Source organism: Pelodiscus sinensis, chromosome 16 (genome assembly GCF_049634645.1).
Source record: "Pelodiscus sinensis isolate JC-2024 chromosome 16, ASM4963464v1, whole genome shotgun sequence".
NCBI lineage: Eukaryota > Metazoa > Chordata > Testudines > Trionychidae > Pelodiscus > Pelodiscus sinensis.
This window is the reverse complement of record NC_134726.1, coordinates 39,512,942-39,585,030: the sequence shown is the minus strand read 5'-3', so window position 1 is coordinate 39,585,030 and position 72,089 is coordinate 39,512,942. Positions and strand designations below refer to the sequence as shown.

General features: G+C 44.9%; 1 protein-coding gene across 5 annotated transcripts; it reads right to left on the bottom strand.

Moving 5' to 3' along the window:
• Window positions 1-28,793: 28,793 nt before the first annotated feature.
• On the bottom strand, window positions 28,794-66,750 carry RBBP6 (RB binding protein 6, ubiquitin ligase). Of its 5 annotated transcripts, none has more exons than XM_075899916.1 (18): window positions 66,215-66,750; window positions 59,534-59,633; window positions 57,062-57,100; window positions 55,211-55,247; window positions 50,225-50,269; window positions 47,642-47,730; window positions 47,438-47,534; window positions 45,795-45,934; window positions 43,952-44,124; window positions 42,852-42,955; window positions 41,942-42,246; window positions 39,803-39,902; window positions 39,643-39,721; window positions 39,501-39,558; window positions 37,930-38,295; window positions 37,489-37,590; window positions 33,794-35,530; window positions 28,794-31,701 (listed from the first exon to the last, which is right to left on the bottom strand). In XM_075899916.1, the coding sequence occupies exons 1-18, from the start codon at window positions 66,378-66,380 to the stop codon at window positions 30,123-30,125; spliced, it is 5,316 nt and encodes a 1,771-aa protein (XP_075756031.1). In that variant the 5' UTR covers window positions 66,381-66,750; the 3' UTR covers window positions 28,794-30,122. The 5 variants fall into 5 exon arrangements, with proteins under 5 accessions (XP_075756031.1, XP_075756032.1, XP_075756035.1 ...); XM_075899917.1 differs by having other exon boundaries at window positions 55,232-55,247; XM_075899920.1 differs by lacking the exon at window positions 37,930-38,295.
• Window positions 66,751-72,089: the final 5,339 nt, after the last annotated feature.

Sequence of the window (72,089 nt, the reverse complement as noted above, 5' to 3'; positions counted from 1 at the left end):
GCAGATGCTACGAGTTTTTTTAAGAGCAAAAACCGTGGCTACCCTAGAAAAACCCGAGAGTGAAAAAGCCAGAAATGCTGTGATTAATGCAATCAGGTGCTCTGCTAGAGCTAGGAAGTGTCCTTCTATCACTACATACCAGACCACCTCTGTCTCCTCATTCCCTATCCCCTCACCCCTGTGGCCAGCCTCAGAGGTGGCTGCGTTTCAAACAGGTGGCTGAGTTTGTACAGGGCTTTGAAGAGGCAGGCACTGTTAAGAATGACAGTGAGATTCCTAACCCTGTTCTCTCCCCTCCCTGTTTCTCCCCCCAGCTTGGCAGATTGCACTGCACAAGGTCTCACTGCAAAGCCAGGCCTTCGGGACAGAGAGTTTCTCTGTTTGTTCTGCAGTTTGAAACAGCGTCAAAGTCTACTGAGTGGCAGCCGCCCAGCTCAGATGAGGATGGTGCAAACGCCTTGGCAGTCCAGTTGCTAGGAGTCGTCCAGCAGCGTCGGGAGTGGCTAAAACGTCCAGTTCTCGAGTGGCAGCCGTAACGGGGTGGAACTCACCACTGCGGCTGCCTTGGAAATTAGCTCAGGTCCACCAATGTGCCTTCATTTAGCGGCATCTCATTCGCCATCACCTCTAGGACTCTCCAGACTGCAGCGTCCTCTTTGGGACACAGCCCTCCAGCCATGCCCCACTCCAAACTCTCCTCCCTCGACCAACAGTCCTCAGTCCAGCCACTTGCCTCTGAGACAAATAGCCATTTACTCCCCTCTGCAAAGATGGGACCCAGGCCCAGCCACTAGTCTGGGTCCCGACCCAAGCACCTTATAGCTTGCAGCCATGTACTGCGCCTCCTCCAGCTCTGCTGTCTTCTTCCTTGGATCAACTTCCCTGCAGCCACAGCCCCTCTGCCCTTGTATCAGGGCCTCAGCCTGCCAGCAGCCAGCCTAGCGCTCTCTCGTACTTTGCTGACCCTGTCCAGCACTGTTCTGTGCATGGTGCTTCAGCCCTCTAGGCAGCCGGTGTTCCTCTCTCAGGCTCCAGGGAGTGACTGCTGGGCTCAGCAGCCTCTCCTTATATGGCCCATCCTGGCCCTGATTGGTTGCCTCCAATATAGCTTTTCCTAACTGGCTGACTTTACAAAACTTTTCCTTATTGGCTGCCTCCCCAAGGTTGTTTTAAGCCCTTATATCCCGGAGAGGGGACAGTTGCCCCACCTCACAGCCCTGGCCAAAGACAGTGCAAAGGTAAAGGGCCAGAAGAGGCCAGTCCATTTTAGCCCTTGAGGCCTGACCATCCTTCCTCACCACCACCTCTCTTCAGGCTCTTTGACTCCCTAGCACAGCACAGTTTTCCTGTGTAGTCTGTTGCCAGCTGCATCCAACCAAAAAGAGGCCAGTTAATCCCGGCAGGGTGGAATTTTTGCTTGGAGCGGGAGTGAAGCAGGTAGTTTCATCGGGTGTGTGCACTGACTGGCTCAGCACTGACGTGAAATGACGGTTTGTCTTTCCCTCCCCAGAAGCTGGTAATGGGCCGGGAGGCCACAGCCGGCAGGGGCATGGATGCCCAATTTTCAGGGCAGTTTGGTGGTCACAGGGAGCGAGATGGAAACTTACCGTCTGATTTGAAATAAGGACATGGCTGTTGTCTATAATTCAATGCGACCATCAATTGGCTTAGCTGTCTACAGTTCAGCACCACTGCCGGTGAGTGTGGCTTCCTGTGATTCTGGGTGGCACTTTGATGTTTCCTTTGCTGTCACTGTTAATGCTGTTTTTTCTTTCCTACATTTGTAGATAGGAAATCATCCTAATCTTTGTGTTGCTATGTCCTTCCCTGGCAGGGGCTTTTTTATTGTGACAGATAGTAAGAAAAGGAAACAGGGTACTCCATATTGGAAAAGTAATCCGCAGACACCCTCAGTGCCACTAAACCTAACCACAAAGAGCAAAGGCTAATTTCTATCTGTTAGTCCTTTGGGCTCCTAATGGTGCATAGGGCCTCCCCTCTCATTCTCCATCTCTTGCGATCCTTAGCGATAGTCTTGCTTTGATCCCACGTTGAGCCAGCTGCTTTTACTTCATCCAGGCAACTTCGTCGACATGTTTGTTTGGGACGTCCCCTTTTCCTCTTTCCCTTTGGACTCCATTTAACGCTTGTCTTGTGATACATTCCTCACAGTCCTTTCGCAGGATGTGGCCTGCCCATTGCCATTTTCTTTTCTTAATCTGGACCTCCATTGTCTTCTGATTTGTTCTGGTCCACAAGGTTTCATTTGGCTCTATCGTACCACTTTAGCTGGAGAGTGTGTCTAAGGCATTTATTGACAAATGTCTGAATTCTTTTAGTGTTGCTCTGGACAATGCGCCATGCCTCCGAGCCATACAGCAGCACTGATTTCACATTGGAATTGAAAATCCGTAGTTTAGTTCTTATTGAAATGGCTCTTGTACCCCAGACTGGTCGTAGTATGGCAAAAGCTTGTTGCACCTTTCTTATTCTTGCACTGATGTCCTCTTCAGTTCCCCCATTCTTTCTGGTAACACTCCCCAAGTATAGAAACTGATCTACCTCTTGCACTGCTTTTCCTTCAATTGTAATTTCACCTTCTTGTCTGTTGTTAATACGCATCAACTTGGTCTTCTCTTGACTAATCTTGAGGCCCACTCGCTCAGCTGTTTCCTGTAGGGCATCTGTCTTCTCTTGCATGTGTTCTAATTTGTCTGCAAGCAGGGCTAAGTCGTCTGCAAACTCTAGATCTTCAAGTTTCCTAGTCTGAGTCCATTGGAGTCCCCTTCCTGAGTCAGCATACGCTGTTTTTGTGACCCAGTCTAGGACAATCAGGAAGAGTAATGGAGAAAGAAGGCAGCCTTGGCGTACACCTGTTGTGACCTGGAATTTTTCCGACAATTTTCCATCATGGATAACCTGGCAAGAGTATACTTCATACAGTTTCTTGATGATGGTAATCAGTTTGCCTGGAACTCCGTAATGTTGCATGATGATCCAGATGGACTGCCTGTCCACACTATCGAAGGCTTCATAAAGTCTATGAAAGGCTAATTTGGTGTCAGTTAAAACCTCCTATTGGATCTTCTCTTCTGACTGCCCTGCCCTCCCGCGTGATCGAATGACAAATCACCATCCACCCCATCTCTCTTCTCGAATCCTGCAACCAGAATTCACCCTCCAATCACATCACTCGAAGGGAAGAACAGAAATAAAGACGACAGCGCACGCAAAGCCAAGAAAATGAGACTGGTGAAGGGTTTGGAAGGAAGCCCATGTTTGGAGGCTCCTAAGGGGAAAGCAGCTTTGCTGTGACAGCCTTTTGGCAAAAAAACGTAAACAGAACCGTTCCTTCAGTCAAAGCAAATAATTATTAACGTAAATCCAAGTAAAAATAGGAACTTTCCAAATATAGTCTCAGAAGCAGCTGAGTATTTGGATAAATGACATGGAGTATAAACAATGCACCATTCAAACAGTAAAGGGTGAAAATTAGGTGTGCCAAGTATACAGCCAGAGGCTAGTAAAAATGTGCCTAGATTCTAACCGAGTGTCGCTGGGTTTCCCTGGCAGCAGTGTGGCCTAGTGGTTAGGTCCCAGAATTAGCAGGCAGAAAAAGGGTGCAGAACCCTGCCACTGCTGCCCAGGCCTAGACACTCCAGCCCACTATATGAGTATAGTCCTTAAGTTTGGGGCATGGCCCCAAGAGTCCAGATTTTCCCCTAGCAGGTTTCCTCTTTGCCCCAGAGGGATGGGATTGGAGGCTTACTTGCTCCTGTGGCTGGCCAAGCAGACAGGCCTTGGCTCAGGTCCTGCAGGCAGCAGAACCAGCTCCTGTCTCCTTACTGGTCAGCCCCCAACTTAGCCTGGCTCCTTCCTTTTATCCTCCCTCCAGGCCTGGCATTGGCTGCAGATAATGCAGGGCGGGACTAGCGGGGCCAAAAGGCTTTGTTTAACCCCTGTGATACCAGACCCTCCTCTCCTCACTCCCTCACACGTTACCCCCCCTCCCATCCCCTATTGGGGTTGCCTCCCCCACTGAGTTCTACCTTCCCTAGAGAAAAAGTCTCTGCATTTACATGAGCCCTCCCGGCCCAGCACTGGACCCGGAAGGAGATGGGTTGGAGAGAGAGGTACCACAGCATGATTCTGGGGTTTGCGTCCTTCATTGCGTGTAGCCAGCAAAGGGGGGAGGGGTCTGTGACGAGGGTGAAGTGTCTGCCCAGTAGGTAATAGCGGAGTGAACCCCCCGCCCATTTCACTGCTAGAGCCTCCTATTCGATGATGGAGCAGGCCTTCTCCCTCGGAAACAGCTTCCTACTGATGTAGGAGGCAACGAACACCCGATCCACGAGGACCTGGGAGAGAACGGCTCCTAGGCCCACGTCAGAGGCATCCGATTGTAGCAAGAACTCCTTTGATAAGTTGGGACTGTACAGGATGGGTTCTCGACAGAGCTGGGCCTTTAGGGCTTGGAAAACTTCCTCACAGGCTTTGGTCCACTGGATCCGGTTTGGATGCTCCTTCTTGAGGAGATCAGTAATCGGGGCCATGAAGGAGGAGAAGCCCAGGATGCAGAGGCAATAGTAACCAGCTACCCTAAACACTGGCATACTGCTTTTTTGAGGATGGAGAGGCACATTGCTGGAAGGCTTGGACCTTTCCCCCAAGGGGGTAGACAGTGCCTTTTCCCAATGTGCAGCGCAGGTAGGTGGCCTCATCCCCCCTGAGGTAGCATTTTGTAGGGTTCGCTGTCAGGCTGGCTTCCTTAAGGGACACGGCTGCCACATGTTGTAAATGGGTCTGCCAATCGTGGCTATAAATTACTACGTTGTCCAAATAAGCAGCAGTGTACTGGCCATGGGGGTGCAGAACATAGTCCATTAGCCGCTGGAACGTGGCCAGGGCGCTGTGCAACCCGAAGGGCATGCTTCGGAATTGGAAGAGTCCCAAGGGGGTGGAGAAAGCCATCTTCTTGGACTCAGGTGTGAGGGGGATGCCAGTAGCTCTTTGTTAAGTCCAGAGTGGTGATACATTCAACCTTCCCAAGCCGATCCAGCAGCTCATCCGCCTGGTGCACGGCTTAAGCATCAGATTTGGACGCAGCATTCACATTCTGGAAGTCGATGCAAAATTGAATGCTCATATCAGGTTTGGGGACTAGGGCTATTGGGCTCTGCCAGTCACTGAAGGACTTCTCGATTACCCGCAATGCCAGTATTAACTGGAGTTCTTGCTTCACAAATTCTCTCAGTTTTTGAGGAAGGGGCCAAGGGCTCTCCTGGACCTTAACCCCTGGTTCCTTCTGGATGTGATGGATGGCTGGGTGAGTTTGGCCTGGTTTAGCCGAGAAGACAGAGGAGAACGTGGTGACCAGTTGCTTGCCTGGCACTTCTGTTCGGGGGTGAGGTTGGATCCAATCTGGACCTCTCCAGATTTTGATGCATCATCTACCTGGGGTCCCAGTTCCAGGGTGTTATTAGTAACCCTTCCTGGACTCTCCAGGGTTTTAAGAGATTTACATGAGAAATCCATCACACTTTGTGTTTGTCAGGCTGGTGCACCTCTTAGTTTACTGGACCCACTCGCTGAACCACCTCACAAGGCCCCTGCCAGCAGGCGAGGATTTGAGTCCAAACTGGGCAGCAGCAATAGGACACGATCCCCAGGCTGGAACGCAGAGTCTGGCCTATTTGTTACAAGTTGCCTCCTGGGCCGGTAAGTTTCTCTCAGGCAAAGGTGCCTAATGCTTCAAGTCTCTCTCGGAGGTTTAAATTACATGGAAATATACCTCTCTCATAGAGCTGGGAGGGACGGTCATCGAGGCCAGTCCCCTGCCCTCAGGGCAGGACCCAGCACCATCCCTGATAGATTTACCCCAGATCGCTGGATCCTCTTCAAGGATTGAGCTCGCAACCCTGGGTGTAGCAGGCCAATGCTCAGATCACTGAGCTCTCCCTCCCCCCTACGTTAAGTAAGTACTGCGCTATGCTATTTGCATGGGAGTGTTGTTCCTCCCACATCTCCCAAACTAGGTCCAAACCCACATGGCTGCCTCCCATACAGAAGTTCAAAAGGTGAAAACCCTGTGGAGGCCTGGGGGACCTCCCGGACTGCCCACGAGGGACAGGAGGAGCTGGTCCCAGCGATGCACAGTCAGGACACACTTACGGAGCATGGCCGGCAGGGTCCTGTTGAAACGCTTTCCTAAGCCATCTGTTTGGGGGTGGGAGACGGACACCTGATTTTTAATAATCAGCAGAGTTGCTGCACTATCTGGGACCCTGAGCCATTAGGATTTCCTGAGGGACCCCAATGCGGACAAAGATGTTCATCAGCACAGCCGCTTCAGGGTATCGGGTCACATAGTCGACTATGACGAGGATGAACCAGTATCTAGCAGCACTCTTCTCCAAAGGGCCGACTGTGTCAACTCCAGTCTGCTCAAAGGGTACACTCATGAGCAGGAGGGGAATTAGCGGGGCTCTCTCTCCACTCTAGGGCCCAAGGAGTGTGTCCTCCCTGGGGACCTGGCCTCTGGATAGCTCTCCATCAGTTGGACGGCGGTGACCAAGGTACCCGAGTGCTTCTGTACAACCCATTCCCTTCCCCCAGAGGGAAGGATCTGGGTAAACTGTTCCGGCAGGATCTAGGAGCAGGGCAGGAGCCCGCGTGTAACTGTGAACGTTAAACAATAAGCCCAGGGTTCTTGGGTAACCGTTTACATGGTTATACTTTCACATCGCTAGCTGAAAGGGAAGAGGGCAGCAGGCCCGACTCACCTACCCACCTCTTCCAGGGCCTTAGACACACCACAAATCACCTTGATCAGCCTGGCTAATAGTAGCTGTCCATGGTACAGGAGCTGGGAGGCACGACTAGGGCTTGCAAAAGGCTCAGAGATGCTCGGGTGGGATGTGCTACCAAGGCACAATACGCGTGCCCGTTCTCATCCCTCCCCTTTGGATGTAGCTGGACAGAACTCACAGACGAGCTCCTTGTGAGAGCAAAGGGCAAGCCACGGACCAGCGACAAGCCGACGCGAAAGGGCCTGTGTCCACCAGGACACTGTTCCACCCACTCTCCAGAACGGACAGGACTCTCAGAGAACCCCAGAGTCAGCCTGCACTTGTCTCAAATGCCTAGAACCAAAGCATTAGTGCCTTGCCACAGACAGAATGTGGCTTCACAGCCCAGCTGCCCCCAGCGGCAATGGTGGGAAGGGCGCGTAGGAGAATGCAGGGAGGCGCCAGACAGGACGGCCTGGCGGGGTCACGTACGGCCTGCCAGCGAGCAGGGACGTTGCTCTCACAGCCTGTCAGGGTATCCCTGCCCCAGTGCAGCTGGGCCTGCCTTAGCGCTCAGAGCCCAGGGATCCCTCGATGCACGGCTCTCGGACCACGGGCAGCAATACTGACAAGGATGTTAGAGCAACAAGCATCTCGGCTAGAAGGAAAGTCGCCCCCTTTCACCCCGATTCCAACGCTCACAAGAATTGGGCCAATTTTGACCCCAGAAAGTGTCTCCCCTTGCACATGCTCCCTGCCGGGGGCCACCGAGCTGGTCTCAGCACAGATCCCTCTATGGCACACACAGGCCCCCAGCTAATTCTACAATATCCCCCCATGGTTCCCAGTTCATTCAATGACCCCCCAGTAAAGCTATCACCCACACAACTCCAGCAACCAGTTCTGCTCTGCACCAACGCCCCGTCAGTGCCTTTAAATAATGCTCACACCCCCCCCAATAAATTCTACAATGCCCACCGGCAGCCCCCTACAGCATCCTACCCCTGCACCCCATAGCTGCTGGCCAGTGTGGGCCGGCTGAATCTCTCCTGGCCTCTGCCCCATGACAGCAGATTTCTGCGCTGAGGTCGAGGACAGCCAGTCTTTGGGGCCAGGCTGTCCTGCCCACAAACAGCAGCCTGGCTGATTGCCTCCTCCAGGAGGTGGGATGATGGGGAAGGCAGCAGTCACAGGAGGATTCACTTCTGCACTAGGGTTTTCCCCACAGACGCAGAAGATCTGATGCAAGTCAGCCCGCACCCAGCTCTTTGCTCCCTTCTATGACCTTCTCCCAGCCTGCTCCATGGGTCTCTTCCTCCTGCCCCCCCCCCCCCTGGCCTCGTGCCCCTAGAATCCTCCTATCATGCCTGGAATGGTCTCCCTCTCCTCCTCCAAGTCTCACCTCTCCTCTCTCTCAGCACGTCTCCAGAGTTTGGGCTGCTGCCACCCAGATCTGGAACTCTCTCCTACTTCCTGCCAGCCCAAAATCCCACCATGAGCTCTCCCCTCTTCCTGCACATCCAGCTGACCCCAAACGCCCCATCCTGTGCCCGAGGAACCCTCTACAGGGACAGCAGGAGCAGATACAATTCTACATGGGCTGTGGGGAGCACCTAGGTTCCTAGGACCCCGCCAAGGGGCTCTTGGCACTCAATTCCTTTCCTGTGGGAATCTACACTAAGCCCTGTGCAGGCAGCACCCCGAAATAGTGAGCACACCTTGATCTGGGAGAAGCAGCAGGATCCTGGGGCTTGTTGGTCTGGGTTACAAATGCTCCTGGCTCACAACATGCAGTTGGCTGTGGTGGAACCCAAGGAAAAAGGCCACCCGAGACCTGACCACTTGATCCCAAATCGCTGTGGGCTGGTTGAGATCTAGATCGGACGTAGCTGGAGAGTGGTGTCTGCACAGCTGCTGGTCACCATTTGTTTCCACGGCATAACTTTGAGCCTGCCACGCGCAAACTCGCCCATTACCCTGCACCTCCCAGCTAGTCAGCAATCCAGAAAGTGCCTGGATGAGGAGGCACACTGGGACCAAAGGTGCTGGGAGGGATTTTCTAGAGTGAGCTGTTAAAGGGATGCACTGTCACCTGCGGGCAGCCCGAAAGTTCTGTCGTTCATAGCTACAGAATCCGGCCGGGGTAATGCCCGTCGGATTGCAAGCCGTAGGGAAGGGGATGCACAGGTCTCCTTTGTACTAGCTGCTCTCAAAGCCTGTAAGAAAGTATTACAACGTGAAGCTCCCCTAGCAGCCTGTTCTGTCTCTGACTCATTCCCAGGACCGTGGTGCACAACGGCATGTCTGTCGCCACGGGCGAGGTGTGTCCTCAGCACTGAAATCGTCTCAAATACGCCAACACGTGACGCGATCTCTGACCAAAGCAAGAGATGCCCTGGGCAGGCACTGAGATCCACCAGCTCCCTGAAAACTGGCAGGAACTTCTGGAGCTATAAACTCCAACTGAAAACCAACAAGCAAATCACTCTTCTTTTGGTTTTCAGAGGAGGCTGGAATTCCCGGGTCCCACACACCTGGCTGCAGCCAAGGAGTTACCTGGGAGACACATTTTCAAAATTCCCCCCCCACAGAACATTTCCATTTTCCCGGATGTGTTTGAAATTGCATCTGGAATGAAACCAGCCGAGAGAGAGACTCGAAACGCCCCGTGAGAAACATCAGACACATCTGACGGCAGACGCATGCATCTCCTGCCTTCAGTGAGTCCCTCCGTGCGGTGAGAGGCTACAAACAAGAACAGGGAGAATATCTCAAGCAAAGTACAAAACCTGGCGGCACTTACTAAGGGAAAGATGTATTTATCACTAAAAGTAACCGTATCCCTGCAAACACCATTGTTTCCAATGGGTTCTCCTTTCTGTGTCATGCTTAAAACAATGCGGAGTGTTCCCATTTGCAGCCCAGTGGCTGTGAGTTTTCTCAGACACTCTTTTGTCTAAATGGCTCTCTCCTTTCATCAGCATAATAATAAAATACAAAATCAAGCTCTTTAGGAGACGTTCCTAAAGCAGTCCAGGCATTCTGGAGCCATGCCAAGGCGCTTACTGGGAGCAGTTGCTCCCTGTTGTGAAGGGAAAAGCTTTCAGCGCCCTAACTCGGTTAGCTGGCGCTTAAGTTCCCGGTTGGTAGAAAACTGATGAAGGCTGCTGGCTTGGAAACCAAACTCATCAGATCCATTTAAAAACATCTTTATTATTTTCCCGTGGAAAATATCGAGATGTGTCTGAAAACAAATCCATGAATAACAATACCCCGGCACAGACAGACTTGCACAAATAATGCCAAACTTGGCTCCCGTCGCCCCTTTCGGACACATCTAACATGGCACCTCAGCTCCTAGAACCACACACAGCCAAGGGCAGAGGCGGACTCTAAGCAAACCCCAGACTCCTGAAAGGGAAGCCGCCGCCTGCACACACATCCGCGCCCGACCGTACAACCGGGAGTGCTGAAATACAAAGGAAGAACGCACACCAGTCTCGCATGGCCTTCCCTTTACCAATCAACAGTCAGCAAGCATGACAAATAATTGTTTGCAGCTGTCATTAGCTGAAAACAAGGCAAATCTGCATATACTTAATCTTAATTAGGCAGACTTGGCAAGGCGCCCTTGCTCGCTGCTACCAAACAACCATTCCACTCATAAAAGGGGCAACAAAAGCCTGGACGAGCGTGAGCGCGCGCACACACACACACACACACACACACACACACACGCATGCACAATGTTGATGGAAAAACAAACTGCCTGCAAATGACTAATCCTGCGCCAATGCCCCTCCCTCCCCCAAATAAGGAGGCTGTCGCAAGGGAAAGAACCCATGCCAGAAAAGATGCCCAAATGCTGTCTGGAGCTCCCGCTTTCTGTCTCACTGTGGCTTTGTGCTGCCTCTCAGCGCCACTGCTCGCAGCGAAAGCCTGGCCCGGATGCAATGCGCAAGAGCGTAGTTGATATCAATTCACGCAGAGGAATTTTGCCCTCGAATGCATCATTCCCAATTATCCAACTCTCGTTTACCTCTCAAGCGAGCAGGCATTGATCGACTTCACAGAGGCATTCCCATTCAAAGGCGAAGAGAGGAGTTTTGGAGGAAGAAAAAGGGACTAGGAAACTGAGGACCAACGGGGTCTGTGACAGCAGCCCCAGCTCTGTGAGCACTGCTGGGTTACGACTTAGAATTTATGAGAGAACTCCTTGCTGCAGGAGGGAAGGAAACCAGGTCACAGGCTCCGCAGTAAACGCTCTGCAACTGCACACGATAGTCAGCCCATCGTGAGTGGCAGTGACGTCAGCAGACTCTCAGCGGAAATTTGCACCGAGACAGGGCAGATTCTACTCAATGGTTCTCCCCCCTTACAAACAACAAGCTTGAATAGTAGCAAGAACCCCACTGCCCAAGCTGTGCTCTCCCACCCCCCCAAAACTCTCCCCTCACTCAGCCATGCCTGGCGCTGCCCCGCCAGACGTTGTGTAGTTGTTACACGGACTCTGAATAAAAGCGGCGATGGCTTTGGAAGGCTGCCACTGCTCTACCCACTGCAGAGCTGGGACTGCCGGCAAGGGCTCCACAGTTCACACAGCATCTGTACTCTTGGCACGCTGGCATTTTTATCCCCCGCATGCACCCACCTCGGCTCAGCCAGCGCCAATTCACACACTCTGTGCAACCGCGCCAGACAACTGATGCACACACCAGGACAAAAATGGCTTTTAAGAAGCGGCACAAACACACGCGTGGAAAATCAAGCCCTAACTCGGGGGAACGGGCTTTACCTGGAAGCTTGCAGCCTGAAGAATGAAGGGAGGCATCTGTCATCTAGAGCCTTTCGCATCCCAATACACGCCACATACTCAAGAAAGGAGAAACTTATCATGGCGGAAGGAAGCAAACGGTAGAGGCGGATTTAAAATGTCGGCGCGCGGGGGCTGAGTTTAAAAAAAAGTAGCGTTGATTTAGAAACATGAAAACATTTTTTCTTACTAAAACCATTGCAATGGTCTAAACATTTTTCCCCCACTGAGCAGCACTTAAGGAAAAATTATTTGAAATAAATAAAAACAAAATCGGAACGAATCCAGAATTGCCACTACCAGAGGAGAGAGCGTGAAAGGTATTTTGTAAGTGCGGCCAAACAGAAATAACTAACATTATTCAGAATGGCCAAGAGCCACGGAAAGAGATTTTTGCCGTTGGAGTGACAGGATTAAAAATCTTCAGAAATTTGAGTTTTAGAGTTTGTTTTTCTAGACCTGGGCCTGTGAACAGACACTGTTGAGATTTAAGTCAAAGGCCAACTGTTTGGGGTTTGTTTGGATTTTAGGCAGAAGAAATTATTGTCAGTTTGATTAACCCTTCTCAGAAGGAGGCTGTTTGGTTTGCAGAGACCTGAATGCCATGTACATGGCTCTAGACTTGTTTGGATTTTTGGTCAAACATTTAGCCAAAAATAACTGTAGTCTGTTAGTTTTTGAACGTGTGTGAAAATAGATAAATGACTTTTTAAAGTAAAAAATAATGGATGTTAGCTTTCGAGTTGCCTGACTTTATGATTTATCCATTTGTAGTATAATCTACACAGAGGGGGATTAATCTAAGAATAGGATTAGTGCAATATTTCAATTTTAATTGAAATTTAGTTCAAGATTATACACCTGGGAAGCTAAATGAGACAACTTGTATCCAAGCAAACACCTCTAAATACTGATTTAAGGAAATACCAAAGTAATATCTTGAACACAAAGACAACTTTTTATTTACATCTGTTCAGACAGGATGGGATGTATGTGCATATTGCAGATAAAGCGGAAAAATCGTAATGACCAGCTTTAGTTCAGCAACAAGCAAAGATATTTGAATGTTTAGATCTCCCAGGCGGTTTAAATAATAGTGTAATTAATGCATTCAAATCAAACTGTGTGAAACACAAGTGACAGATAAGAAGTTCCCGGATTCTGCTAACGTTCCTTTCCCCTGTTTAGCATCCGTGGAAGGTGAAATGTATCTGCCTCTATTTAAAACATGAAACACATTTCAGGAAACAAGACTGCTTTCTTTTTGAGGTCTGTTCCCACATGTGTGGCATATTTTTCAGACAGAAAGGAAAGACCCAGATAAATACACATTTCAGTAAGAGTATATTGTATCTCCCGTTTGGGCTGAGTAGTTGCAGTCTATTCAACATACTGCAAACAGAGATAAGAGAGTGGTGTTATCTTCAGAAAATACTTTCCTATCAGATTTTATTTACACGTAATTTGAGCCAAAGGAGGGCAGGGGGACAGGGGAGTGGAGAGGAGTTGTTTGGACTACAGAAATAGAAACAATTAAAAAAAAAAAAAAAAAAAGAGAGAGAGAGATTCGTAATCAGCAACACAAAGTAGATCCTTATGGAAATTACAGACTAACCCACATTAGATACAAGGAAGGTAAATCTTCTTGTCCCTGCCAGACTATGGCAGGCATGGGACTATGGGTTTGGTGGGGGGTTCTGGTTTATTCGCTTGATGGGTTTTCATGGTCAGCTAAGACAATTTATCAATGCAGTTGCTGTAAAATTTAGTAAAAAACTTTAAAAGCACGAGATGCAGCATTGTACCCAAACCCCTAAAGATACTTTAAAATACTCGCCTATATCACAACTGAAGTGTAAATTGTAACAAAACATTAATCATCTTCAAAATTAGAATAAAACAAAACACTTGACAACCTAAAACCGGATGCACTTTACAGGGGACAAATGCAGCACAGCCAGATAAACACTGAATCAAGGGGCTGAGTAACTCCTTTTCTGTACAGCCAGCATATGTTCTGCATCAAAAGGGAGTGTGTCCTCACACGGGGTAATCACTATTCATGAGAAAAGCTGAACAAATAGTTCACAAAAGTCATTTGACAAAAGGAGCCTTTTCCCCTCTTGGCAAACTCCTCCTGACTTTTGTGGATTTAATTGTTCAAGTTATTTGCACTTTGTTCTGGGGACCATTTGCAGCTGTTTGGCAGAGAGTCCCTTATCTGGGAGAGCAGAGATAGATACGCCCAGGTGGGCTTGATGGCTGGAGCAAAGGTCACAGAACATTTCTGCAGGGGCCTGGCTGGACCAGAGCAAATCAAGTGTAGCTGAGAGTCTGAATCCACTTCTAGCCCCGTTCACATGCAGTTTTTGTGAGGTGCCGGAGTCACTCTAATCCCACCAGATTACACTGCAAGCAGAGTGGAAATGAAGGGCCAGCCACTGTGAACCAGCATCGCTCGCCTCAATCCAGGATACACACAAGGGGTGACCTTTCAGCCTCACAGGGGTCAATGGCAAAGCTCTTTTTGCAGTAAACAGGGGCAGCTGTGGCCCAAAGGTGCTGCATCAGCTTCCACGAGCGGGGGATCTGGCCCCAGCTCTCTGAGAAAGCAGCGTAGGAAGGGGCCCGGCCTGGATTCCCTGCTCTCCCGTGTGACAAGCCCAGAAGAGGGCCCTGCAGTAGGGAAGATGGGAATCGCTGGAGAAGGGGAACTGACTGTTCTAATGGCTCTTTCCCATCTGTAATTCAGCGACGGGCGACCTGGGCTAGTGAAGGCTGCACAAGGGGCCTCCGTCGCACCAAGACAGTCTCTCGGGACAGGGTCGTTTTGCTAAATGCACGTGTGGCTCTAGAGCTGGCGGGGGGCGATTGCACCGGAGCAGCGCCGTGACCGTCTGCAAAGGGAGCGCACGGAAGTCAGCTGTGTGCAATCAGCCTGCACCTCACTTCCTGTGTCCTGTCGCTTTAGTAACACTGGGAGGAAACCCCCCAGCCTGGACAGAAATCAGCGGACTGGCAACCCTGCATGTGGGCGACAGACAAACGTCTCGCAGGCCTCGCACAGCAGCCGACGGGCAGCAGGTTGCTCACCACGGCTTTGCCTGCCCGTGTTCAACGGCACTCCCTGCTTACTGCTGGCAGGGTAGGGGTTCTCTCCCCGGTCCCAGCCGACCAAGGCATTCAGTCTGCGCCATACAGCGGTCCATTTTGCCAGTGCTCTGGCTGAAGGTGCAGGGACCACATGGGAGGAGCCGATTTGTTGTTCCGTGGCTGGGCGCGGCTGAAGAGCCAGGCGAGCCGATCAGCCCAACGGCTGCAGTCCACCCAGATGCTCTGCAGCGAATCAAGTGCTTTTCCTATAGCAAAGCATCACTGGTCTGTGCTGGCCACCCCTCCCCTCCCCCATCACTCAGTGTGTGGACAGAGGCAAGTCACTGATCTCGTCCGTGCCTCAGTTTCCCTGTCTGGAACCTGGGGAGGTCACAGCCTCCTCACAGAGGGTGCTATCACACCGATCCAGCCAAGTGCTGTTCAGGGGCATAAAGCGTAGGGTAGCTCTGTCAGTTTCCCCAGAGGCCAGGAGCAGCGAAGAGTCCAGAAAAGGGGTTTTTATACTGCTTAAAGCCCTTCTGACGGGCACCCTTGGCCCCTCCCAAAACCAGCAGCCTAGGACGTAGGAGACCTGGGTTACTGCCTCAGCTCTGCCACAGACTTGCTGGGCGACCATGGGCAAGTCCCAGCCCCGCCCTCCCTGCGTCTGGCCTGCCTGCTTGCATTGGACGCTCAGTCTCTTCCCACGGCCAGTGCCCGGCTCAAGGGGGCCTGATATCCGCAGGGCCTCTGGGGGCCACAGGGAAACCAATGCACGATCCTAGCGACATTTATTGCAGAAACGGCAACGCGGCACTAACGCCGCTGGCACGTTGGTGCCAGACCCCGGCCCCAGCAGGCCAGCCCAGGCCCCCACTGGACAGTTTCACTCTGGGGGGGGGCACTTGTCAGGTGAGGCTGCCAGCCATATGCCAGCCCCACAGAGGGGACAGAAGAGCCCAGGGTGGGAGGTGCAGCTGCTGCTTCCACCTGGCCTGTGCAGGTTCCAGGAAGCAAATGCCACCCCCAGCCCTGCAGCCTGCCCCCGGTGCTTGCTCTGAACTCGGGGAGCTTCGTGGGCCACCGAGAGCCAAGGCGGCGGAGCAGGCGGGGGAGGGAGCAACGGAAACACCTCGCTCTGGCGTGGGCCTGACCGTGTTTTCACAGCTGGCTCTGATTCCTGGGGGATGCAGCGAGCAGGGTGCAGAGCAAGAGCCAGCAGCTCCGTGCTGTACTGGGGGCCCTGCAGGCGCTGAGCCAGGCAGCATGTCTGTGGCAGATTTGCCCCTGGCTGGGCAGCGAGGGCCTGGAGCCCCCTCCCGCAGCATGCTGCCGGGGCCCTGAGGGGCAGCGCTGGCCGGCTGCCCCCAGCCTGGGGGGCTGTGTGTGACTGCAACAGAGCAGCAGGCCATGGCCCCCCAGGAGTTCATTGCTGGGCACAGCACAAGGAGAGGGGAACAGGCCTGCCCCCCAAGTGTGGGGCCTACCCGTGTGCTGATGGCAATTCCCACGCTACCCTGGCGTGCCCCCCAGCATGGCCACCCACCCCTGCTGTACTCCTGGAACACACACTAGTAGGGTTGCCAAGTGACTGGTTTTCGCCCAGACTGTCCATTATATGGGGCCCCCGTCCAGTAAAAAACAAACAAACCAACAAACCAACTGTTTCCCCCGGACAGAAGCCCGGCGGGGACAATTTTTCCCTACCATGCCTGGCGGGGGCTGGGGAGTGAGACGTGCGGGGCTTAACAACTTTGGTCCCCCCCCTTTTTTTCCTGGTAGTTTTTTTTTGGGGGGGGGGTTGGTATTTTTGATTAAACCATCTGGCAACCCTATACACTGCACCTCTCCCCCAGAGGCTAACCAGTTAGCCAGTAGGTGGATGGCTTATTGGCCTGCTCCCACCGTCACCGGCTAACTGGCCTGGCCACTGGGACCCTGCCTGCGGCCATGGCGGACCCAGCTGGAACAGTCTCCCCACCCCGGCCTGCAGCTACCCCCACTGGTCACGGTGGGTTGGGGCCAAGGCCAGAGCAGCCCCTGCTGCCCACAGCTGGGACTGGAGCACCCACCCCCTGGCCATCCAGGCTGCCGGGGAATTTGCCCAAAACAGAAAGTCCAGGCTCCAAAGCCAATGGCTGCTCTGCCGTTAGCAGGCCACCTCCCCGGCTTCTGCGGCGGTCTGCTCCTTCGCAGCAGGGCTCGGCTGGGCCAGGGCACGTCTTTGCTGCAGAGACGCTGGCGCTGAGCCCCGGATGGGAGCAGAGACACTGCAAAGCTTGGCCCACGTTGCTGCATCCTCGCAGGTGGGGAGCCCACTGGGGGCATCCCTAGGATGCCTGGGGCCACATCCCACAGCTCTTTGCACTGCAGAAAGCTGAGCTGCTCTCTGGTTCTCCCCAGGGAACCTTGGGAGAACCCGTCTGTCCTTCAGGACACACAGCGGGACTATCAGGGAACACAGGAAGAGTATCGGCACGGCTGTGGGGTAGCCAGCATCCACCCTGCAAACGGGCAGCGGACAGCAGCACCAGAACGCTCAAAGGAACGGTTTTGTGCCTTGTCTACACCAGCAAGTTCTCTCACCAAAGCCCCCTTTTGGGCAACAAAACCCGGAGAGCGTTCACATTGCGGAGTGACAAAAATTGCCATAAAGTTTTGGCAACAGAAAGCTTCCACCTCCACACGAGACTTTTGCCTCCTCACCTTTCCTGTCAACAACCATGCAGCAAAGTGCGTCCATCTGCAGGTGGTAGACTGACGTCCTCAGGAGCAGTGCACACAGGTCTTTCGTTAACTTAGAAACAAAGGGACTGCCCTGATCCGTTAGGATCTCCTTGGGTATCCCCACCCTCAAAGATCTGAACTAACTCCCTCGCTATTGTCTTAGAGTGGGTATTCCGCAAGGGAACCACCTCCAGGTATCGGGTGGCATAATCCAGGACCACTAATGTGCTCTGGTGCCCCCCGGCTGATTTCAATGCGTTCAAAGGAGACCTCAATTATAGGCAGGGGCACCAGTGGGGCTCTTAGGTGTGGCTGTGCCCCATGCAGTTGGCACTTCAGGCAGGAGGCACAATACCGCCAGACTTCCACATACACCCCAGGCCAGTAGAACCTCCGTAAAATCCGGTCCAGGGCTCTCTCAACTCTTAGGTAACCCCCCGAATAAATGGTTGTGGGTCAGGTCCAGCATAGCTCACCAGTGTTTCTGGGACACCAAGAGGTTCCTGGCCTGGCACTCCCCAGTACAGTAGATCCTCCATGATTATATAATACGGTCTAGGGCCCTTGGTCCTTCCTTCTATGGGGACCCCATTTACTTCAACTACCTCCTTACGAATGTTTTGATACAACAGGTAGTTGGCCTGGTCCTGTCCACAATTTTTGAGCAAGGGCCCAATATGCCTGAGCTTTGGGGGACCTTCGGCCCCTTCCATCCCTGGGGGCCTTGCTGAGCTAGGCCCAGCTTCAGGCTCATCTACCTGCTGTGGTGCTCCAATATCGGTTGGCTCGGTTTCTGCACCGGCCAGGGCCTACCTTAGGTTCTGGGTCAGAATCCAGGTGCCCAGTAGCTTGGCTGCGCACCTCGACTTCCAGCGTTTCCCAGGCTCAGGGAACAGGTCCTGGGAAAACTCGTGAAAGATCTGGAGCAGGCTCTCTACCCTCACCGCGGCTGTAGGGAGTAGGTCACTAAAGCCAGGGAAGTCCTGCCCAATCATGACCGGGTATGGGAGCCTCGGGACCACCCCTGCTGGCACCCATGCGACATTCCCCTGGATCGCTATCTACACAGGGATGTCAGGGTAACAACTGACCTCCTCATGCACACAGGAGATCCCCGTGCACTTGGCATGGGTCAGCTGGTCCTGTCCCATCAGCTGCCTTGAGACCAATGTGACAGCACTTCCTGAGTCCACCAATGCCATGGTCTCTATGCCGTTCATCCTAACTGGCCAGGTGTACTGACGGGGAGGGGAGGGGGGGGAAGCATTGCTACGCCTACCAAATTTATGAGATTGCAGGGGCCACCCAGGTCCCCAAGGTCGCACTGCATGGGTGCCATGTCTGGACAGTGTGCTGCAATGTGCACTACCTCCCAGCATGCGTAGCATTGATATCTAGCGTGGGACACCCCTATTTCTTGGGCTAGTGGGTCTTACCCCCCAACCTTCCTTTCCCCGGTCCCCAAGTCCCTTCATGGCCTCCGGCCCCTCTTCCATCTCCCTCCTACTCTGCCAAGTCTTGTTCAGAGACATGGGTCCTTGAGGCCAGGCCAGCTCTCTTACCCCTCCGGACTTCTTTCCTGAGGGGTCACGAGAGTTCTTTAGCCGTTAGTTGTCTTTCTACGAAGGCTACCAGCTCCTCAAATGAAGAGGGGTTGTTCTAGCTGACCCATACTCGTAGGTCGGGTGGTAGGCCCCTCATAACGGTCCAGGACAACAATTTCCACGATCAGCGGGCTGTAGGTCTCCGGCTACAACCATTTTCAGGCCAGGTGGATCAGGTCAAGTAGTTGTGACCTTGGTGCTCTACCCTCCCGGTATCTCCACTTCTGGAACCTTTGGGCTCTGACAGTGGTTACTCCCAACCTGGCGAGGATCTTGGCCTTCAGCTGGGGGTACTCAATAGCTGTCTCCTCGGGCATGTTGAAATAGGCCTCTTCACTGGGCTTGGGATGAGCCTTCCTGCAGGGCTGTCCTTTCAAAGGCCAGGAGGTTCGGCTCCATATCATCCTCCTCTGTCATTTTCTGGAGGTAACTACTGGCCTTCAGGGACCGAGCTCCATCTGGGCCATGCACTTGAGTGGTCAGAGCCCTCAGCTGCATTACTACCTCCTGCAGGGTGGCTCCATCCTGGGCGGCCTGGCTCATCAGCAGCTGGTTCGTTTCCTGCTGTAGTCGCACTGACTCCCACTGGGCAGTCACTTGAACCTGGGTAGCTTCTTGCTGAGCTGCAGTGGCTTGTACGAGCATCTTCGCTACAGCCTCCATCTTGCTTTTCTCCCTTCTCACCAGGGTGGCCTAGCCTGCCCTGGGTGGGTCTGCTGCGAAGTCTCACTGCAGCGAAACAATCCCACTCCTGACACTAAGTATGGCAGGGTCAGTCCCACTCCTGGGGCCCAGATCCCTGTTTTGCCCACTGTCTCGCAGTTTAGGGGCCACGGTAGAAGTCCCACTCACCTTGTTTCGGCGTTTGGCCTTCTGTCCCTTGGCAAAGCAAAGAGGTATTGGGGCCAATGCCCCGGCCGGTTGGGGCTAATAAACAGTCCTCAGCCACTAGCTGTAGTTTCTGGCCACCTGGGGGGAAGGGAGCCTCCAAACGCTCCCAGTCAGAGCCTCTCACCTCCCACTGCAGCCTTTGGCAGTGCTGGTGTTGTTCTGGAGTCTCCTTATCAGTTGCTCTTTCCTCTCCACCTCCAGTCTCCACACTCCTCCCTCTCCCCTCCCCACCCCACATGGAGTGGCCACCTGAAATCGGCTCACCTTAATTGAATTATAGCAGCCCCTCCCCCCCAGCTGCCCTCGTTAGCCAAGGCCCTTGCTGTGTTTTTTTAATTTAAAGAGCTGCCTCTCTCCCCTTCCATCCACCCTTTAACCTGCCCTGTCACAGTAGGAAGCGCTGGTCTGACAACGCACTTTCAGCAGAAAATGCCATTTCGTCAAAACATTTCCTAGAAACTTGTCCATTTTGACAAAATGCCTTTCTAGAAAAACATCTGAAGGACGCTTGTGGTGCAGGTCGACATGTTGCGCCTTGACCTTCAGCAAACGATCCTTTAATTTTCCATTTCAAAGGGTCTTTGGAAGTTTTACGGGATAGAACTGACGAGAACGTATAAAAAGTCACGCTCAGGACGAAATGTTTGGATTGACCCAACTATTCTCTTGTTATTTTCGTTTCATGGGGAATTTCGGATTTGTTCCATTTTGGACTCTCTGGAGGGAGGCTGGCTCGGCAGCACTGCCCACTCCAAAAAGGTTTGGCTGTAGCGAGACAAACGCCAGCACCAGGAGAAACCTGGCCTGCCCGCCCTCCCAGGCCTGGTGAGGGCACAAACCACTGTCGGGCACTGACTGAGCAGGACCAGGGACCAAATCCTGTGTCTGGAAACTGGAGGCTCATTTCCCCTCCGGCGCTGTCCTCGGTCACCTCTAGATCAGCTCGATCTCCCTGGCCAGTCTGGAACAGCGCCTGTCACTGCTGCTATCACACCTCACTTGAAGCCGGCCCTCACACCCAGCACAAGCCTTGCTCTGCCAGGGCAGGAGGGGGAGAGATGGACATGGGGGGAAGGTAAAGGAGGAGAAACGGCCCTGGCTTCCCCCAGCCCCGATCTGAAGGGGCTCCCATCACTGGCTCTCCTCTCTCCGCCAGGGACGTCGCGGCGTCGAGGGAAGGAAGACTGAAACGTTGCACTCCCCCGCTGACATACACGGGGACTCCGTCCACACGCTGGCACATGGAGATGGTCTGGCAGCTAACGCACGGGGCTGGAGGGCAGGACCTCTGGGTTGGGAGCCTTCATTTGTAAGCATTTTTGGATGGAAGGTGCTTTACCCTGGGGGGCACTTTGCTATGCATTCCACGCAGCACTATGCCGGTCACCCAAGAGGAGCCATTCAGCGGCCTGGGGCTGACTCCTCCCGGCACAAACCCTGGGCTTCTCTTATGTGCTCGACAGGATGAATCACAGCACTTCCCCCTGCAACGAGCCCCCCAGCACGGCTCGTCCGCCGCCGGACTGAGGCTGCAGGTGTTGCTAGGCTACCTGAGTCACGTGGCATGGTTTCCAATTTCTGATCTGCTGCCTTAGCGAATGAATCGGTAGCACCAGGCCAGCCGTGAGAATGTCGCATCAAGATCTAAGGCTCTAATGTCTCAGAGGGGTTCCCATGTTGCTCTGTGTCTGCAAAAGCAACAAGGTGTCCTGCGGCACCTTGGGGCACATCTGCACAGCAGGGCTAACGCCGAGATAAGCTATGCAACTGGAGGCATGTCAATTGTGTAGCTTAAGTTGAAAGAGCTTATTTCAGCTTTTGGCGCTGTCAAAAGTATGAGTCAAAGCACTTTTCCCCCGACTTCCCTTCCTCCTCATACAATGAGGGTTATGGGAGTCGGAGTAAGCAGTCCTCCAGCTCGACATTATTTCGAAATAACTGCTTGCTATGTAGATGCGGACGTTATTCTGAAATAACATGCAGTGTAGACATAGCCGTAGAGACGAACCATTTTTTTGGGCATAAACTCTCCTGGGTAAAGCCCACTTCATCAGATGCACCGGAGGGGAGTTTACAGAGGCAGGGGTGTATATGTCTGGACAACGAGAGGATACTAGCGTAAATGAGGTGCGTTAGCAGCCTGTTCTGTGCTAGTGCAGTCTGGGGCTCCGCTGCTCACACTTCCCAGGAAGCAAAGCTGAATGGGCTGCCTACACGGGCCCACATGCATTAGTGTGTGAATTCAAACATGCTTTCCAGAAAGCGAGTCTTCCCCTAAGTGCAGCCACCTCTGTGGAAAAACCTTCCCTTTGTGCCTCAGCCCCAGGGCCAGTCGGCCTTTTCAGAGAGCCCCACACCTGTGGGACGGGATGGATTGTTGATGCGATTCCAGCTGCAAGAAGCCAGGCGTGTACGGAGGCAGCCCCACCTCTTGCCTGATGAGCCAGGCGGGCACAAGGCCACGAGCTGACACGCTGTGGGCTGGCACGCACAGAGCTGCAGAACGATACCCAGCAGGCAGAAGCTGTGGTCTCCCTCGGTCATGGGTGGCCATTTTGATCGGCAGCATGAACCCTTCGAGGCAGGAGCCTGTTTCTCTGAACTTGCGGCACTGGGGATACCACATTTAACAGGGCTGGCGCCACTGAAGGTATAAACTGGACCCGCCTGGGTGTGCCACGAGCATGTCCCATTCGGGGGAGGGGTCTGAGGACTTGCAGATTCTGAGAATCTCTCCCGAGTCAGAAGACAGGCAGGTCTCCAGGTGCCTTGTCACAGCTCCAGGACGTCACCTCATGTGCCGTCCTCTTCCCCATGCACCTTTCAAATGTACATCTAACCCCAGGCCCCATTCCTGCCGCTGGCTCGGTGCAGGCAGTGCCTTACATGAGTGGGGGCCAGCATCGGTGCCAAAGATCTGCAGCCATAGGTCAAGTTGCAGAATCAGGGCCCTAGACTGTGAGGCCTCACCTACCCTGGGGTTTGACCTGCTGGCAGCACTGCACTAATGTAGACACAATTTACCCCAGTGCAGCTCACCCCCATGCAAACCAGACTGTCCTGGCACACGCAGTAGTCACACTTGGCCGGGGTTTGCACAGGTAGTGCCACACCAGGGATTGGGCTCCCAGTGCAGACAAGCCCTCTGCTTGTTGCAGAAGGAGTCTCCTAGCGCGGCAAGAGGACATTTCCCACCCCCCTAGGTGAGGTATAAAAGAAGAAAGTAGGAAGCAATAACTCAGGAGCAACCGCCCATTGCGGGCAGAAGTTGAATGATCGTTGCACGGCTCCGTCTGCTCAGATTGGCAGCCCTTTGGGCCAGGACAGTGTCTGTGCACAGAGCCAAGGGCTACGGGAGCGCTCGAGAAATAATCGACAGTAGAATCGAGCGTCCCAGCCCTTGCAGCCGCTTTCCGCTGTGGTGTCACTTACCAGGAACGGCTCACGCGGGCGGCAGCTCTGCGGGCTCGCACAGCGAGGGAGAGCACGGCCAGGCGAGCGCGGAACCCAGCGCCCAGGAGCGCACTCGCTCTTTTCTGGGCACCGAGGCAGCTCCTGTGGTGGTTTCCAGGACGGGTTGTCATGGGCTGACAGCAGCTCAGAGAGAGATTGACATGACATTAGCTACAGTTCAGACTAGCTACGGGACCCGGCTGACTCCACCCTGCCTCACTTTACTGCGCACTCCAGGGCTAATTTCTCCCACTGGTATCTAAGCTCTGAGGGCAGCGCCTCGGAGGAGGGAAAGGCCCGGCCTCGGAGCTCAGCTGCTCCCGGCTCGCCCCGCGCAGCGGCGGGGCAGTGGAGCGGGAGCTGCTGCTGCCGCCGCCTCAGGGCAGCGTCGTGTTCTGGGCAGGACCCAGGGAGAGACTCCCGCCGTGGCGAGCAGGGCAGCCGGGCCGTGTCCATGCCACGTGGCCGGCCGGCCCGGGCCCACGGCGGTGCTGGGCACGGGGCTCCCCTGCTGCATGCGGGGTTGGGTCCTGGCTCCTACGCGAGCCCGGCGAGACAGCGTCTCTGCTGAGGGCCGGGCCCAGGCCTCCCCCTCCGGCCCTGGCTACACGCTCGCTCTGGGTGCCAGGCCTCCTGGCTGGTGGCGTGCCCTGCACTGAGCCCGCACCCCGGCTCCAGCCCCGCTCTCCTCAGCTTGGCCCCCCTCAGTCTGACCCAGCTCACACAGCACGGAGGACGGGACTTTCTCCAGCCTCCTCACCCCCTCATTGGCCCGCCCGCCCTGTCAATCGGGCTGACCTGGAGAACTAGCCTCTCCCCATTGGTCCTGGGGGCTGTCAGTCTCAACATCCTGACCTCATGGACCCTCCCCCTTCCTTTTGAAGCTGGCACTAGCCAACCAACACCCCAGAGTGTCAGGGCGGGGCCAGCAGTCCCCAGACACTAGGGCTGGTTCGGGTGTTGTCTATGCCTACAGCCTAACCAGCATCTCCAGCAAAGGCATGGGTTGGGGGGGAGGGGTGCTGCCTAGAGCCAGTTGCCCCCTACAGTTCTTGGCCCAGGGGACCCCTCCCCAGGCTGGGCCTCCCCATCTCTCCTCTGGCCCCTCTCCAGTCAGTCTGCCCTGCCAGGCCAGGCGGGGAACTCACTGGGCTCTGACCGCCCTGCAAACAGCATCACACGCAGGCAGCTGCCAGTCAGGCCCCAGCACACCCCCGAGGGCTGCGCGGCAGAGCCGGCCCCCTCTATCCTGCTGCATGGAGCAGAGCTGCAAGGCTTCACGAGAATCACAGGTCCGATGATGAATGCCCAAGGGGGGGAAGGGCAGAACAGTGGACAGTTTTATCAAATAAATATTTTTTATGACAGTGGTGAATTTATAGTATTTCTTCTAAGATTTTTAATAGACCATGTTAATAATGAATTTACAGTATTTATTATATTTATTCTATGATTTCTAGTTAAACGTGTCAGATATGAGGATGGGAACGGCAAGGGGAATAGTCTCTAATCTTAAAATATCCAGCTACACTAATTAAATAACAGTGATAACTACAAACTATGTACTACCCAAAACAACTACAACACCAAGCTTATACAACAAGAAAAAAATCCAATCATACATACCAACTTACACAGCACACAGAACATTTCACAGATATCGGTTCGGTTGTGAAGGCCTTGGTTACGCCCGAGAGTCGGGGGAGGTGGCTGGTCGGTTGATCAGGCCGGCAGCGCTTTGAAGTATACGGGAAGGCACACGCACGGTGGTACGTGTTGCGAAGACCTGCTAGAGCGAACTGTGCGATCGGTATTTATCCCCAAATCTGCACATCGCTTTCCCATGCTTTCATATTACCATATATGGCCCAATGGTCACCAAGTGGGGGGGGGGGGGGGGGGGCTGTGTCCCAGGGGTTGGGCCGAAACTGTGCAGGTTTCATGCGACCAGGTAAGCCCCGCAGTTCTCACACCAAGGTGATGGTGGGAGAGTCTGAGGCTATTTTCCCCTTTTTACACCTTCCCTTTTTCTAAAGGCAATGGTATGCAGGAAGGGTGCGGCCGGTTTCTCTCAAGGAGCACTGCAGCCCACTGTAACAAGAGCGGCCTGGCCAAACTTTTTTACTGGGGGGGCACTTTCTTTTCTCTAACACAAGGGTCCCTAGGGTACTGAGAAAACAGCTGCCCCAGACCCTGGCATCTCTCATCAGACCTGGGGGTGGGGTGGGGGAGGAAGGAACACCAGCACCTTCTTTGCCCACTCAGGCTCCCCCCCCCCTGCACCAATCAGGCTTGGCACCACCCAATTCCACCACCCAATTCCAATTCTCTTTTTAGGCTAGCATGGAGATGAGGGTCAGAGAGGAGACAGAAACCATTTGGGATTGTTTTAATTTTTGCAGCAGCACATTACGATACATATCTAGCAGCAAAGGGTGACGAGAGGATTAAATGCTTTCCTAGGTCTAATGTCAGAACATTCCAATGCTTTGTAAGAAATGGGGAGGGGGAGGGGGAGAGGAGAAATCAAGAACTTATACCATCTCTACAGCTCTTCAGAATACCCTTTGGTAAGCTCTCAGTGCTGTAACAAACCAAGATGCAGAGTTGCTGGCCAGAGCTTTCTGAACAGTGGAGGCACGACCTGGAAGCATTATCTCCAGTACAAGAACAATCCCCCACCCCTCCCACAACAGACTATCTACAGAGAGATTGCCTTAAGGATCATCTGTTATTGGCAATTAAACATCCTTGTGCCAACTGCAAGTATTTACATAGAAACCAGTATTAGGAGTGTTTAAATTCATTTACAAAAATGTACAAAACCACCTTCAAGTGGAGGCACCTTTGGCATGAGTTCCAAAAGCAGTCAACTAACTCTAGCACAAATTTAGTACCAAAATGAGTCAGTATTGGTGCGCCACAGAGGACTTTGGAAGGTCTGAGCCAATAACATACTTTCTTACAGAATAGCCCGTTCTTTCAGTCCCCCAACTCTACCCTTCTGACTGGTGTCTGAGTAATTCCATAATATACATTGTAATGGGTTAAAACACTTGTGCATATTTCTCTTCTGGGGGAGGGTGTAGGAAGAGTGTGGGGGGGAGGGTGAGAAGTAGCCCTCACCCTACTACACTGACCAAATCTTCCCTAGTATCATGCTCTCAGAAGCAGCAAAATAGAACAGGTACACATTTTGCTGAAAACTGGGACTTGGGAAACCAATGTCATTGTTTCTGGAGATCGCAAAAAGGCTGTAAAACCTTTAACCAGAGGCAGTACATTTGGCAATGACCATTTATTGTACGTTTCCCACTGTGCAGCTCTGGTAGTGGTTTTAAACATATCAATTCCCCAGTTTCAGGATCAATATAAATCTGACTGGGCAGATGACAATGTTCTGGGGTCTTTCTGTTGCAGCATTGTATTTCAAGGAACATGACTGCAGTTTCTAGAGCCAATGGTTGTCACCAGCCCAATTCCAGCTCATCCAGCTGTTGCATGAAATTTGACCCCTGGTTGTCTTGGCTAGGTAGTAGCAACACCACACAGTGTGTACAAGAGAGGCCCAATGGGGTAGATATGACCGGTGCATTCAGATTTTTGTTGCCCCCCCACATGGGTTGTGTATGTGGGAGACAGAGCTGATTTTACATTAGCCACTCAGATGGTCTTGTTTCTCCAAAGAAGATGGAAAGGCCTGTCAGAATGAAATACGGTGCTGTAGGGTATTAGCAAGTTGGCTAACACAGAACTTGTAAGTTTGACAGAAATAGTAAAAGTCTCATTTTAGAAACAAGTCAATTGACCCATTCTGTTCAAAGCTCTAATCCCAGTTTGCTACTGTTAGCATCTTGGATGCTTTTAGGACAGAGGTGCCCTGTAAAGAGAACATTTAGCAGCCTGTAAAACTGAAGGGATCACTGACTACAAGGCAGCTTTCAATAATTACATTGGGTTGAATAGGTCACAGAGGCAGATAGATGCTCTGCAGTTCATGATAGCCATCTCCACATCGCTGAACCTTGCTAATGCCCTACAGTACCGTATTTCATTCTGACAGGCCTTTCCATCTCCAGCTCAAATCACAGCATCAAAGATCTTATTCCTCCTGTACATTTTGATCAACTGGAGAGACCCTTCATCAAACGAAACCCTAGACCAGATGGAACACTAGTGGATTTTCCCAGGATGCCCTCGGATGGAAAACTCACAGGTGCAGTCAGTGGAAGAGATTTATATCAAGGGGACTTGGTGATTATGTTACCATTTGAAAAGGTGGTTTAGAAACAAGCATCTTTTGCTGTATGCATCCAGTTCTCATGCCATTCTTGGTTAAGGACATCTCAGTCTCACTAGAATGAAATTGGAAATGCACCAGAGATTGATTTGAAGCAACTCCAGTCATAGCACATATGGACCTTATGAAAACTGAACACGTTAATACCAAAATCACATTTCGGATATACAGCAGTTCTTCAAAAGTGACAGTGATCTCTCACTCTCTTATATTACAGCTGTTGTGTTCAAACCTGATTTCAGCCTTTTCCTCACCAAGAAATTTGAAAGACAGATAGTTGATCACAGAGATTCTGCACATATCTTTAAATTAATTGGTGACGTGAAAAGTCTTCTCAAAAACCCGAATGTAGGCTTTACAGTTGACAGCAAAGGATATTTAAACTGAGTTCTAAAACCAAAGGCACTGAGGGGTTGTTTTTTTTAAAGCATTGAGTTATGAATACAGTACTACACATTTTGTCTTTTTGTGAAGGCACATGGCAGTGATCAATTAAAAAAATGCAATTTCTAAACAAAGGTCTTATTTTGAGCCCGGCAATAGAGAGGCATGTTAACATTTTCCTCTCACTGGAATTCTAAGAGTTTAACTGAGGCTTGAAGGATGTTGATGTTTTCACCAGGCCCATAGAAGTGAACCCTTTCTTCTTTCCAGTGGCATCATTCTAATTAGTAATAAATACGGTAATTCAGGGAACAGAAGGGGGCATTTTTACAGATTCAAATACCAACACATTTGCTGCTTGCTTAGCTCTGAAACAGCTGTACTAGATTGCAATCTGGGAATATTTAGAAAGAGGTGCTCGCATCAACTCTACTGTTTTAGTTCTTCAAAGCAAAAATGTGACTGGCTTATTCCTAAAATCTGCTACTCCTTGTACTGCAGAAGATGCCCCTTGAAGTACACCACGAGAAAAATGCCTTACTATAAAAATGGGAAATTTGCTGCTAGAAACAGGAGTCCAAAATTCATCCTAAACTATTGTTTTATCTTGAGCACCTGAATGCTCTTCTTTATCCCAATGATTACCAAATAAAGGCCACCCACCTGTTAACAAGGTGGTCAAACTGCTTCCACCACACGCAATGTCACTTTTGAAGAAAATAGTCTCCACAAGCAGGAAGCCCTGAAATGCCGCTTTTAATTTAAATAATTTCAAACAAAACTCAGTTTAGATCAAATTCCAGAGCCACTGCAGTCAAGGGTTTTTGCTACCAGCTTCCACTGGTATCAGGATGGCTCTTAATTCACAGTGAAAAATGCTTCTCATTACCATGTTAACTCTCCAACTGTTGAACAACATTGCTGTCACTTTAATAAAAAAGTGTCACTATGTCTTATTTAAATTACCAAAATCACTACAGTTACACTTTGTCTGTATTTCCTCTCATCATTCAGAAATGTTTATTAAAAAAAGCTTGCCTTTCTAACTGGCTTCCTCCTCTTACCAAACTTATTTATTTACCCCAAATTCAATGTATTGATAAGTCACTTCCATGGTGATATGCACGGAACTGTGTCATCACAGTATGAAACAGTTCATTTTAAAGCAAAAGCTTCAGTTTTAAAGAAATGTACCTTGGAGATCAGCAATGATACAAAAGGAAATACAGAATATAGGACAGGTTTTCTAAAATACATTTGTAAACATTAGCCAGAGCATGGCAATGGCTCTTTAACATAAATTGGAACCATGTTGACATGTGACAGCTTCATATATATCACATTTTAAAAAGTCAGTACCGGCTATGTATAGTGGCTATTTTTTAAGGTAATATACCTTTTTAAATATAAAAACATCTAGTTGGCATAACCTGACATAAAAAAAGCTCTTTTTTGCATCACCATCCTTATTAGCTCATCTCAAAACTTTCAAGTTCTACTTTTTTTTTTAAAAGGTTAAAACTGTTATAATTACATTCCGTAAATTTCAGCCGCCTAAAAATCTTTCATTTATCATTTTTGTCTGCTGCTGTTCTTATCGATACCCTGTTTATGTTCAGCTACTACTGCAAATTCCATCACATTGAATAAAGATTACTGAAAACTTTTTATTGTAATCAAAAAATGACATAACAGGGCTGTAATGTATTCTGCAAATCATTCTGCTGATATTTCAGAACTGATACCAGCTTTTTCTGCCAGGCAATTAAAAAAAATTCAAATGTGAAAATTTTCACAGTACAGTAAACTCCACCCAAACTAATTAACGGTGGTTAAAAATAAGATGCCTCAGCAAAACCTCTCATGTTACATGGTCACAACTCACAATTCTGTACAAAATGTTCACTTTATAAAGCTCTGATGTAAAAATCAAATAATCAAGCAGCAATATTTTAAGTGCAGCACAGGGTCTTTCATGTCATTATTTACAAAGCTTGAATTTGTTTACATTATAACAAAATTTAATACAGATGACTTAGTAATTAAGTCAATTTTTCTTATCTGTCATTTTATACAGCGACAGATTTCACTTTTTGGTCATCTTTCTCCTTCTCCTTTTCTTTATCTTTGCTCTTCTTGGATTTTTTCTTCTTGTGTTTGTGTTTTTGGCTTTTCTCCAATTCAGATTCATTCCCAGTGTGTTTCTTATGCTTCTTGTGTTTTTTATGCTTCTTGTGTTTCTTTTTGTCTTTTTTCTTCTTCTTTTTCTTGCTGTCCTGACTCTCTGCAGAACTTGCACTGCTGCTGTGGCTTCGAGTCTGACTTTCAGAAGGGCTTTGACTACGACTGCGGCTAACACTGGGACTACTTTGACTCTGAATTCTACTTACGCCAGGTTGGCCAAGCGTTGCTTTAACTGCAGTCTCTTTAGATTTATCCACTGCCTTTTCTTTCAGTTCTTTAGCATTTCTTCCCAGAGAGTCTTCATCTTTTGTTGACACATTACTTTCGCTGTCGCTTTCATTGTAGTCCGGTACAAATGCAGCCTCGTCCGTTTCTCTAGTTAAGTCAGAAGATAGCCGAGAGGAGTGGCTTAACTGAGGCTTAGGTTTGATGGTGCTCTTGTCGCTTTGCCCACTCGCATGCTCTCTCTCATTTTTTGCATCAGGTGATCCATGTTTGTAAGACGATTTATTGCCACTTGTGTCTCTGTCTTTATTGCTCTTTGTTTCAGATGTGTGTTTCTCTCTCTCTTTACCTGAACTTCTATCTAGAGATTTGTGTTCATCTGATGAACGTTTGGAATCATAAGCCGTTTTGTGGTCATACTGTCTTCTGTCCCTCTGAGGACTGTGGCCACTCCTTTTGGACTCAACAGTTCCCTTTTTGGACAATTCTGTACGTTCATCTCTTGGTTTACTCTTCTGGCCTGATGCAGAGTCTCTGTTTCGAGAAGGGGAGTCTTTTCTCCTTGTTAACTCATTCTTTTCATCTCTCCGCTTGAAACTGGAATGATCCCTGCTGCTATCATAGTCAGATTTTTTGTCCCTGCTAGGAGTAAAATCTCTGGCAGATGATCCACGCCCAGTATCATGTTTATCTGAAGATCTGCTGTCTTTGGAAGATTGAGAAAGGTTTTTTAGGTTTCCTTGTTCAGTTCCTCGTTCTGAGTGGCCTTTTTCTGGTTGAACACTGCTTTTCCTTCTCTCAGAAGTGTCCTTGTCTGACACAGAATGATCCCGGTCTTTGGTTTTCCCTTTTTCATTTGACACAGAAGTTTTTGAACTTTTTGCTTCATGCTGGGAACTCTCATAATTTGCTTCTTTTGCAGTTTTCTGTGTTTTTTCCAAAGGCTCAGTTTCTTTTTCATTATGTTTCACAGGGTTTGTAGGCTTAGCACTGACATTTTTTACAACACTAGCAGGTTTTCCTACACTTGAAGGTGCTTGTGTAGATTTAATGTCTTCCTCTTCAGACTCAAAGTCATCTTTATCCCACTTTGATTGAGGAACCTGAATCATAATGATGACATCTTCAGCAGGGGCTGTTATATCATTATTATACTCTTCCATGGTCTTAATGACTGTTCGTTTGGTGTCTGGCTTTTCTTCAGACTTTCTAACAGGGCTGCCTCCAGTAGAGCTAGTGCTAAGACAGGAGTGGGGGAGGGAGGGAAGAAGTAAAAAGACACATTTAACAACAACCTAAAATCCAGTTACAGCAGAATTATTTTTGTTAAAGTGAAACACTCTGTAAAGTGGTTTTTGTTTAATTTCACAATTTTAACTCTAAGCCTTTAATATTCCTTCTAAACAAATACATATTATAAAACCGGGCAAGAAGATGATCCCACAGGCTAAGAATTATGAGTAATAAATTAATAGAACATCTCCCTACTAATACATTTAATTAGTTTATGCGTGAGACCATCCGATTGGGGAATCGCTTATCTGATCATTCCTGTGCGTCATAGTTCCACTGGTACTAAACAAGTAACTTAGTTCCTCATCTCTTCAGCTGGCAGGTAAGTTTCTAATTTTCATCTGTCTGACTGATCCCCACCACCTTTTGTTACAATTTTTTCTAGCTATTGCATTTATTTTTAAAATGCCTCTTACAGTAACCTTAATTCCAAACTGCACAGTCTATTGCAGGAATAGGCAATAAAATGGCAACAACTCTCCAGAGTTAGCCCTGGCTGGGCTGTTGCCACTATATTTACCGGCACCTCCCCAGGTATGGGCCATCGCAGCTCCTATTGGCCAGGAAAGGCAAGCAGCAGCCAACAGGAGCTGTGATCCCTCATGCCTGCCAAGGTGCAGGTAAATACGGTGGCCTGGGGCCCTACCAGGGGCTAACTCTGGCAGACTGGATCTGGCCTACGGATCGGTATTTGCCCACCTCTTTTAGCAGTGGCCATATCTCATGGAACAAAGAATGAAAACATGTTCTTCCCAGCCCACACACAGACAGCTGGGCACTACTATAGATGAGGAGGTGATGGGGAGAAGCTGCAGCGTCAGGTGGTGTACCTCTGCATCCTCAACATTGGTTTCATGCGGAGTAAACTTCAGCTGAATTCGAGAATCTAGCTGAAAGCAGCTGCTCGTGTTCCATAAGAGATTTTTAACAGCTTAGATTATAGCTTAAGGAGTTGCTACTGGAAACATTAGTTCACAGCAAGCGGAGCATAAATCTACCTCCCACTAACCTGCCACAGACTAAGACCTGGTCTGTATGAGGAAATTAGGTTGGCACAACTACTTTGTTCAGTGGTGAGAGAATTCACACCCTGTGCAATCCAATTAAAGTGGCCTCACCCCAGGTGTAGAACCATGCTAGGTGAAAGGGAGAATTCTGCCAAGGGTCTAGCCACTGCCTCATGGGGATGTGAGTATATATGCAGATGTGAGAATTCTTATCAGCAAAGGTAGTATCTTCACTGAAGCTGTACTCTGTAGTATTGTCACTGTAGAAGTTTACCTGTAGACAAGTTTTAATTGTCCCATGCGTTAATGGTTAATTAATGTGCTTTGATCTAGATCCATTTCAAAGAGGATTAGATCAAAGTGCATTAACAAACCATTAAAGGGCCTCAGCAGGGTCAGACCCCAGCTTGCTGTAAACTGCAGGTTTGAGTAGACAAACCCACACAACAAGTGTTTGTTCTATAACATTACCATTGCATAACTGTGGTTCATACGCTCATTTTACTATAGATTTAATAGTTCCAGGAAACTCAAAAGGCTGTGTCTAGACTGGCCAGTTTTTCCCAAAAATCAGCCGCTTTTCCGGAAAAACTTGCCAGCTCTCTACGTTGACCACCTGAATTTCCGCAAAAGCACTGACTTCCTACTGTAAGAAATCAGTGCTTCTTGCGGAAATACTATTCTGCTCCCGTTCAGGCAAAAGTCCCTTTTCCGCAAAGCTTTTGCGCAAAAGGGCCAGTGTAGACAGCTCAGATTTGTTTTCCGCAAAAAAGCCCTGACCACGAATATGGTGATCGGGGCTTTTTTGCGGAAAAGCGCGTCTAGATTGGCACGGACGCTTTTCCGCAAAAAATGCTTTTGCGGAAAAGCATCCGTGCCAATCTAGACGCTCTGTTCCGAAAATGCTTTTAACAGAAAACTTTTCCGTTAAAAGCATTTCCGGAAAATCATGCCAATCTAGATGCAGCCCAAGATTTTAGTTTATGGGTAGCAGAAGAGACAAAACAAGGAAAGAGGAAATCAGAAGGTACCTGGTGTAATCTACAAGAGTTGAACTGGACCCATCAGCTGCTGTTACTTTTCTTCTCATTTTTCCTTTCACTTTTTCTTGTTTAACTTTGCTACTGGGTGGCTCTGGTTTCTCAGCGGGTTCTTTTGTAGGAGGTACATTTTCTCCACTTACAATCTTTTTGCCAGTTTCTCGGTTTAGTTTAATCTTTTTTGCTGGGGCAATCAGAGAAGCAGCTTTGTCTTTTTCAGGTGATCTCTCTGTTTTTTCACCATCAGGCTCAGATTTCCCCTTTGGTGATGGTTTCACTTCAACTTCTGTTTTAGAGGTTTTTAATGAAGTGGTTTCATGTTCCTTTTCCTCTGCCTTTCTCTTTCTTTTTTCAGGTTTTGTATCAGTAGGTTTGCTTTTTTCTATAGGTTTTTTGGACTTCTCTTCCTTGCTTGATGGCTTTTCTGGCTTGGATTCTTTTGGATGCTCTTTCTTTGCTTTTTCATCCTTGGCTGGTCTGGTTTCAGGATGCTCTTTTGTCACTTTTGGGTTAACTTTCCGTGGCGTGCCGAGCGCCTTCTCATCCTTTTGAGATGAAGTTGATTTAGTACTCTCTGTCTTTGGCAACTCCTCCTTTGTTTTTTTCACAGGAGGCTCAGTTCGAGGAGACTTTTCACGATCAGCCTCTGCTTTTTCTTGGGATGTTTTAGATGGTTTTACTAAGTTGTCTTTCTTAGTAGTGGCAGTTCCTTCTGTTTTCCGTTTTGTCTTGTCAACTTTTGCTTTAGGTTTATCTTTCTCTTTTTTCTCCTTTTCAGACACTAGTTTGAAAGCAATAGAATCTGCTTCCATAGGCTCATCTCTGACAGGTGTAGCATCATCCCTACTTGGGAGCATGAACAGTGAGTCAGTTTTAATTTCTTCCCCCCCACCAGGCTCTCTGGGCTTCCGTGAGCCTTCCAATAACTCAGCATTGGGAAAGCCTTCATTCTCTTCCCCTTTCCTTCGCTTTCTATGCTTTTTGTGTTTATTTCCTTTTCCATCTCCTGGTGGATTTTCAGCTTCCTTTTCCTTTGATTTTGTTGGATCTTTAATGTTGTGGCCTTCTCGGCCTGAAGGCTTTTCTGGATAACTGCTACCTATGTTGCGACTTCTATGGCTTTGTCCAGTAGCAAAATCCTCTCTACGACATCGAGCATATGGGGAATTCTCACGCCTGGATCCGGGTGGAACAAATCGATCTGGAGAAAAGTTCTCTCTATTCACTGGAGGTCTAGGCTGGGCTCCAGCAGCATAGCCCTTGTAAAACTTTTCGTACCACTCTCGATAGTTCCTTTCCCATTCTCTGTATCTTTCCTTTTCAAATGGATCTCTAAAATCAACAGGTCTCCCATAGTATGCTTTCAAGTCATATGGTGGAACTTCTCTATAACGGTTAAAATATTCTCTCTCCCCCTCCGTTTGAGGTACAGTCCGCTTGGTGGGGGATTGGCCTCTGAAAACTGGAGATCTCGATCGAGAATGGTATCTTCTATATGGGGGTGACCTTGATCGCGAACGATGATATCCATGGGACCTGGACCTAGAACGATAGTTACGACTCTTCCCCCTGCCTCTTCTTGGATACGGAGGTGATCGTGAGTATGAACGAGAATGTGAGCGACTAAACGATCGAGAGTAGGAACGGGAGCGGGATGAACCTGACCTTGACTTGGAGTAGGTATATGAACTTCTTGAATAAGATGAAGCACTATAGGGTGACTTGGACCTTTAAAAACAAAAACACATTTTTACTGTAAAATAGCCTCTTCACTCTGCTTTACAAAACCAAACCAACCCATCCACCAAAAACTATTGTTCCCTTTTCTATATTTTGTTACCAAAAGCACTGTAGGCAGGTAACACAGTCATAATGCAAATTCTTACAAGCAACTGGTTCTGTAAAAACATCTCTATGCAGGACATGAAAAAGTTGTTCTTTTGTTTCAGCTAGTATAACAATTTGTGCAGGAAGACTACAGGCCCATGGACTAGTCCCATCACTCATTTCTATCATATTAACTACCCATGTTTGTTAACAGAGTTAAGGTGGTATATAGTGGCCTCTGCTGGTATATCAAAGCACAGGCAAATACTTCTCTTTCACTACTCAGCAAATCAGTCTATACAGACCATTTATGTTACAACATAATGCTAAAAGGGCAAGTCTCAATGACTGAAGTGCAGAGCCAAGAATTAGAAAGTGCAGAACCAAGCATTAGAAGACCGTGATTTAACATGAAGATATAAAACTAAATCATAATGAAATGCCAGCTCAGTCAGTTAATTTCACTTTACTGTTGATTTGCTAATTTGCGTAGTGTGCATAAGATTCTGTACTGCAACATGACATACAGTATTATTTAACTAATGCTTTCAGCTAGGCCTCCTCACAGCAAATAAGTACAAACGAGGAAGCTTAAGAACAGTGACCATGTTTCAAGTAAAATCACATCAAAAAGCTTCTAGCTTCCAACTTGTAACTTTTAGTAATACTACAAAGGAACCAGTATTGCTATCAGTACTGTGATCTGTATGGTGTTATTAATGAAGAATTATCCAGATCAACGCTGCAGAACAGATCTGTACTATTAGGGTAAAAAGCTTTTTGCGAATTTCAGGACCCTAAGGATGTCTCTTGGTAGAAACTTTAAAAAGACAGCATGCTAAATTAGGTATTACTTTCATTAGTTCCTTGTGCATTATTAGCTCTTCAACCATAATTTAACATAAATGTTTTAAAAAATATTAAATACAACAGCCAATGCACTTTTTCTCAAGTTGAATGAAGTAAAGTGATCATAATGCTAGTGAAAGGCACCAGATACATAGTCCTGGAAGTTCAACTCTTCCAAAGTATTGAAGATTAGATGACACACAAGGCAGGTGTAGGGGAGTCTTTCCACATTTTTTTTTTTAAACCAAACATACCACACACATCACCTACGGGATCACTTAGGGAATTCAGTACGTATACATTATTCAGTTTTTAGCCTGTGATAAGATTATCCAACAAGGGTGTCATTATAGATGTAGGGATTTCTCTCAACCAAACCCGATTAAGGGTGTGTCTAAACTACACCCCTCTGCCAACAGAGGGATGTAGATTAGGCTCATCACTATTGTAAATGAAGCGAGGATTTAAATATTCCATGCTTCATTTGAATAAAAATGGCCATTGCTTTTTTCCGCCGCAGCACTTTGCCGGCAGAAAGTGGCAGTCTAGACAGGGATTGGTAGACAAGGAAAGCCTAAACCTCGTTGCACAAGGCATAAGGGATCGGTCAGAAAAGGCTTTCCTTGTCGACCGATCTCCGTCTAGACTGACGCTTTTTGCTGGCAAAGTGCCGTGTTGTCAAAAAGTGGCAGCCATTTTTATTCAAATGAAGCATGGGATAGTTAAATACCCGCTTCATTGGCAATAGCGATGTGCCTAATCTACATCCCTCTGTCGGCAGAGGGGTTCAGTTTAGACACACCCTCACTCATAATTTCAGAGGGGTCAAACTGCTGCAGGGTAATAATTCCCATTCAATCACAACCTGACCTAAATTTGAGCCAATGATCTAACCAGGAAACTTGTATTATAATGCTAATTGCTCTAAAGCGGGGGCGGAGAAGGGGGGTGGACTAGAACTCTTTAAATCTGCTAGATTTGGCTCTCCATTAGACATGTAAAACAATTACCTGGAAAATGAGCGTCTACGTTCCTTTTGAATCTTCTTGTATTCCATTAATTCCTTTGCAAAATCATTTGTGAACTCATCAAGTTTGGACTTTTTCTTTTCTCTGTTAAAATAAAATTATGATAGTTTGAACATATACACAAAAGACAAATAAATAAACAAATACATACATACATACTAAAACATGCATGCAAACACAAAAATCCTATTTTTATGAAAAACGCTAATATTTCTTATGAGTTTCATTGCAAACTTTAGAATTACAGTTGTTTTGTTTTAGTTTTGTAGATTCCCAACCTCGTAATGCAAAGCACATTGGAAAAATTGCTTTTTATGTCTCTTTTGCTTATGGCAGATGCACTTCAGTGTAATTGCTGTCCAATATGCTACTGAAATAGAATAATGAAAAATAACGCAACTTCATTCAGAACCAAATACTTACTCCTCTTTAAGTCTCCGCTGCTCTCTGTAAAACTCCTCCCTAGATAAAGGAGGTGCTTGTGTCGTTGGGATGGCATTTGAATGAGCCGTTGGTACTGCTGTTGGTACCCAAGGTGTTGATATGTTTGCAGGAGCTGGGGGGTATCCCGGTGGGGGGACATTATACCCAGCAGGTGGAGGCTGACCAGGTGGAAACTGAGGAGGAAACTGTGGTGGAGGTACCCCCGGTGGAAGAGGAAGTGCATGGGGAGGTGGAGGAAACAGGGGAGGTGGAGGCACAGTCACAAAGACAGGTGTTGATGCTGGTAATGTTGGGCCCTGAGTCCTTTGTGTACGTTCACTATGCGGGCGTCCTCGATTTGAACTTCTAAAGAAACCCAAAAACACGTGTCACTGATTGTTACACTCTGCCTTTATTTTAAAAGAGGAAAGTGAATGAAGCTGGTGTCCCTCTGTGGACATTTCCTGTCCTGGTCATCACGTTAAGTCTCTTCAACGCCAGCCTATTTGTCTGCTCATTTCTTCCTATACTCTTCTCACTCCTGACTCTCCCCCTTCATAGTCTCACCCCCAGCTGTTCCCTTAATCTTCTTTCCTCACTCTTCATTTTGCAATTTTGGACAGATGCTCCCTATTTTAACAACATTCTCCCACTTTGAACGTACCAAATGCCCACTGCTCCTCTGCCAATCTCTGACATTTAATACTTTGCACTTTGAGCACATCTCATCTTCAATGCCTGAACAAACGTAACTAATCTTCTCTTGAACTTCTTTAAACTTCTTTCTTAGAACCTTCCTATGCTGTTGATCACACAATGCGGCATCTGCACTTTCTTGTGCCTGAACCGCTGTCCTCTTTATTGATTGAGAGTTTAGGATATTTATGGCATGGGCTTTTGGGGGAAGTGTTTGTAAAGTACTATTCATGCTTACAACACAACAGTAATGAATACATGAATATACATTTCAGAAAGTAGCATCAGCTGGCTGAGAACATACAGGACTGAAAGGAATCAGCTTCACCATCTGAAAGCACTAAGAGAACACCAACTTTGTCAGGTTAATGGTATGGGTTTTTTAGTTAAGATGACTACATTATACAAATAATGTCAATTTCTTTAATAAATAGAATTTATAATTTTGAAACTGAAATTCTAATGGCTTCAAGTGACAAACCCAATTCCTTCAGCCGTATTCGGCAATCTGTCTAGAGGGCAGTTCTCCACTTGATTTGTTAAAATTATATTTAAAAAAAAATTAAATTTTTAATGATTTATTCTTTGAAAGTGGCTTTATTTTTTCCAATAACTTTTAGATTACACTCGTCTTTTCCTTTAGGTAATCCCAAAGGAATCTACAGTCCCAACTTGTTAAAACAAAATACAGATTAAACCACATAAAAACGGTGATTACAATTTAGTGTACATTCACCACACCTGTCTACATATTCTTAGATAACAGGTGGTTTAGAATGAAATATGTTCAACAACCAAGTCACAGTTAAATTTAACAAATTAGCAACATGCTTAAAAGCACCAAAATGATTTTTTTTTTTGGTAAATATACTTACGGTTCCCACCCTGGCCTGTTGCCTGCAGAACGGACTGTATTGGTTCTTATTGGCTGACCTATTTGGGGAAAAACATTTTTTCTGTTCAATTTATCTGAAGAGCTATTTCTATAAGAACAGAGCTGAAGTTGCAGTTACTCACCAGTAGTGGGTATTGAGTGTCCTTGTGAAGTTAACTGGCCTTGTAACACTGTCTGTCTTAGTACAGGAACCTGGTAGCCCTTAGGGATTAATAGTGAAAAATCAGAAGAGAAGCCTTCTCAAATCACGAAAGTTATCATATATCCTCAAGTAAAATTTACCTTCTCTTCCATCACAGTGCTAATCGACAGAGAGGAAGATGTTTTAGAATGTTCGGAGGCAGTCCCAATAGCAGCAGGAGGCATCATGCTATCAGGATCACTGGTAAAAACAAAGAACACAAGGTTTGAGACATATTTTGATAGGGTATTTTAAGTTATTGAAAGAAAAAGGACAGAGGTATATACAAAAAGGCTACACACATTTTAATTATCAAAACTAAGAAAACGTGGCATAAAAGCAGAATTAGGACTGTAAAAAAGATAAAATACATGTTTACTGAGGGAGAGGGTCAGAAGGGGTGTACATTTTCCAGAATGTATACATTTAGACTAAAACATACAAATCTCAATTCCAAGGTGTGTAAAATTTAATATATATGTACGTCCAAATACAAGTTTAGTGACCAGGATGAGATCATTTTGAAATATGGCCCCCAGGCTAAAATGATATGATACTCTGACATTGAATACTTTATCACTGGATTTTGCTGTGATACTGCTAGTACTTTCCCAGAACTGAAGAGCAGATGTGTGTAAGTTCAAAAGCTCGTCTATTTTACCAACAGAAGACAGCCCAGTAAAAGATATTATGTCATTCAGCCTGCCTCTGTAGTCAGTAGGCTGACACTTTCTTGGACAGAGGAATTGTCTGCTAGGTTCAAATCAGAGAGCAATGCAAGCCTTTAACTACAGTTTAGTTTCTTAAGTTTATTTTAATGCAATTTCATGGAAAGTAGTTTTGAATCTTATATGTACAGAGGGAATTTACATAGCTTCCAAGTAATGCTCTGACCCTCTATGCCTCAAACATACATATGTCACTGTTACTTTGAATTATATATTTTATTGCTGTTAGGTCAGAACCTGTATACAGAATAGATGACAAATTTAGAAGGGGTGATATGAAAGTAAACATTAAGTTTTAACCTCAATGTGCATTTTTGTAGTTTAAGAAAATGCATTGTCTCTCTTCAGCAGTAAGAAAACCAAATCTAACAGCAACCAAGAATCCTTTCCAACTGGAAGAGACTGACATACCAAGTACAGGTAAAACCTCTCTAATCCAGCATACTCTGGTCCAGCAACATCCGCGGCCCGGCATGATTTTAGTTAGCTGAATGTCTACTTATGAGTGTGGCCAAGTTTCTCACAGTCCTATAAAATTTGTTTACAGTCACCAGTCCTGGCTCTCAGTCTTCTGTGTTGCTATTTAGCTCTACTTTATCCCTAAATGCTTCTAAGAGCCCAGGAAGCAGTGTAAGGGGTTGGTAATGCTGCTAGACAATATTGACCTCTTGTGGTTCAGCAAATTCTCTGGTTAGGCACCGGTCAGGTCTCCAGGATGCCAGACTAGAGAGGTTCAACCTGTAGTAAAATAGTAACTTTAGCAGCTGCTGTTCTCTGCTAAATGTAAGGAGTATTCCCCAAGAAAAGTCACTGGGAGAAGAGTTCCCATAAGAAGGTAATCCTGCACTGGGAGAGATTTAACAGTGACCAAATAGTCACCAAGACAGGTGCTTCTGATGAACTGGTTACTCTTGAGTGATGCATGTCACCAACATATCACAAACTGAGTTTTTTATTTAAAAAGAATAGCGAGCATCTTCAGAGGAACAAACCAACTAGCTAATTCTTCTACAAAGAAGCAGATATAAATGAATGAAATAAGAACTTGGTGTGCCCTACCTCAAATAGATAAGAAAAGTATACAGAAACAAATGCTTAAACACCATTCTCCCAATACTTTGTGGAGACACTGATAAAGGCACACAAGGCTATGAAGTGTTGATATGTTGGATATACATAGTGTGTCAAAGTCCACATTATTGATTTCAAGGAGCAGATGGGAAAAATAAAATGCATCAATTCCACTATCAGAATAGAAGGTAAATGAAACAAAAGTTCTAATGGACATCTGGATGACTCTTAAGATCTGTTACTGCAGAGAAAGTGAAATACAATATATAAACAAGAACCCCCAAGGCTGCTCTTCGAGCTGGAAAGGAGAAGTTGGTCAGTCAACCAGCATTTATCAACAGCTACCAGACAAGATAAAATATTAGAAGTAAATGGAAGTGGAAAGCCAGCATTAGCATGTTTGTTTATTTTCTAATTGTGTTAAATGACAAGTTTACTTACTGAAAGTGTCCTTCTGGTTTTTCAGAGTGAAGAGATATGGACATTTTTGCAGCGATATCAGCAGCAGGTGCAGTGGCAGAGGACTGATTTACTGGCAAAGTAGTTGTCACAGATGATTGACCAGGAGTCAATGATGATGTTAGGGAAGGTGTAGAAGTGATTGGAATCATTAAAGGATCCTGTTGTCTGGAAACTGGAGGCCTTACTGCAGGTTGCAGGTTCCGCTGAACTGGCTGTCTTGGGGGTGGAATCGGCTTACGGAGCCTTTTTGTGTAGCCAGTTTCATTTTTGAAGTTGTTTACAGCCTAGAGGTAGAAAAATCATTGTTAAATGTACATCATAATTTTTATGTATGTTCTCTATAAAAAACTTCCACCACTAAGCGTGAAGGTTGTTCAGATGTATTTTCTTCTACTACAACATTCAAGTACACGCAGACTTTTAGATACACTTCATTGACTACATTATCCTGTGTTTCTGATAAAACAAATAAGCAGGAAATGGTCAGGGCTGCTGTTTGAATATTATCTCTAGTTTTCAAAGCCAACAACTATATTGAGATAAACAAGGAAGTTCACTCCCTACACAACTATTGTCTGATGCACTCGCTTCATATTTTCAAGCTTCTCTTCACAACGAAAACTGGAGAACATCTTCAACAATGAAAATATTTGTCAATTTTTGGTAAAATCTGCAAGTGATCTAATTTTCTAATCTCAAATCAGGAATTTGCTATCTGTATTTTTAAGTGATCATTTCATAATAAGCAATTAATAGATTTTAAAAATGCAAATCCCATCCAGCTGTAATTATTGTAATGGCTCCATGATGCAGAACTTTTTTCCCCCTCTTAGCTACTTACAAAGAAGATGAGATTTTTTTACATGCATTAAACGAAAAGTGAAGTTACCTGGCGTAAGAATTTGTTGGCAATCAAAGCATCAGGGGAAACATCTGTCTGATGACAAGTTGGGCAGGTATGTTCCTCTGATTCCAGTAGTGATGTTCGGATACCTGTGAAAAAACAGAAGTATCTGAGCTAAAAATATTTGGATCTTACTTTACACATATTCCTGTACACAACTAACACTGGGGTCCATGGGAAACATGGACTGGGGGGAAAACATTTGAAGATGTACCAATTGAGAAGGTCTAATATGTGGTATAGATATTAGACATTAAAACAAATTTGGTGACCACACTCACAATTAACAGTTACTTTTACTAACAGATGAACAATGATGGGCTGATTACACAAAGCATTTTTTTTGTTAAAAAAAGCATTTACAGATCATAAAGGAAGAGAACTATTTTCATGGATTTTTGAAAATTTCAGTTTAAAAAAAAACCAACAACCTTGTTTGGGTTTAAACATTATTTAGTGTTTGCAAATCAAACTACAAGATAAAGTTAGTACATGACAACCAGTCAATGAAACTATTTTATTTTTATTGTCTAGTGGAGTGGGATATAAGAGGTAATCAACTTCTAGATTAATAGGTACATTTTATTTCTAAGAAAGCATTCGTAAATTAGGTTAAGACTATATTTTTAACCAACTGTCTCTTTAGAAGAGGAGCTTGAACAACAGCTTATCTTTCCTCTTGTTTGAGCCTCCAGTAAATTGCCAATGTTGAATTTGGGATACCAACAGTTTATAAGACAAAGTGACGATGACTACTGCCAAATCAAATAGGAACAAAGGAGGAGGAGAGCTTGAGAAAGCATTTAATCAATCTAGATGTATTTTTTTTTTTAATTACTGACGTTGAACACAAACATTCACTTATGTTTCTCCATCCTTATATAAAAATTCCTCTAAGTTCCAGTTAAAAATCAGCCCCAGTATTCTTCCTTTACCCAAAGACAAAATGCAAGGATTTTCTGGTTAACAGATATCCATGTTTCAGACTGAAGAGTAGGATAGCAAATTCTGTGAATTCAGATTCCTGTTAATCTTACAAGATCATTTGTATTATGAATTAACTAATGTCAGACTATGGCACTTACATTCATCACAATAACTGTTTCCACAGCAGGGAATGACAACTGCATCATTCATTATATCTTTGCAGATTAGACATAACAATTCATCTGGAATAGGATCATCCTCTTCTGAGGAGGAGGATGGTTCCTCTGGCAGGAAAGGGGGCTTTTCCTTCTTCCCTATAGCATAAGCCTCCCTGAAAGAAATAATTTAAGACTATCTGTTTAAAGAAGTGGCATTACATTTTCAGATTTTATTATAGAAATAATACATCCAGAAAACACTTCCAGAATATAATTCAATTATATAAATATTGCACACAGCAGAGATTTAGTCTCTCAACAGGTAAGTGATTATTTATTGTGCAATTAGCACAAAGCAAACATGATACTGTTTCTACAGGAGGAGGTACATAAGGAAAAATGAACGGAAGTTAAGAAAACGGACATTTAGCTGTATAATACGTACCTTTTTAAAATTACAGCATTATCTAAATATAAGGGTTATGTAGATCCCCCCCCCCCAACCCACACCACTAGTATTTTCTTGGTTTCTAACACCCATAAAATATGATATCAAAACGTTTCTCTCACACACACACACACACACACACACACACACACACACAAAATAAGGATTTAATAGATATTTTTATCAGGTTAAGTACTTCTGTTTTTGGACAAATGTTGATGCAAAATACAGCCAGTACAATCACATTCATAACATCTGCTATTACCATCAAAATGTCTATATAAACTCAAGTATTTGCACTGATGCACTCTCTCAATGACTTAACCACCTGCATTCTGCTACAAAGACCTTTTACATCTGCACTTGAAAGGGAATCCTCTGAACTGTCATTCATGTTAAAATTCGACACTTGCCAACAAGGACTTAAACATTTGAACTCTCTCACCCATTACCAAGACAGTTTCCCCAATTATCACCTCTAATACCATTAACTCACAAACATCCCACTCTCCCTACTTCTAATATCATCAATTCACAGACACTTACCTTCCTTCCTCCCCCCCCCCCCCCCCGCATCCCCCTCCTGTTCTGCAATGTGATTTGTCCTTTTCATATTTGTTCATTTTTTAAATTGTATCCTTTGGTATATATGGTTGTGACTACTTTCTTCCACTATTTGATCTGAGGAAGTAGGTCTGGCCCACGAAAGCTCATCATCTAATAAACCATCTTGTTAGTCTTTAAAGTGCTCCATTGTCCTGCATTTTGATGCACTTTTGTAATCCTTATCTATACCATCACCATCTTCAATGAGGAGGAGGAATCTTTTGGATCTAAAGTGCCTGTATATTTCAATAACATATTACTTATCTGCCCAAGTGTTTGCTGGATTAGGTAGGACCTTACACAAGGTAACTATTTTCATCTGTGTTTTATGGGCACTAAAATAAATAGGATGAACTCAGATTTCCTAAACTCCCAGTGCCTTTACTGCAAGGCCAATCATTTCCCTGTCTTGAAAACTATGATTTTGGAAAGAAATTAATTCTTGCTATTACTATTTTTGGTACATCTTAACCAGGTTACCTAAAAACACTAAAGGCCTTCTGATATTAAGACTCTGATGTCTCGGCTAAAACTGGAAATTTCATCTAAAGAAGCTATACCTATGGAATAGATGTAACAAGCTAAAAATATCTTTTCAAAAAAGTGCTTTAATTATTGCTTCAAATATTTAAAACTACAACAGCACTCCTATAACAGAGATACTGACTCATAGCATTTTGAACAATTTATTTGTGTTTGTTTTAAAATGAAATGAGTGTAAACAATTATTGAAAAAGCATTTTTTAGTCTGTTTATACTTTGGCCACCTCTGAAGTACTAAATACTTACGCATCAATAGTTGGTACTGCATATTTTCCTGTGTTTGTAAGCATAGCACCCTTTGTATTGGGATCTTTCACTTCCATCATGAAACTCCTGGGAATTCCTGTGCTCTTTTTAATCCTGGGAACAGACTCAAAATTTTTGTCCTGTTAAGAAAGAATCCAGATATATTTCGGCTTTAAATGAATCCATTTAAAATGATATGCGACTGCTTAGTGAGATAAAAAAAACTATTTAAATTATTTTTCTTTGCAAATATGATAACTGCATGATTAATGCATATAATTCCTTAACTGTCTAAGACACTACAAAGTATGAGGCAGGTTTTTTAAACTCAATGGGACAACATCTGTGCTTGAAGTCAAATACAAATGCAGATCTTTGCATTACTAGAGCCTAAAGTTATAATCTCTCCATTCACGTAATAGCAGCTGTAAAATATTTATGCTATAATAAAGTGTGTGTCACACATATTTGAATCTATGAAAGAATGGCTAAAAGATGTATCCTTTTACACTCATGTACATAATTAAAATAATAAAGCATTCAAATGTGAACTGGTTTATTTATATAAAATCTATGCTGAAAAGGAAGGATGTGTCAAAAGTCTCAGGTAAGCATGAAACATGCCACAATTTGCAATATGAAAGTACAGGGTGCACTGGGATGAGCTAAGGAAATCTGCAATGCCAATATACAGGTAGTCCCCGGGTTACGTACAAGATAGGGACTGTAGGTTTGTTCTTAAGTTGGATTTGTATGTAAGTCGGAACTGGTACATATTGTAGGGGAAACTCTAGCCAAACATTTCTCCAGAGCTCAGTTTTATTCTCCCACATGTCACTTCCCTCAGTCCTTTATTCTCAAGCTGAGGTGTCTGCTGAGAAAAGCCGCTCCGCGTCTCCCTGGTCTGCTGGGGGGGGGGGGGGGGGGGGGCGCTAGCTTCACGTCTCTCTGGTCTTCTGGGGGGAAGCAGCTAGTGCGGGGTTGCCTCACCCCGTTTGTAAGTAGGGATCCAATGTAAGTCGGATCCATGTAACCCGGGGACTGCCTGTACTGCAAAGGACAGGACATACCCCCCTCCCCAAAATGTGTCTCCTATTCTTTCGTGATAATCTTTCTTCTAAATTTTCCTTAATTTTTGACACCTCACCACAGTTTGTAGAATCCGTTCATATACTCCCCCCCCCACTCTGAAATGAGGCTATCATGAACATAACTAAACCTCTGTTCCTTACTTCAAACGTCCAAACTGCGATGTTTAAAAATAGATCAGAAAGATAAATCATTGCAAACATTGAACACAAGGCATAAACATTCAATTCTGAGAGATTTTATCTTTACAGTGCATTCCTACTATGGGAAAAGATACTAGCTCTGAAAATTAGAATTAAAAATTAATTTAATTTTTTAAAATTCAAACTAAATCCATACAAAAAACGGAATCATTAACACTCCAACCCACTCTACCAGGATGGACATCTTGTCAACAAATTGTACAGTTAAACATAATCAGCTGCAACGCATAGGCACAAAAGAAGAAATTCTGGGCAGAATTATCTTGCCTATGTATTTAAGTTTATTCAGTTTTATGATCTAACTCATGCTACTAAAAATATAGTAGTGAAAATCCCTCCCGAGTCTCTTACCCCATTTGTTGGACAATTCTTTATGTAATGACCAGGTTTTCCACAACGAAAGCATGTATAGGATGGTGGAGGTGGACCCAAAGGTTTCTTCATGTAACTAAAAAAAGTTTAAAAAAAGGTCTGACTACAGTTTTTAAAAAGAACATAAGCATCTCTCTAATTTTTCCATAATCTTCAAGGAATAGATTTTACATTAATACTTACTTGCTTGGATCATATTCATGGCCAGACTGTGACATCATAGCTTTTATTTTATCTTCTTCAGAAGCATTGGCTTCAGCCAGATTGGCAGTCTGTTTAATAGGTAATTATTTGACACACACATTAGAAACACATTGAAGTCCACACAGCCAAAGACAACACCACTCATCCAATCCTGTAAAGAGCAGCACAAATCTAACTAAAGTTGCCTCAAAATAGCTACTTATATTATATAATATGGTTATGAAGATGTTCTGGGGAGTCCTTAAGCCATTACATGATGTTTGTGTGCCTGTTAACCTACTTGAGAAAAGCGTTCTTGGACACTCAAAACCTTAGGCTCTGTTTGTACCTTACATAAAGACTTGTGTAAGTGCTCCAATTTTCTTTAAAACGAAAGAGGACTTGGACTTAAGCTAAGTGTAAAAAAAAAAATTTTTTTTTTCGGTACTTTTAAGTTAAAGAAACTGAATGTTAAGCTCCAGAGTACATGAAAAATACATTCACTGTATTTGTGTTTATTCAGAAATCTGAACACAAAATAAACAGCAGTATTCACATTTCACAGTGTTAAAAGGACACTCAACTTGAATTATTTGAAACTGATTAAAAAAAGTCCAGGTGTCTAACAGCACCCTGGAAGAGAATATGTTTTTAAAAATTCCTTTAGTTTTTAAAATAAGGACGTGTGTTCCCTTCCTAAGGTTTTTAGAAGGATCTTTTTAGTGAAGGAGAAGCTAACTACAGAGGGCTGTCATGTGTGAGGTTAAAAAATGAATTTGTTAACTTTATACTATGAAGTGTTTAACTATAGCTGGTACAAAATTTGTAGATAAACAATTTTCAAGTTGACTGTCTCTTTAATATGGAAACTTAAACGTAATCCTCATATATGTGGAGCTAACCTTTCAAAAATACTGAAGCCAACTGGGAAAAAAAAATCAAAATGTATCAGTACTTGTTTAAAATATTTCATTACACACTAGTCCAGATACAAGCAGGGTCTAAGGGAGTGACTGCTAATTACTTGGATCTTCAAGCACCTAACATTCAGATCAACCACTCAAAGTATTTTATCTTTTTATACATTCATTCACAAAAGCAACCAACTAGTTTCAACATTTTATTAAATGGTTGTTTCATATACATAGCTTTTCTTAACAACATAATCCAGATTGACAGCTATGAAACCATTTCCATTAACATTTACAGAAAATGTGATATACAGATAGTTAACTAATTTGTTTGAACCCAAACAGTTTACAAACACATCCAAAAGCACAAAACATTAGTAGGAATAGACCAAAATTCCAATATGGCATTTAATACATAATAGGAATAAAACAGAAAACTGTTAAACACATTGCCTCCATGCTTAGCTAGTCTGTGCTGAAGAGGTTAAAGTAAGTAACAGTTTTGAGCTGCTTTATGTTATGTTTCTGCATTTTTCAGAAATACTTCAAATTCTCTCAAAAACTTTAAAAGGAATACACCACGTGGACAGTTTTTCACATCTTAGAATAAGAAAGTTGACATGAGCTTACAAAACCGAGGACAGATTTAGGGACAGCACTAATGGAAGCCAATCTTTTTAGATGGCTATTTTTCAAGATAAATTTCTTAGCTGCCAAATGCATGAGAGATTGTCATGTTTATAGTGGAGGGGAAGTTATAGATGGAAATACTTATATTTTCCCTGGAAGTCAAACTCCAGTTTTTACCCTCAAAAGAAAAGTTAACTACTCTATATTATGTCCTAGCCTTTCTAATATTTTACATTTTATAATAATAATTTACTTGGCTGATACTGTAATATCTTTTTAGTAAGTGTAGTCACTAGTGCTTTCCCAAACAAAGTCACACATTATTGAGCAGAAAATGCAAGCAATTTCATAGCAAAACATGGCATATACAACAGTTTCAGGTCACATTTGCCAATATGCCACAAATGCACATTGGTATATTCCTATAAACAATTGATACATTTACACAATTTACAAGTCTGTGTTCAAACAAATTAGATTTATAATTGTTGTCCACTGTATATATACTACAAGTCTACAACTTATGAAATTATGTGCAACACTCAAAGAATTGGTCTACCACTGTAAAGTCTAGAAATCCAAAAATAATTGTTCAATTGTCCATGTTAACAAAAAGCTTCTATTTTGGCTGTTGCAAAAAACCAAAAATCTGGAAAGTCCATAACTTACAGCCAAAATATATTAAATTCTTCTTTAAAAATTGTGCTAGTTTCCAATGCAAAATTAACGAAACGTTTGAAAGTAACGGTAAACAGCTTCTGAAGTGCTTCTTCCTTGTGTCTTGAAGATGAGTAATACTGCAACATTATGCTGAGGCTGATAAGGTACTCCCCTTCTATCTTCCCAAACTGGGAACTACTCTTTACAGGATAGCATTAATCAATTTATACACAAATATTCAAATTTGAGTCAGCACTTTACTAAAATTTTTTTTGCTCATATTACAAAAATTAGTCAGAGATCGATCACAATGTAAGATATTTAAATATTAAGCAAACAACAATTCAGTTATAATTTGACAAGAATATATATGTATATATACCTTTGCAAGCTGGGCCAGAGAAATAGATGCAGAAGAGTCATCAATCTGTTCACAAAAAATTAAACACACATTCAAGTTCCACAATCAAAACATAGCCATATTTAGCCTCTCGAAGTTTGAACATCTACACTGGGTATTTTGTGTGTACCACTGACAGAGGCATTTTCCAAAGCAGTGCAATTTTACTTGCACAAGAAGAAATGGAGCCCAAATCCATGGCAGCTTTAAAAATGGGTTGAGATCAAGAAAGGCCAGTTTGAGGGGAAGATGGTAAAATAGCGAAGTAATTTGCTTAAGTCAATTTATTGACTCAAAGCTTCTTCTCCCCTTGATGAGACCCCATAACTCTCTAAATCTATATGATTTAATATATTACAGAGAGAACAAATAATTCTCACATTGTAGCTAACTGGGTTACATTTTTAAAGTATTTTTTAAAAGTCAATTTGAGAAAGTGTGTGTTAATATATAAATGTACATTTAATATATTTTGTAATTTAACACTTAATCATGAAAGGGTGTAATTATGCTTTTGTGAAGTAGGCTGTTGCCAAAAGAAAGAACAAGCATAGCAGTCTAGAGAGATAGAAACATGTCAAAAATCCATTTAATAAAAGTAATCCTTCCACTGACATACAAATTGTAAAATAAACTGTCTGGATCAAATTAGGACTAGTAAAAAAACTGTATAATTCTATGCATCACAGGAGTTTACTAGAACAGGGAAGAAATGAAACAAGTCCATTTTATTAAAACAAAAGGGCATATTATAAAATTGAACTGAATACATGCAACTGACTTTAGAGATTTTCCCCTACCTATTAAAAACGATCCTTTTTGAGAACAATCATGAGAAGAGGTTATGGACTCCATTATGAACAAAACCAAGAAAGCAAACTCTCCCTGTTGAAGGTAAGAACTTGTGTCTCAGCCCTGCAAGCTGCTCATCCATGTAGGCAGACCCCTGTGCCTGCTGGAACAAAGTACCTTGCAGAAAAGTGGCTGTTTTAAAGGCTTCAGACTGTAGTGTAAGTTAGATTACCTATTCAAAACCATTGGTTATACATAATTTTTCCACACATGAAAAGGACAATTCCTGAGCTCTTTGTAGAGATATCAATTTGCTACATGCCACTATCAACAAGAATGAAATGAGTAAATCAAATTCTAGCCATTTATCAAAATACAATTTGTATAAACAGATTTTGGGCTCACTGGTTATGTGGTCTTAAAATTAAGATGTCTCAAGAAACTGAGTAAAATTTCACAAGTTAAGAACCTCTCTCAAGAGAAGAAAGTAGTGGGTTTTTTTTTTAATGTTACAAGCAATTCCCTAAAAGAATCTTATGACTCTCCCAAAGATATTCTATGGAGGAAGAATTAGAAGCCCCCTTTTCCTTTATATTTCTTGACTGAAATTCAGTCTATTTCAGAAAATAACCGGAAAGCTGAGGTTCTAGATGTCGCCTCTTTTTACATGTGGAAATACAGAGAAATAGATGTTTTACCACTACAGCTGATAAACACAAAAGCCCAGAAAATAATTTTAACAGCTCATTAAGTGTTATGAATGTTTTATCTTTTTTTGTCAATGCTAGTATAATTGCAAGAGTCCAATGGTAGCTTTTTAAAATGGGTCATATTTTCTACTTAAGTACAGTGAGGTGACAGTAGTTAAAGTTTTCTGATGAGAAAGCACTAATGGGTTTAGACACGGATGTAACTTCTTAAGGAAGGAGGTAATGTTGTTATTCCTGAACATTAAATTACCAGAGAGCAAATAGCTGATTAATATCTTAGTCCTGATCTACATTAGGGAATTATTTTGATGCAACTCCTTATTCCAAAAAACAAGCGGAGCATCCACACTACCAAGCCTGTTATTTTGAAATAATGGGCTTGTTATTTTGAAAGAATAACTCCTGCTTGTCTGAGGAATAGTGCTATTTTGAAATTGTTATTTCGGGAGTTATTTTGAAATAATTTCCTACTGTAGACATGTACTTAGTGAGTGTAACTCCTGGTGGCCTCTTGCCTGTGTTGTACTCTTTTTTGCTTTTAACATTTTAAAAATTTCAACAATAGCATTTGGTCAAGCTTCCTGCCAGCCACAGGATTCAGGCATGCGGAACCTCCATGTCCAGGGTTCTGGTGACTGTGCAAAAGAACAGACCCAATAGTGTAGAAGAACTTACATCATCAAAAAGGTAGATTTTTTTTTTTTTTAACTATATTGGGTCCCACGTCATACAGAAGACTGTCCAGAGAACTGGAGTAGGGTAGAGAAAGCAGGGAAAAAAGCCAGGAAAAAAAAATACCCCTCCAACTGTAAACTTTACACAAAGACCACTGTAGAACTACATGGATTTCAATATTAATGACCATTTGAATACTGGGTATTGTAGGCCACTGGAAAAAATGGCTAAGTAGAATTACAGTGACTCCTTCTCTAAGCAAAGGACCATTTTGTGTATTTATATAGTACCTAAAACAGTGGGGGTACCAATTCTGATTAACGCTTCTTATTGCTACTAACATACTGATCCTAATGTCAGTCGCCAATTTAAAAACTAAAGGTCAGAACCCTAATTCTGTTTGTGACAATGTTAAAATGTGCACAAAGTGTAGGAGGATAGTAACACAAGAGAAAGGCAATGCAGACATAAATCAGTTAAGATTATCAAATTACCTGAATTAATCTCAGATATACTAATCCATTTAAAACTTGCTACCCACCCTATGCTTTGTTTTTACAGTGTATCAGTCTTCAAATAATTTAATCCTGGTGCACTGGAGCCAAGTTCTAACTTCAAATACATTTAATGGGAGTTGTGCACATATTATTGAGGACACGATTTGGTCCCTAATTTTAGGTTGTGCTGGGCAATTAAAGGTAATAACTATGCCCACATCACTGGACATGATTCATCCTGTACATTGTACAGCTAGAAACCCTAAAGTCTTTGAGATTAAATAAGAGCTATGTATTATCATTAACAGAAGCTGCATATATGGAAGGCTGGCAAGATCAGGTCCAAACCGATTGTTTTTCTGCCCGCAAGCTACAGAGCATCAATCGTGCCAACAAGATGAGAGAATATTTTTGCTTTCCTATGATTTAAATTTAAATAGTTTTATTTGGAATTAATACAGCCACTCTTTAAAGTATGTATTTTTAAATTTATGAGAAATCTATATCAGCTCATAATAAGATGCTACTTAGAAATGTAATACAGAGATGCCAGGGAACACACAAGGCTAAAAGAATGTTAACTTTATTTATGAACATGTGATTTGTGTTCATACACATGCTAGTAAACAAAAAGGAAAAACTGTTTTCAAGAAATAAAAACTCATCTGGATTAGATCAAATACTGTAAATGTGGTTCACATAAATGCATTACATTAACTTCTAGGGTCACTGGGCCAGTTGAGCTAATTTGAGCTAGCATTCAGACACATGTATGTCTAAATACCAATTTGAACCAACTGCTAATAGAATTTTGGATTGCAGATTAGGTTTTTAAAGATATAAAGCCATAAGTACAAAAGACTAGGATTTCAGAATTGTGTTACATTTCACAAGAACAAGAGGCTATATTCTTCATACACCACTGACTCAAAGTTAAGCATTTAGAACAACAGAATCTAGAAATTCCTATCAAGCAATCAGATCCAATGATCCAGGGTTAGTGTAATGCCTCATACCATTCTAGATAAAAATAAAAAAAATAAAGAACATCAAGAAATAATTCTGAATACTAATTAAGACTATTTTAAATGCTTGGATTATGCACAATATTCAACCCAATCAGCAAGTCAAAGTCTACCCCATAATTGATTAAATATTTGTATAATTATAAATCTATATTTAGCAAGCTTAACAATTAACGTGTCAAACCCAAAGAAAAATGTTGCCCTTTTTCAATGGCAAAATTAGAAGTGGTGGTATACTAAAGGCAGGCTTAGTCACCGATAGCTTAAGAAACTTCCAACTCAGATGTTACCCACATCAGAAAATGTGTTGCAGATAAGAGTTAAGGAGGTCGGTAGGTGGTTTCACCTGAGCTGCACAAGGGTCTAGCAGACAAGACAACTAATTAGTTTAAATTCCTATGTCAAGTTTCTTATAATTTAGTCTGCAGACAAATGGTATCTATCACAGGAAGTGGAAGAATGAAATACAGAACTTTAGAATACCACTGTGTGTGTACCAAAAGTTATTCATATTCATGGCAACCTTTTCAAAACATTTATGTACTCAGAGATGCCCAAACAATACCCCCTTTTAATCATACAGTTTTAGGGAATGTAAGTGCTCAAATATTTAATGACAGCAAAAAACGAGCCATTGAGGCGCACAGAAATGCCCTCTCAAGAAATGGTGGGATATATTTGGTTCAGCATTTGTTTGAACCCCAAGTAAGAAACAATACCAAGTTTAACAATAATGGTTTCTCAGTGGTTTTTGACATTTTCAAAAACCATTAGGCAAAAAAAGTATTGAAAACAAAAGCTAAGTGATACAATGTGAAAATGGCAAAAATACACTCCAAACATCTTTATTGCAAGAAACAAAAAGCACACAACAACCTGTACAAACATACATATTACTAACTATAGACAGACAGATGTAGAACATGGCATCATGTTCAGTTGGGCAAACTTTGAACCTACATGATCTGAAAATGATCATACATTATCTGTACAACACAAAGTCATACAGGAAGTAGTCTAGCATATTCAATATGAAATACAATGCTTTACTCGGCACAAATACTAGTATTCACATTAAAAGTGTGCAAATGACGGCATTACTCAGTATTTTTACTATTTTGCATCAAATACATTGTATTTACAATAGATACTGTGCTTTGTTGGAAGTTAAATTTTAAGTAAATGTTTAGAAAATTAATTTTCTACATTACTTGTTTATAATTAAGTGCAGTGTGTAGGAAAAAAGTGTGAGATTGTGTTTTTACATACTGCTTTTGAAGTTCCACTCACTGGTTCAGTTCGACTTCTAGAAGAAGAAATAAAAGTCATCAGAATAAGAACACTGTTCATATCCTTTATACAAACAGCGAAAACAAACTATCCCATGAGTATCAATACAATCTGTTCTGATAATTTAGTGCATATGGAAGTTTAGATGACTACAGAAACTGTTCTCTCTCAGGACTCTCAGCATTACTTTGAAGTTACAGTTTGCATTTTCAAAAAGTATTGAAAGACTTGTGTTTATGGAATACAATTTAGTTAGTAAAAATTGAATTTAAAATTCAACAAATCTGTCTTTGGAGAACTGACTTGCAACATATTAATGATCCTAAATATATGAACTGCTTCAGGCTGGGTATACAAAATTGTATCACCTATCTAGAGCAGGGGCTTACAGTTACCCAAGCAATTCTCAGATACCTAATGCCCCTAAGGATCAGCACTGAGATTCATTGGTTATATATGATCATTCTAACTTCTGGAAAAGAAAAGCGGTACTCTAGATAGCTATTGACCTAGGGGATGGGGGGGGGGGGGGGGGAAGAGAGAGGAGGAGAGGAAGCAGTAGATGAGAGATTTGGATTTTAATAAGGCTTCTGACAATATCACATGACATTATCCAACAACTAGGGAAATATGCTCTAGATGAAGTTATAATGGGGTGAACAAAGGGTTTAAAAAAAAAAAACTGTACTCAGAGTAGTTAATGGTTTACTATCAAACTTGCAGGATATACCTAGCTGGATTCTGAAAGTGTTTGTCTTGGGGCTGGTGTTTTTCAACTTTTAATGAGGAATAAGATAATGGAATGCAGAGTGTGCTTATAGAACGTGGGGATGACAACAAGCTGTTGGAAGACCGGCCTAAAACGAAAAGTGACCTTGATGAAGTATCAATCTAAAAATCAACAAGATAAAACTCAAGGAAGGAAATGAAGTGCTACTCTTAGGAAAGAAAAAATAAAGTGCATAATTACAAATTGGGAAATAACTGGCTAGGCCATAGTATTGCAGAAAGGATTAATGGATTATAGATCACAAACTGAATACGAGCCAGTAACATGATGCAGGTGCAAAAAAAAAAAAAAAAGACTAATATCCTCAGGTGTATACATAAGACGGGGAGATCATTGCCCTACTCTACACCGCACAGAAAAGCCTCGGGTGGAATACTATGCCCAGTTTTGGGTGCTACACTTTAAGAAAAGTGTGGACAAATTAGTCCAGAGGAGAGCAACAAAAATGATAGAGAAAAGACGACAGGGGGACCCGATAACAGTCTTCAAATGTGTCAAGGAATGTTATAACTAGGACAATGATCAGCTGTTCACAATGTCCACTTTAGGTACAACAGGAAGCTTAATCTGTAGTGAAGACGATTCAGGTTAGATGCTAGGAAAAAATGTTAATTATAAGGTTAGGAAAGTACTGGAATAGATTACCACCAGAAGTTGTGGAATCCCTATCACTCAAAAGTTTTTAAGAACAGGTTAAACATACACATCTCAGAGACAGTCTAGGTGTACTGGGTCCTGCCTGTCCATGGTAGCATGGGCTAGAGTTCCTCAAGGTCTCTGCAACCCTACACTACTATTTTTTAAAATGTGTCTCGATACTGAAATTTTATTGTATTCTGCTATTCTGAAATATGCATCTTAACTGTGATGTATAGTGAATAGTGTAAATCCTCAGCAATGTGGTCCTTCATATAGGATTTCTTTGTGGAAGCCCAAACACCCAGGTGAGGGATATGCTGCTTTTAGCCCCCCCAAAAGTGCCAAGATAATAATTTTTTATATTTACACTACATTGACTAAAATAGTAGTAGAAACATCACCTGAAAGAAGTTTCTAGGATTTTGTGCGGTTTAGGAGTCCTGTGACAAAAAAAAAGTCTTAATTACCAGAATTTGCTTAAAATAAATCCTGAATATTCTACAGTATTTAGGAATGCTTTTATTACATTTGAAAATGTGTTGAGGTTCCACATAGTAATTTGCAGATGCACAACCCATTATAGAGAACTAGGCATGCAATTGTTGGTATTGTTAATAGGAGTTGTATATTTAATTAATGAAGCTGCAAAAAGTCTCCCGTGAGTTTAAGAAGCAAACCCCTCTTGGAATTTATACATGTAGGACTTGTGCTTCCAACAGACACTACTAGAAACCTGTTCCAGGCTCACAACCGGAGCGAAGTACATCCCAAAGGTGGGGATAGGTGAGGAAGTGCTTGAAGCTATGCACCATAGATTTGTTTCTCAATGTGTTTATCTTATAAAATGTTCTTCAAGGTAAACAGTAACTTTTGAAAGGCTTTGCAAACAATACTGTAGTTCTGGACCTGAAATCTCAAAGTTGCTTATTTTTAAGTTAACTGCACTCCTGAGCAGCTTAATAATTAAATTGGCACACAGTATACAACTACTCAAGAGTCACTTCTGCACTCTCCTTCTACTTGTTAGCCTAGGGCAAACAACAATTTTTGATGGAGGAGGCACCAATGTTCCCTCTATTTTTTTCCATTCATGTACAGAATAAATTGAATGTGCACCAAGATGTGTGGGTGTGCACCACCTGTAAACACACACCCTGTTAACTGTGGTTGCTCTGCTAATCAGCTGGGCAGCATTTGAATCTCTCCTGGATGGCCCGCCCAAGCGTTCAGCTTACAGGGAACACTGGAGGACAAGGGCTACACTCTTCCACGATGTTAATGGAGAAGTGCACAGTCTGAGATGGAGGTTGGGTGCAGAAGGGACCTCAAGGTAGGGTACACAGGGGTGCAGGAGGGAGTGCCTAGGAGGGAATTTGGGAAAAGGAAGGGGTTGTGACCTGGGACAGGGCTTTGGAGTGCAGGAGAGGATATGGATGCAGGAGAGATTCTGACCTCAGGGAGGGGTGTAGGATGAAGTGCAGGGGGTTGGGTTGTGACCCTGGGGCAGGTGTTGGGACGTCAGGTGTAGGCTCTGGCCAGAGAGCACTTACCTTATGCAGCTCCCAAACAGCAGGACCCTCAGGCAGGCTCCCTGCCTGCTGCCTCCCCACGCCCTTCAAAGCAGCCTACTTGTGGGGGTCACATGTATCTCTGCACACTATGGACCCCTTGAGCAGGGGACTCCCACATCTCCCTGTGCTGACAGCATAGCCCAAGCAGCTCCCATTGGCTGGTTTCTGGCAGCTTAGTAACGGGCAGCCTTTGAGAGAGCAAGATGCACCATTCTTTCTGTACCGCATGCACAGTTCCATGCAGATACTTATTTGGTCCTCATCACTGTTACCAATACTTTACTTTGGAAGATTGTATCTGCTCAGCCACAAAGTAAAATGACTCATTCAAACAAAGCTAGTACAACTAATGTAGAAGGGAGATAATACAGGACGGCAGATGGGTAACAGGCCACCTGCAATCCTGACCTTTACTCATGGGGAATTTCTGACATTTTAGTTAACACTACATTTGTTACTTGACACTGGGATTAATGGGGAACAGACATTTGGAGCTCAATGGCAAACATGGTATAAAACAATTAATAAAAGAATCTTTTAATCTTGCTCACATACAAAATGGCTGACCTGATTACTGAATTCCCTCACCACTCTGAAATGATCACCTCCACTCACGACACACGTTTAGCAGCCTTGTTCTTTTTGCCTCCCTTTGAAGCAGTGATTGTCTTTTGCAATCTGGCAGGCATATCCCATAAAACCCCCTGTATTTGAAATACATGCAGAACGGTAGACCTTGGTTTCTCCAAGGTATCTTCTTTGCAACACTCCGTGATTGTTGGCAACACTAATATCTGTCATTTGTTTATAAAGTACCTGCCCTGTCATGTTTCATAATAGAAGTACACACACCTACTTACTGACAAGTAGCCACCTCTAACATGGGAGTGAGTCAGTAAATATACACAACATGCATAAGAGATGAGGGCAAGAAAAATTTTCGCCAAGGATTATAAAGTTTCTCTTATAAAAAGGTGCTATGAAATCTTTCCTGTTGATAAAGAGCAAAAGGGACCTCAGTTTAAGGTCATAATCAAAACACCAACTCACAGAGCTAACTGAACAGAACTCTATCTACTTCAGAGTTTAACTGTGGGATTTAGAATCTGGACTCCTAAGAAGCCCTGATATTCAAGCCACTCCTCTTGACAAAGATCAGAAGGTTACAGGTCTCACGTTTCAGTAGCAGCTCTTATGAAAGGAAGAAAACCTAGACTTGTTTGAATGTTTTTTAGCAAACTGTGCATTATCCAACTCTAACAGCTGCAACACCTGAGAGTTTTTGATTTTATGAATACCTACATGACATATGTTTTGTTTGTAGATTTAACTCCTCCAATTGGGATTCTTCTAACAATTACAGATGAGTTCTTGGGAATCAGGGCACTATCATCCGTGTACTCTGAAAAAAGGAAAAACATGGTAAGAAACACCTATTTCCAGTCCTAAAAATTACATTTCTCTTTTTCATCTTCATTTTGTTAGGTACTTTGAAGAATTCATTTAACAGAGAAAAACCAAACCCAGAATGTTTATAATAAATATTGAAAGCTTAAAATTAATAATAGGATTTCTATTCACTGGCCACCAAACATAGAGTGCTGTTGAGGTAAACTAAATTCTACGTTGTTATAACTAGGAATATGACTAAACAGCTACTTTCTTATCCAAGAGATCCAACCCATGGCAAATTTAGGTTTTCACCGTCTCTCCTCTATTAGTCTTCAAAACCAATTAATCTTTTGGAAGAACAGATTATAGTGTATTTTACTCTGTGCATAATATTACTCAAGAAGAATTGTAACTTACATTGTTATACCCACTACCCCACCAAAGACTAGGAATGTGAAAGGTTAACCAGTAAGCATCACCCTTAATGGGTTGCAGTTAACTGGTGGGAGCTGGAGCAGCTCCCCTGTCTGCTGCAGACGGGGGCTGCTCTGGGGTCGAGAGCAGCAGAGCAGTCCCTGTATATGGCAGGCCAGGTATATCCTAAGCAGGGGCAGCTCATGGCAGGCAGGAAGGCACTCCAGCCCCCATTGGATAAAGTGAAGTTTAACTGGTTAACTAATTAAACAAGATTTTATATCCCTACTGAAGACAGTGATGTAAGTGAGGACAGCATGGTCCATAATTGAACTGGTAACAATGCAAATGCTAAAATGAATGCATAGAGTTTGAGGTAGAGTTTGCAGGAAAGGCCATTAGGAATAGCCATCTTAGTTTCCAACTTAATATGCTATGATGCATTTATTTACTGAAGTTACTAAAAACATGTTTGACTAGGAAAAAATGAATGTTTTTTTAAAAGTCAGTTTGTCACCACTGTGTTTATTTTTGGCATTTCTTCAAGACCAATAAAAATCAATACCATTAGTTTCATTTTCAGGTTCTCAGTGCTCTGATGTTTAGATTGAAGACCAAAGTAGAAAAAAGGTCTGTATTAACTGTTTAATTTGGATTTCTTTTAATTGTGGAAGTGTCTATTCTTTCTTGAAAAAACACTAAAATATAATTTTGGGAGCAAACTTAAGTTGCAAGTTTCCCTAAGCAGCTGTCATAGGAGTAACAGGAAAAACTCCACAATGCACCTTTCAGGATCATTTGGCAAAGCAAAAAGATTTTGTCTTAAAGTGGAACAAAAAGAAAAACCCTACAACAAAAATGAAGTTAAACATTTAAAATCAGTTCTACATAGTGCTGCATTTGTTTTCATTAGACTGTGCTATATTTTGATCTAACCTCAGGCTTACAAGCCAGTAAGTCTTTAAAACACGACAATGCTCAACACCAGGTTACTTTCAGGTTCAAGGTGTGAGTTTTGGCCCTAGCTCTGCCTAGCTATAGTGTAACAATGAGTAACTGAATTTCCAAGACTACTTTAGCTTGCTCAGGATGAAAGGAACATTTTTATTCTTACTTTCATAGTACTAAACACACTGTGATTTTTTTAGTTTTTGTAGAGTGTTATAACTTTTTCGCTTCCTTGTAACTTTCTGCAGTTCTCCTTTGTGTCTGAAGATTTCTATGCTAGCTTTCAGACCGCAGGTGATTTAGTAGTTTTTTTAAATGAAAAAACCATTTGGTCATTTCAATTATCAGACAAAAAGCACTCGGGGCTAGGGATGTAAGTGAGCAGTAGACTACCTGATAAGCTTAAGCTTATCAGGTAGTCGAGTAGACTACTCGCTCCCATCCCCCGTCTCTGTATCAGAGGCAGCAAGGGGGTGGGACAGGAGTCAGTGCTGGGGGGACCAGTTCTTAAAAACTGGCGGTGCCACCTGCCCTCCCTCACTCCCCCAACCCCATGCTGCTGCTCTGGCAGCAGCCCCTGTTCGCAGCAGCCCAGACTGGCCACAGGCAGGGGCTGCTGGACCCGACACGAGCCGGGACTCAGCAAGCCCAGCTCAGTCCTAGCTCGCGCCGGTCCAGGACTGCTGCGGCTCTGCATTTTAAATGTAGTAAGAGCTGCCCAAACTGCAAGACGTACATTTTTTTCAATTTTGGACTTCTCAAAAATGGGCAGAAGATGACTACAATGGTGATAGAAGCTTCAGGGGGTAGCCGAGTTATCTGTACAGGATAAACTTAAACAAATGGTCTGGTAGCACTTTATAGACTAACAAAACATGTAGATAGGGATGTTAGTTGCATTTCCCTTCACTGTATTTCTGGTGATCCTGCATGCCAATTCTCTATTTTTCTAATGAAGCTACTCCCAGATTACACAAGACTCCCTCTGCCTCAGCCTTGAGCCCCCTCTCACACTCCAAACTCATCCCCCAGCTCTTAACCCCTCTTCCCCGCTCGTTCACCCACACCATATGAGAATGAACTCTATTACGTGCACCAATTTGGAGGTGACATGTCGCAGGGCTCTTGCTACAGTTCAAATGCAGAGGCGCCCTTACAGATCAATCAAGTAATCAATGAAATCCCATTGACTATTCGATTAATTAATCAATCAATCTAAATGTAACATCTCTAATAATGATCACAGGAAGGGCAGCAAGGAGCCAGAGATGGGGACTGGGATTGCTATAACCCCATCGGAGCACCAGAGGGGCAGTAAGCTTCTCACCCACCTTCCAGCCAGCATAGCCCCCACCCTGGCCTGCCCTTGGCTGCCAGTTCCCTAAAGCAGCACGGCCTCCACTGACTCTTACCCCAATCCCTCATTCTCACCCTAGAGTTCACACCTCCTGTCTCAACCCAGGGAGAGTGAATAAGGCCTGGGGTCAGCCAACGATGGAGAGGAGGGGAATGGAGAATGCGGGGCCTCAAGGAAGTGGGGGGGGGGGGAGAGTCTTGGGGAAGGGATGGGGTAGATCTTGGCTGTAAAAAGGTTGGAGACCACTGATCTAGATGGCCCTCCTGCCTTGAGTGCCAGGGACTGGACTTGATGCCTCGAGGTCCCCTCCAGTTCCAGTATTCTATGATTTTAGAGCCAATTTGAAGACTAGCTTAAAAAAAAACAAAAAAAAACCTAACTAATCCTTTCATTTCCATTCCACATTCTACCAGTTGCCTTTTCAAGTGCATTACACACAGTGCATATATAAGTTTGCTACCAAGAAAGTGTTAACAGTACTCAACTTCTGTGCATATGAACTTGTAAACTCCATATTTATTATTTGTTAACCAGACAGTTTAACAAATTCATCGCATGTCTACATAGAATTAATCTGCTGAATATGACAGCTAGTGCCAAAGTTGCAACTGAATGTTTTTTGACAACTTGTGAAATAAGGAGAGAACATCCTCCACAACTAACACACATCACTGAAGTGTGACTAAATACTAGCTCTTAGGATTCACTCAAATATGAGGTCAGACACCACAGTGCAAGACAGGTGGGCAAGATACGGCTGGTGAGCCAACATCCAGCCAATGAGAGCTAAGAGACTGTGGTGGGGGCTAGGGTTGTTAAGAAGCGGTTAATTTGCTAATTGTGTAATCTATAGATTTTGTATCAACTAAACGATTAGTCAATAAGGGAAGGCAGGGAAAGAACTCTAATCCCAGTTTACAGTGGATTCAGGAGCTATCCCCGCTGTGGCTCTGCTTTGGAACTGTATTAGAAGCCAGGCAGTCCGGCTCAGTCTTGGCTTGCGCCAGGTCCTACCCCCACGCCAGGTAGGTCCCAGACCCAGCAAAAGCCAGGACTGAGCTGGGCTGCCTGTCCATCCGGCTCTTAATACACTTTAAATGCGGAGCCACGGGGGGGGGGGGGGGGGGGGGGGAAGCTCCCGGACTGGTGCGAACTGGGACTGAGCCGGGCTGCTGGCCAGTCTACTGAAAATTTATTGACTGTGGGGAGAAGTGTGTGTAGTCAACAGCATTAACTGATAAGCTTTTGCTTATCAGTTAATCAACTACACTATTACATCCCTAATTGGGGTAGGGGCCTCTCTCCTTCCCCACAGTGTAGACGAACTCAGCCAGCCACTTTGAACGGCCTGGGGCTGTTGGCAATAGGGAAGCCTGGGTCTTGCTGGGCTACTGGCCTGGAGCTGCGTAGGTAAGCGCCTCCTGGCCAGAGTCTGTCTCTCACACCCCATTTCCACCCACACCCCAACTCCCTCCCAGATCCTGCACCCCCTCTTAGACCCTCCCTCATGCCACAATCTTCTCCTGAACCCACACCCCCTCCAGGACTCTACAGCCCAATCCCCTGCCCGAGGTCACACACCCCTAACTTCACCCAAACTGATACAGTGGCAGCAAGGTGGGGATGCATGCAGTGATTAGGATTAACAGATAAAACCAGACTTATCAGCTGATCATGTAAACAACTACACACTAACTCCCTAGCTGACATCAAACACTAGGTTATGATATCACTGAATGCATCTGGCAAGATACATAAATTGAGTTAGATTCTGTTTATACACACACAGTGGTAAAGTTACAGGAAAACTTCTTGTTTGCTGTTGCTAAAACATCTCTCTTCACTGCAACTATGCAGTTGAGCAATTGTTCCACCCCCCCCCCCAATGTAATCATGGAACAGCTAAAATTTCCAGCTTACACATTTATACAAATAAACTATAGTTAATATCGCCAGACAAAGACGAACAGACTGGTGTTAGTCCATGAATGAAACTGGAGTTATTGTTTCTTCCATTTCAATTAACCCTTCCTTTTAGGAAGGCAAACACTTACTTAATCTGGTGAAACATTATAGAACTCTGTTTTTATTCTCTCAAGAAAACATCAACCTTTTACAGAGAACTCATCACATCAATATAAATTCAAATTCAATAAGCCATGAACTCTAACCTTGAAGTTGTCAGAGTCTCTTTAAAGCCACACTTTTCCCTGAAGATTGTTTATCTGTCTCTACTGCAACCACCACCATAAGGCCCAATTTTATAAAGATCAGGACCTAATATTTAATTTTTAGTTAAATTATTGGCAGTTTCCTGTGCATTTGACAGCCCTTTGTTTCACTTGCATATTCTGTCTCAGATTCTTTCACACAGCAACAGGGAGAGCACACACACACAGGCAGTAGTCAAAACTCACAAAAAATGGTTGGCAGATGGGGCAGATAAAGCAGCCGATGTATAAACCTCTCAATTTTAATTGACTAAACTGATATTTTAAAAGTAAAATATTGCATATTAAAAATGTACTTCTTAAAGTTGTTAAAAGTTGAATTCTAAATGTAATCAGATATTAAATGTATGCATATGGCGGATACACCAATGTAAGACTCCTGTAGAGTAATTAGAAGTAATAATCTCCCCAGTGCCAGAAGCTCTATTCACTGAATAGAAATAATGAGATTTCTATAGACTTTTGATAAGTGTATGTTAATTGCAAAACCATTTGCAACGGAACAGGTCATGTACCAAATATATCAGGGTTCAAATGTCCATATGGGATTTAACTGAGTACATGCAATCAGTTTGTAGCAACACAGAAGTAGACAGACAATGAAAATGCGATTGACAGTTTAAGTTCAAAGAACTTCGGAATAACCCAGTCTTATGTTTAAGAAAAAAAAAAAAAGATTTTGCATTAATAGGCAATTCCCAAACATCTCCACATCTGTGTGTGAATTGCTCTTTGGAAATGATCTTATAAGGGTTTTGTAAACACTACAACACAATATAGATTAAAAAAAAGTTAAACAGAAGTATAAGACTTTATCCAAAAGTCTAAAAACAAGCCCAGTTTCTGTATCACTGTTATCTAACCACCATTCATTGAAATTTGTAATGTCATAGCAGACAAAACTAACCATTTTCTGACAAAACTAATTCAAATAATCTATCATGACAGTGTGTATGTAAAAACTTAAACAACAACAAATAGTCTGGGAGCACTTTAAAGACTAAAAAAAATGTAGATGGTATCATGAGTCTTCGTGGGCACAGCCCACTTCTTCAGATGACTGGAGTATTGGAAGTCCAGAACCAATAATAAATAAGGGAAGGGGTAGGGGAAAAAATTGGAAAGGGGGTGCGGAGGGTAGGGGGTAGATACATCTCAAAGGTAATCCCTGCTGGGTGTATTAGAGCGCTGCATCTTTCAATCCTGCTGCTGCCAGTAGAATCTGGGTGGTTTGTTGCTATAAAACTTTGCCCCATGTCTCCCTGCCAGCCCGGGGCAGCAAGAAACCCAGAACAGCTCTGGGAAATGAAGACTCCGGTGCCACGGAACGCGGCATTTTGCCAGAGCAGCCCGAGCTGGCAGCCGTGACAATGAGCCCACTTTCTGCAATGGCATCGTCCAGCAGGCGAGGCTGCGAGCGGCGGACGCGTTCCGAGCCACGCCTCGGGATTTCAGGCCTCCAGGCTCGACAGCCACAACCCGACTGCGTCTTCCAGGGGCCCCTGGGAGCGGTCACTGCCCAGCCCGCTGCGGGCAGCCTCGGGGCCCAGCCCCCCTCCCCCCGGGCCGACCCACCACGGCGGGGGGGGGGTGGATGGGCTCAGAGGGTCTCGGGCGCCGCGTGCCCCCCCCCGCTCCTACCTTCTTTGGTCTGCGCGTTGGTGATCTGCAGGTCGCAGTCGGCCGCCTTGAGCTTCTCGCGGCCCATGATCTGGCGCTTGAGGTCGCACAGCGAGATGTGGAGCCCGTCGAAGGTGACCGTGTCATAGTTGAGCTTGGAGGAGAACTTGTAGTGCACGCAGGACATGGCGGGGCCGGGGGCGCCGGGCGGGGCGGCGGGCGGGGGGGGGGCGGCGCGCGCTCGGGGCCCGGCTGGCGCTCACAGGCCGCCGCGCGCCGCCATGGCCCGGCCCCGCGCTGTCAGGCAGGCTCGGCGGCCGCAGGCCTCAGGCCTCCATGGCTCGGCCCCGCACGGACCGATCGGCGCCGCTTCCTCCGGCTCACGGCCCGGCCGGGCGGACGCGACCTCCGCCTCCTCACGCAGCGCCTCCGAGGCCCGGCTCCTCGCTATGGCGGCGCCAGCGGCCCTGCCTCAGCGCTCGACGGAGGGGGTTTCCCGACCGGGAACCGCACGGGCGAAGGGAGCCGCGCGGCACTGCGCCTGCGCGCCACGGGTCTGCCCGCCCACTCTGCCGCACGTGACCCAGCGTATTATGACAAAAGGAGCCGCTGCGCTCCAGCGTCACGTGATGCGGGGAGGGGCGGGGACAGTGGGGATGAGGGGGAAAGGGGGAGGGGGCAGAGTAGGAGAGGACAGTGAGGGTGGGAGCATGGGGCTGGGGAGAGTGGGGAATGGGAGAGGAGATAGGAAGGGGTAGAGGAGGGCAAGGGGATGGACAGAAGGGGGATCTATGAGTGTAGGGTGGGGGTCAGGAACCTTTTTTGGGTCAGGGGCCACTGAACCACGGAAAAATCAGTTGAGGGCCACACACAAAAAAAGAAGCAAAACAAGAATCAAACCCTCACTGAAGTGCATCCCCCCAAGAATGAAAAAGACATTCCCCACATTCCTGTGCATATGAGAGCTGGGGGGGGGGGGTTGAGGTGTAGGATAGTAGATTATTGTGGTTCACCCTGTGGGGCAGTGTGGGCTTCCCAATGCCGGGGGAGCCCTGAGCCTCAGGGGCCGGATCCAGGCAAGCTGGGGGCTGCATCTGGCCCCTGGGCCTTAGGTTCCCTGCCCCTGGGATAAGAGGAGGACAGGGGAGAGGAAATATGGGGTTCAGCCAGGAGCAGGGCGAGAGAGGAATGGGCATAGAGAGGGAGGTGTGCTCCTCAAAGTTCCTGAAATTCCAGTCCGCCTAGGAGCTCCCTGACCTCCCTTCGTGTATTGACTTACTGCTGTCCCTACTTTAACTCCCATGTGCTCCACCTGGCCCCCCATGCTGAGCACAGCAGAGTCAGCAGGTTAACTGCTCAACACCCTCAGGGTTAATGAGGGGAAGCTTCTCATCCAGACCCCACTGGAAAGAGTGTGGCAGCATCAGTCCCAGGGAGAGTGTGGAATTCTCCCTCGAGCTGCAGATTTAGCACCCCTTAACTTCCACACAAAATAAGATTTCATCAACCTCCCCCCCGTCCCGTTTCTAGACCTTCTGCATGCGAAGAAAATACTTTGAAGAGATTCTAATCTATGTTACCTTGCTGAGTGTGCTAATCTGAGTCTAAACAAGGGTTTTTCTTACAAAAAAACCCCACTGTTGGTACCACAAGTTTGACTTTATTGCTAGCAATAAAGGGTGACCCTTTAGGATAGATGCCTCCAGCCCCATGAAGGACTGCTACCACCAGACCACAGTAGTAAAAACATCAGCATCTAGAATGTCTGGTGGTCCCTTATGGTATGACCTTGTCTACATTAGCATTTCTAGAAAGGGACAGCAACTGGTGATAATGGAGGAAATATTTCAGAAGAAAGGCTAGTGTAGACAAGTCTGTATTAATGCAGTTACCCAAGCTGTTAACTTTATAACCTTATGCTGATGATTTTGGCTAAAATTCCTGTGAAAATCATGCTGATTTGGAAGCAAACTACTCAGATTTCGGCAAAAATCCTTACTGCGCTCTATTGTCACTGACCATGGGCTTCAGCTATTCCCTAGTTAAATACATACGTAAGAAGGCATTGTGGTTTTTAGGAAGCTCAGAAGCGGTATGTCTACGCAACAGCATTATTTCGGAATAACTGATGTCATTCTGAAACATCACTGCGCATCAACACTACAAGCCTTTATTTTGAAATAATGTCGATCTGGAGGACTTATTACACTGACTCCTGGTAACCCTCATTTCACAAGAGTAAGGGAAGTCGAAAGAAGAGTATTCTTCCTTCAACTTCCTACTGTGAAGACAGTGCCAAAAGCCAAATTAAGCTATTTTGACTTAAGCTACGCAATTGACGTAGCTTAATTCAACTTTAGCCCTGCTGTGTAGATGTACCCAAAAAGGAAAGGCCCAAGCAAAAACATTGTTAGTAAAAGTATTGGAAAATACTCTATTTACAGACCACTAATCACCAGATCTGAAAAGCAATCTGTTACACAATGCAAGTAATTTTCATAAGGTATTAATAAAATAACTGACACTGGAGAAGAACAAGCCTTTGGGAGCCTGCGGGTATCACTCAGAGGCTGGACACAGATGACAGGCTTGCCAAAGGAAATTAACTTTATTATTTATTGGCCTAACCAAATAAAATAAAAGCAAATTGTGTGTCAGAATGTTCAATGAAAACTTGAATGAATGAATGAATTTCCAAAGGCAGGGTGGAAGAGGTAATATCTTTCCAGCTTCTGTTGGTGAAAGAGACAAGATTTCAAGCTTACACTGAAACAGAATTATTGATGTCTATAACCTCAAATGAAAAATTACAATGATTTCATAGACTATAAGGCAAACTGGGTCTATAGCACATATGACAGTTATAATGTATATAAGGACCACCAAGTATGTGGATACACTGGGTTTTTCTAAAGCACTTTGAGATCTCTGAAAAACATTATATAAGAATAAATACTTTTAATTATATATATATATATATACACAATCACTTCCCATTGTAACTGTAATCCAACTTTTAATTGCATTGAAAATACATTATAACATAATTTAAAAACCAGAACTGTGCTAAATTACAGTTAAGAATGCACTATGCAGCTAAAAATGCAACTTTAAGTAAACTCAAACATTTAAAAAAAAATGGAACTCGCTAGCTACAGTTTCATAATCAATTCTAACACCCACCTTAACATACACGCTACTCAACAAACAATTATCTGTGATCAGCACACAGATACTATTAATATTATCCATGTTACAAAGCACAGCAACTGCAAGGTCTAATAAAGTCTGTGGGAAGACTGTCATTGTTTTCAACAGAAGCTGGTTTGTGCTCTAGAATAGCAATATAAATACAGGCGCAGAGTTAAGGTTGTTTGGTTAGTGGTTTGGGGACTCTTTTTCTCCTTAGCACAGGGGTCTCCAACCTTTTTAACCACAAGGTCACTTTTTCAATTTAAGTGAAATGTAAGATCTCCCTCAAACCAAAATACCCTTGTCCTGCTTCCTTCATATGCCTTCTTTGAGGCCCTGCTCCTGCTCCACCCCTTTTCTGAGGCCTCACCCTGCTCACTCCATTTCCCCTTCTTCCCCCATCCTCACTCACTTTCACCAGGCTCGGGTAGAGGGCTGGGGTGCAGGCTCTGGTCTTGGGCCAAGGAGTTTGTAGTGAGGGAGGGGCTCTAGGCTTAGCCCAAGGTAGGGGATTCAGGAGCAAGCCCTGGGAAGGAGTTTGTGTGCAGGGGACCTCACTTCTGGGGCAGGAGGAAGTTCAGGGCAGGGATGGGGTTCAGGATGCAGGCTCTGGCTGGGCACCGTTTAACTGAGACGGCTTCTGGGTGGTGGAGCAGCGGGGTTAAGGAAGGCTTACTCCTGCCCTGGCCCTGCCCCACTCCTGAAAGCAGTTGGCATGGACAGCAACGGCTCCATGGCGCCATGTGCTTCCCCTCATCTACAGGCACTGAGCCCACAGCTTCTACTGGCCATGGTTTCCCATTACTGATCAATGGGAGCTACAGGAGCGGTGTCTATAGGCAAGGACAACCCATGGAGACCCCTTGCTCTGCCTCTGTCAGGGGCTGCAGGGACATGCCAGCCACTTCCAGGAGCAGCAGTTACCCTCGGGATAATGACTCCTGCCACACCAGGTTCGGCATGTTAGAACTCACTCCTCAAAGAATTACATTTAAGCATAAGAGAGAAATGAAAATGATGAAATGCACAGACCAGTCAGAACCCAAAACTAACCCACTTTGCGAGCAGTAAAAGAAGTAGCAACAACAACCCACATATGTGTTGGGTTGGGAGAGGAGAGGGAAGGACAGTGTGTGTTTGTGAGAATGACAGAGACACACAGTGTGTGAGAGTGACAGAGATTTGCATTGCCAAGCTCTCTCCACCCCTTCTCCCTGTGTGGAGATAGGAGTGAGGGGGAGGAGGGACACCCTAGTGTAACCACCACCCCTCTTCAACCCTCCCATACCCTTCACAACAAGCAGGAAGTTCCCAAGGAGGCAGCTCCGAGGCAGAGGGCAAGAGCAGCATGACAGTGGGTGGACAGCAACTGAAGTGCCAGTGCTTGCTAGCTTCCTGGCCAAACCAGTCAGGATCACCGGTCAGAGGCTCCACGATCCACCGGTAGATCCCGACCTACTGGTTGGTGACCTGTGCCTGAGCATTATTCAATGTGCACCAATTGATGGTTAATGTAACCCTAATTTGTGACTTCATTAATGCTTAATGCTTTTGCTTGATGATGTGTTCATTGGTAAATCTTCTAATTTGCATACTGCTAGTTGTTGTGTATTATCTTTGCAGATTAGTGAGGAAAGAGGAGGAAAAGGAAGAGGTTGATGAGAATATATTTTATTGTTCTTCCAGTTAGTTTATAGATCAGTAGGAACTGCTTAGAGAACTAATTACTTTACTTTAACTATGTTGTTTTAGAAAGCTAATTTCCAACAGAGGCATCTTTTTCTTAATATAACTGGGTCCACACTGGGGATGGTACTGCTTTAACTCTTAAGTTGTACAAAAACGCATGTTTTGGTTTTCAGGTCCTTGGAGCAGGGAGTGAGCTTGAGTGTTTGCAAAGTGCCTACTTTGTACATAATAGACTTGAGTGTAAAGAAAAATTAAGTAAATCATCTTCAACCTTTTGGAATGGCAGCAGCAGCTGCCTATTGGCAAGAGACCAGCGGATAGGTAGGACCGTTACTGTTTGGTGCATTGCTGTGCATTGGCTTCTCTGTATCCTGAGTTTGTTTTATTGGGTGGTTCTTTAATTCCCTCTTTCTTGAACTTTGGGTGGAGTGGGGCCAGGGTTGTGTGAGGGCAAAAAGGATTCTGCATTACCCTGAGAACCTGGGCAAATGACCAATTTGAGAGCCAGAGACATGCTGAGCTAGGTCTGGAATGTCCAAATCTCTCCACCTGTGACATCACAGAGGGCCAAGGCATGTTCTGTCATTGGGGGGGTCCTGACTAGGGATGTTAAATTTAGATTAATTAACTAATCAAATAGTCAATGGGATATCCATCAACTGTTCAATTAATCTATAATGGCACCTCTGCCTCCTGCCAGGGTCTTGCTACGGTTTAAAAGCGGAAGCCCTGCAGGGAACGTGGGACCAGCGAGGGACCCTGCAGGCCCTACATTCCCTGTGATGCCTGAGCCTTTGAAATGTACAAGAGCAGCAGGGCTCTTGTACATTTCAAAAGCAGAATCACAGGAGAAGTAGCAGGGACTCTCTGCTCACCCCATTTCCCGCTGTGCCTCTAGTCCACTACCTCCCACGGGGACTGTGTTGGAGGGAGCTGGCTTTTAAACCAGCTGCCCCCAGCACCGGCTTCTGCTCCCCTCCCTTGCTGCCTCTCTCTGGTAGCTGCAGCAATAGGG

What these genes read in the sequence shown, in the direction of transcription:
- RBBP6 (XM_075899916.1), bottom strand. Translation starts at nt 66,380, where the DNA reads ATGTCCTGCGTGCACTACAAGTTCTCCTCCAAGCTCAACTATGACACG. An exon ending in CTCTGGCCCAGCTTGCAAAG is followed by an intron (nt 47,731 to 50,224) that starts GTATATATACAT and finishes CCTATTAAACAG; the next exon opens with ACTGCCAATCTGGCTGAAGC. An exon ending in AAACCAGAAGGACACTTTCA is followed by an intron (nt 39,903 to 41,941) that starts GTAAGTAAACTT and finishes TGTTTTTACCAG; the next exon opens with TGATCCTGATAGCATGATGC.